General features: G+C 51.2%; 1 long non-coding RNA gene and 2 pseudogenes across 3 annotated transcripts; 2 read left to right on the top strand and 1 right to left on the bottom strand.

Annotated features, from left to right (window-relative positions):
- Nucleotides 1-20,216: 20,216 nt before the first annotated feature.
- Nucleotides 20,217-38,394, top strand: LOC307095164. The gene is made up of 3 exons (XR_013813182.1): nt 20,217-20,338; nt 33,197-33,318; nt 38,276-38,394. It is a non-coding gene; the product is annotated as an uncharacterized lncRNA (long non-coding RNA).
- Nucleotides 22,125-22,781, bottom strand: LOC307096026 (elongation factor 1-beta-like; annotated as a pseudogene). Its single transcript has one exon. The product of its transcript is annotated as an elongation factor 1-beta-like (transcript).
- Nucleotides 23,709-24,926, top strand: LOC307096200 (heterogeneous nuclear ribonucleoprotein A3-like; annotated as a pseudogene). Its single transcript has 2 exons — nt 23,709-24,165; nt 24,384-24,926. The product of its transcript is annotated as a heterogeneous nuclear ribonucleoprotein A3-like (transcript).
- Nucleotides 38,395-59,712: the final 21,318 nt, after the last annotated feature.

Raw genomic sequence — 59,712 nt, forward strand, 5'->3', positions numbered from 1 at the left:
AGGGCCTCCGAGGGCAGCTGATCGTGCAGGCCATGTGCAGGCGCCTCCCAGACCCACGTCCGGGATTGGGGTGGGCAGCTGATCGTGCCGGCCGTGCACACGTCTCCCAGACCCATGGCCCGGGTTGTGGGCGGGCAGCTGATCTCGCCGGCCATGCGCGGGTGCCTCCCAGACCCATGGCCCGGGTCACGGAGGGCAGCTGATCGCGGCGGCCCAGTACTGGCGCCTCCCAGACCCACGGCCAGGGTCGCGGCAGGCAGCTGATCGTGCCAGCCCAGTACTGACGCCTCCCAGACCCACAGCCCTGGCCTCCGCGGGCAGCTGATCACGCCAGCCCAGTACTGGCGCCTCCCAGACCCATGGCCCGGGCCTCCGTGGGCAGCTGATCACGCCAGCCCAGTGCGGGCGCCTCCCAGGCCCACGGCCAGGTTCAGGGCTAGGTGAGGATCTGGCCAGGGGGAAAAGCCGCCTCCCAGGCCAACAGGCTGGGCTGCTCGCTGCCTGCTCTCAGCTGCAGCCTTCCCTGGGACTGGGGGACTCCCGCAGGCCTGAGAGGACTGGGTGCCGCCATCTTGTGTCTATGGGTGCTGCCATTTTGTCGCGGAGTGATGGTTAATTTGCATATTACTCTTTTATTATTGCTCTTTTATTTGATAGGATGAGAGCTTTTGTCAAAGGTACATATATAAAGTTTATAGGTTATTACATGAAAGTAGTTGAGATTCACAGAGGTCTACAGAGGACTTTGGGGAACCATTAAAATGAGGATTTTCTTTTTTGAAAGGAAATAATGTAAATTCAATGATTCACATCATAAAGATTTCCTCTCAAAAATGGTTTTGCAGGTGTAATATATTCTGTCACAAAACTTTCAAGAAAGTTTAAGAAACTAATGCCTGAGTCTTTTCCAGACATGAAAATTGTTTATTGTCTTGGAAAATCAAATCTGCAGAGCCATTTAAATGAAAATGACAATTTGCCAGGAAGTCTGCTTCTGTTCACATTTTCCTTCCATCTAACAAAATAATTTTCTATCATAGAACTGGCTGTGATAAGACAATATATACCTACTTTATTACCTGAATTCAACATTGCTGGAATTCTGTTCCAAGCTCTTTGATCTTTTCTCCTTTTTATGCACTTTGGCTTGAGCTTAATATCAAGTTCTGAATTTTTCCTTTTCCTGCAATGATCACCACCATTAATGTACACCTAAAAATATAGTTTTACAAAAGTTTCAAACAGTATTATATATATAAATCTCAGCCCCTCAGTCATGATTATTTTCATGACAATTAAGTATCCATGTGGGAATGAAGCTAGTGGTGGTGGTGATAATGGTTGTAATGAAGAACTATGTCCCCAACCAAAGGCAAACAAACCCATTTTTCACTCCGAAAAAGAAAAAAAAAATGGGTGAACCAAGCAGTTTTTCTTGGTTTATCATAGAAATCTTTACTGTTTTTCTGTTGAAATATAGATCTTAAAAATTTGTATAAGTTTTAATGTTTCATGCTATATATTTAAGTTTAATGAATTAGAAAATTAGACCTAAAATAAGATGTCCTCCAATAAGTGCATGGATAAATAAACTGGTACTAGTATATCCACACAATGGATTAAAAGAAATCAGTATTAAAATAAATGAGCTAGCATGTCAAGACATGGGGAAACCTTAAATGCATATTGCCAAGTATAAGAAACTATACAATATTCTGAAAAGGCAAACCTGTGTAGATAGTTTAAAAGTCAGTGGTTCTGGGGTAGCAATACTTATATCTGACAAATTAGATCTCAAAGTGAAGGACATAACAAGAGATAATGAAGGCCACTTCATAATACTAAAAGGAGAAATCCAACAAGAAGAAATAACTCTGGTAAACATATATGCACCCAACACAGGAGCACCAAGATACATTAAAAAACTCCTGGAAGATATCAAAGGAGAGATTGACAGCAATACAATTATAGTAGGAGACTTCAATACCCCACTATCACCATTGGACAAATCCTCTAAACAAAAAATCAGCAAAGAAACATCAATCCTAAATGACTCACTAGACCAGATGGAATTAATCGACATCTTCAGAACATTTCACCCCAAAGCCACAGAATATACATTCTTCTCAAGTGCACATGGGACATTTTCAAAGATAGACCATATGTTAGGACATAGGCAAAGTCTCTCCAAATTCAAGAAGATAGAAATCATATCAAGCTTCTTCTCAGATCACAGTGGCATAAAACTGGAAATCAACTACAATAAAAACAACCCAAAGAAATCAAACACATGGAGACTAAACAGCATGCTATTAAACCATGACTGGGTTACCAAAGACATCAAGGAAGAAATAAAAAACATCATGGCAACAAATGACAATGAAAACACAACAATCCAAAATCTATGGGACACAGCGAAAGCAGTCCTGAGAGGGAAGTTCATAGCTCTACAAGCCTACTGCAAAAAACAAGAAACAATGGTAATAAATTACCTAACCAAACAACTCAAAGAGTTAGAGAGAGAGCAACAAGAAAAGCCCAGTGTAAGCAGAAGGAAAGAAATAATAAAGATCAGAGCGGAGATAAACGACATAGAGACCAAAGAAACAATACAAAAGATCAACAAAACCAAGAGCTGGTTCTTTGAAAAGATAAACAAGATTGATGGACCTCTAGCCAGGCTTACCAAGAAGCAAAGAGAGAGGACCCAAATAAACAAAATCAGAAATGAAAGAGGTGAAATAACAACAGACCCTGACGAAATACAAAGGATTGTTACAAAATACTACGAACAACTCTATTCCAACAAACTGGACAACCTGGAGGAAATGGACTTATTCCTAGACAAATACAACCTTCCAAAACTCAATCAGGAAGAATCTAAACAGCTCAACAGGCCAATAACTATGGAAGAAATTGAAGCAGTCATCAAAAAGCTTCCGGCAAACAAAAGCCCGGGGCCAGACGGCTTCACAGGAGAGTTTTACCAAACTTTCAAGGAAGAACTAAAACCTATCCTCCTCAGACTATTCCAAAAAATTCAAGAGGAAGGAACACTTCCAGCCTCCTTCTATGAAGCTAGCATCACCCTAATACCAAAACCAGATAAAGACAACACAATGAAAGAGAATTACAGACCAATATCCCTCATGAACATAGATGCCAAAATTCTCAACAAAATCCTAGCAAATCGGCTCCAGCAATACATCAGAAAGATCATACATCATGACCAAGTAGGATTTATCCCAGGAATGCAAGGATGGTACAATATCCGCAAATCAATAAATGTGATACATCACATAAACAAATTGAGAGATAAAAACCACATAGTCATATCAATAGATGCAGAAAAAGCATTTGACAAAATCCAACACCCTTTCTTGATAAAAACTCTCAACAAGGTGGGAATAGAAGGATCATACCTCAACATAATAAAAGCTATATATGATAAACCCACAGCAAACATCATACTCAATGGGCAAAAACTAAAACCATTTCCCCTAAGAACAGGAACAAGACAGGGATGCCCACTCTCACCACTCCTGTTTGACATAGTACTGGAAGTATTAGCTACCACAATTAGGCAAGAAGAAGAAATAAGAGGCATCCAAATTGGAAAAGAAGAAGTGAAGCTGTCCTTATTTGCAGATGACATGATATTGTACGTAAAAAACCCAAAAGATTCCATCAAAAAACTAATAGACTTAATAAATGAATTCGGCAATGTAGCGGGATACAAAATTAACGCCAAGAAATCTATGGCATTTCTATACACCAATAGTGAACTTAAAGAAAGAGAGACTAAAAAAGAAATCCCATTTACCATCGCACCAAAAAAATTAAGATACCTAGGAATAAACTTAACTAAGGAGGTAAAAGACCTATACACGGAAAATTACAGGACACTGAAAAAAGAGATAGAGGAAGACGTAAACAGATGGAAGAACATACCATGTTCATGGATTGGTAGAATCAACATCATTAAAATGTCCATACTACCCAAAGCAATCTACAGATTCAATGCACTCCCCATCAAAATACCAACAGCATATTTCACAGACCTAGAAAGAACTCTCCAAAGATTCATCTGGAATAAAAAAAGACCCCGAATAGCCGCAGCAATCCTTAGAAAGAAGAATAAAGTAGGAGGGATCTCCATACCAGATTTCAAGCTGTATTACAAAGCCACTGTTCTCAAAACTGCCTGGTATTGGCACAAGAACAGACATATAGATCAATGGAACAGAATAGAGAATCCAGATATCGACCCAAACCACTATGCTCAATTAATATTTGACAAAGGAGGCATGAACATACAATGGAATCAAGACAGTCTCTTCAATAAATGGTGTTGGGAAAATTGGACACACACATGCAAAAAAATGAAACTAGATCACCAACTTACACCATACACAAAAATAAACTCAAAATGGATACAGGACTTAAACATAAGACGGGAAACCATAAAAATACTAGAGGAATCCACAGGCAACAAAATCTCAGACATATGCCAAAAGAACTTTTTCACTGACACTGCCCCTAGGGCAATGGAAGCTAAAGAGAAAATTAACAAATGGGACTACATCAAAATAAAAAGCTTTTTTACAGCAAAAGAAACCATCAACAAAACAACAAGAAAGCCCACTGCATGGGAGAACATATTTGCAAATGCTAGCACTGATAAAGGTTTAATCTCCAACATCTACAGGCAGCTTATGCAACTTAATAAAAGGAAGATAAATGATCCAATAAAAAAATGGGCAACGGACCTAAACAGAATATTTTCAAAAGAAGACAGAAGGAAGGCCAAGAGACACATGAAAACATGCTCAAAGTCACTTATTATCCGAGAGATGCAAATCAAAACAACAATGAGGTACTATCTCACACCTGTCAGAATGGCTATCATCAACAAATCAACAAACGACAAGTGTTGGCGAGGATGCGGAGAAAAAGGAACCCTCGTGCACTGCTGGTGGGAATGCAGACTGGTGCAGCCACTGTGGAGAACAGTATGGACTTTCCTCAAAAAACTGAAAATGGAACTCCCATTTGACCCAGTAATCCCACTCCTGGGAATATATCCAAAGAAACTAGAAACACCAATCAGAAAGGATATATGCACCCCCATGTTCATAGCAGCACAATTTACAATAGCTAAGATTTGGAAACAGCCTAGGTGCCCGTCAGCAGATGACTGGATCAGAAAACTGTGGTACATCTACACAATGGAATACTATGCTGCCATAAAAAAGAAGGAATTCTCATCATTTGCAGCAACCTGGATGGAATTGGAGAATATTATACTAAGTGAAATAAGCCAGTCAATGAAAGAAAAATACCACATGATCTCACTCATTTATGGAAAATAAAGAACATTATAAACAGATGAACAAAAAGATAGATACAGAGACAGTAAAGCAACAAACAGACTTTCAAATTACAGGGGGAAAGTTAGGGAGAGGGGGGGTAGATAAGAAATCAAACGAAGGACTTGTAAGCATGCATATAAGCATAAACAATGGACGCAAAACTCTGGGGGGTGAGGGCATGTGTGGGTGTGGGGTGGGGGGGTAATGGTAAGATATGTATACATATAATACCTCAATAAAAAAAATAATAAAAATAAATAAATAAAATAAATAAAAAATAAATAAAAGTCAGTGGTTGTGAGGGGTTCAAGGTAAGGGAGAGACATGAATAAGTCAGTAGAGCACAGAAGATTTTTAGGAAAGTGAAACTACTGTATATGATACTATAATGGTAGGCACATGTCATCATATATTTGTTAAACACAGAATTTACAACACAAAGAATGCTAATGTGAACTAGGACTTCAGTTCATTATAATATATTAAATGAGCTCATTAATTGTAAAAAATATATCATACTAATTCAATATGTTAATAATAAGAGAAACGAAGTGGGGTGAGGAGTATATCAGAAATTTCTGTACTTATTTCTAAAAAGTCTACTAATTTTTTAAAAAGCTGTCAAGCAGTTCAACTTCACTATATTTAACCTTGATAAAAGATGGCACTTCTAAACTACTCAAAGTGATGCACATTAACACAAATGAGAGTCTTTCTACTGCACCATGAATTGTCTGCCATGCAAAAAGAGGTGTTCTACAAAATCAGACATCAAAATGACATATTTGTCATAAATGCATTGTCCTTGAGATGGCTAACCAAAACACTCAAATAAAATGTTAAAAGTGGGACTGTGAGCAGTTAAGATGCAGTGTTAAGGGAACATCTGGATGGTAGACATTCTTCTGTTATGACCTGTTTAACCTCAACTTCAGTCAAGCAGGCAGGACTCTAAACAAGTCCAAAAGGCATCTTGGAATGAACACTATCCAGTCCAGCCACAAAAGATGACATTTATATATTGTTTGACCTTTGTTATCAGTATTTTCAAGTCATTTTAGAATGTTATACACCCATCTGGATGATGCTAATTCTGTTCCTATCTAGAATTGTATTTATTTATTTTATTTTAATTTAATTTAATTTAATTTTATTTTTATAGAAGAAAGGGAGAGAGAGATAGAAACATCAATGAAATAGAATCATTGCTTGGCTGCCTCCTGCATGCCCCACACTAGGGATCAAGCACGCAACCCGGGCATGTGCCCTGCCTGGTTCATAGGTGACACTCAACCCCTGAGCCAGCTGGACTAGAATTGTCTTTAGAGTTTTCAGAACAACCAAATCTACTTTCACTGTCAATATACACTGAGTGGCCAGATTATTATGATCTCTGAAAGCATAATAATCTGGTCACTCAGTATATATATATATATATATATATATATATATATATATATATATATATATTAGATATATATTAGAGGAGGCCTGGTGCATGAATTCGTGCATGGGTGGAGTTTGGCCAGCCTGGCCAGGGGGAGGGGACATGGGCGGTTGGCCGGCCTGCCTGCTGGTCAAACTCCTGGTCGAGGGGACAATTTGCATATTAGCCTTTTATTATATAGGATATACACTGAGTGGCCAGATTATTATGCATTCAGAGATCATGATAATCTGGCCACTCAGTGTATATTAATCCACAGAGTAGATTTGACCTTTAGAATTTTTAAATGTCATTCATATCCAAGTTTGAGGAAAAGACATGTGAGCGATCTGGATAATGATAGTTTTTGGGGTCAAACCTGAAATACTACTTTCTTATTCGTTTATTCATCCCTACTTGAGTCCTGGAAAATATCCCACAGCGGCTGATCCAAAACTTTTCTAGTCTATTTAAGTGTCCAACACACCCAAGAGCCTTCAGTTGCTAGCTCACTGAAAAGATGGAGATCCTCCAATGTGAGATTGTTCTGATTGACTTATCTACACAAAGATTTCTCTACTCCATACTCTTACCTCACTTCCTAAAGTGATCTCCGTGTGTTTTGTTTTTGTTTTTTTTAATTTTTTAACTTAGTGCCCATTCAAGCACACTCCCCACAGTTTCCCTCTGAAAATGGTTTATTGGTACATTTGCAGAGAGGCACTTAAAACTTTCTACCTCTAATTTAAATTAGCTAAATAATCTATAACCACATATAGAATCAGAATGACCCAAATCTGAAATGTGTGAACTAGAAGAGGCCATCTCAGAAGACCACATCTTATCCTATTAATGATGAAGAGACTGAGATCCAAGAAGTGTAAGTAACTTCCTTAAAGCCACAGAAAATTACTGACAATGCTGAGACTTCTTTTTATGACTTATTTTAACTACTTTATATTGGCAGGGAGCCACTGGAAAAACATATATCCTTTTGTTTTCATTTTAATTTGTGATGAGAAAAAAAATCATCACACACGGAAATTTCTTTGTTATTATTTTTCAGTGTTCCTATTCACAAAAGATATGTTTACAGAAAGCTGTGAAGGATAGTCATCATTTGCTCCATTCTTGTATCTGGTGACAGGGACAGCCCCAGATTAAGTGAATTCGAAGGTTCTCAAAGGGAAATTTGAATGTGCTCCTTAGAAAAAGAATATTAAATGCATAAAAGTCTATTAATGAAAAAAGAATGTAATTTATTTCACCAACAAAACTGACAACTTCATGCAAACATTTTATACTCAAAATATTAGAATTTATTCTAGCAATGGAAAAAGTAAGGAAATCCTGAAGCATCTTCAATGGTACTCTATAATTTCTGGAATGATAGAAACCTTGATTACCTCCAAGATAAGTCATACTCTAAAGAGACAAAGTATGCAAGCACTTTATCTTGGTATCAGAGGCTGAAAACAAGAGCTTTCAGACTTGTGCTTCCCTCTTCCACCACCAGAAGAGAATTATTGTACTAAAGTTTCATAGGAACAAAACAGTTGGTAGAACCTAATGTAATTGCAGTTATGCTTTCATGAAAGAAAATCTAGATATAGTAAAATTCCATGTTTATTTAATATCCATTACATACAGTTTATTGAAACCAGATTTTGTAAAGACAAATAGCATCTTTTTTTCCGTTTTTTTTTATTTCAAGAAAAATGATCTTACCTTATAATAGACAAATATGCAAATTGACCGCACCTTCACTATGCCCAAGCCACGCCCACCAACCACGCCACGCCCACCAACCACGCCCACCAGGAAACCGTTGCAGGGACATTGGGGTGTGGCGGAGCCCAAGGCCGGGAAAGCCTGGGGCGGAGGCTTTCCCGGCCTTGGGCACCAGCGGGCAGCCTGCACGGATCGCAAGAAACCACTGGGGGTCGGCTCCTGCGATCCTTAGCAGGGATGTTGGGTGCCACCGAGCCCAAGGCCACCACCCGGGGCCAAGCCCCCACCCTGAAAAAGGCAGAAGGTGGTGGCCACAGCCAAGGCCTGGGTCCCTGGTGCCGGCAGAAAACTGGTGCAGGCAGCCAGGTGAATGAAGGTCTATTGCACGAATCTTCGTGCAAACGGGCTACTAGTTTTAAATATAATAGTGTTACATGCAATAAAGCTTAATATTTCAAGAAAAATGATCTTAAATATAATAATGTTACATGAATAAACATTACTATCTCAAGAAAAATGATTTTAAATATGATATGTTACATGCAATAAACACCAAATATTCAAGAAAAATGATCTTACATATAATATTACATGCAATAAACATTAATATTTCAAGAATAAAAGGATTTTAAGTATAATAATATTACCAAAACTGTACTAACATAGTATGATATCACAAAAGTTGTAAGAAATATTAAAAATCTGCAAGTAACAGGATTACTTCTATTATATTCTAGTATATTTTTTTCCACTCTGGCTCTGTTTTTGTTCATCAGTTTATGTTGTTCATTATATTCCACAAATGAGTGAGATCATATGATATTTATCTTTCTCTGACTGGGTTATTTCACTTAGTTGATGCTTTTAAAGTATATTTTGTCGGATATGAGTATTGCTACTCCAGCTTTTTTTTTTTTTCTTTTCCATTTGCTTGGAAAATTTTTTTCCATCCCTTCACTTTCATCCTGTGTGTGTCTTTTGTTTTGAGATAGGTCTCTTGTAGACAGCATATAGTTGGGTCATGTTTTTGTATCCATTCAGCTACCCTACACCTTTTGATTGGAGCACTTAATCCATTTACATTTAGGGTTATTATTGAGAGGTACTTATTTATACCCATTTTAATTCTGTATGGCTAGGTTTCTCTCTCTGTTTCTTCTCAGCAATCCCTTTAGCATTTCTTGTAATGCTTGGTGGTGATGAACTCCTTTAGCTTTTTTTTTTTTTTGGTCTGAGAAGCTCTTTATTTGACTGTCTATTTTGAATGATAGCCTTGCTGTATATAGTAATCTTGGTCTCAGATCCTTGCTTTCCATTACCTTGAGTACTTCATGCCACTCCCTTCTGGCCTATAGAGTTTCTGATGAGAAATCAGGTGTCAGCCTTATGGGAACTCTTTTGTAGGTAACAGTTTTCTTTTCTCTTGCTGCCTTTAAGATTCTCTCTTTGTCTTTAATTTTTGGCATTTTAATTATGATGTGTCTGGGCGTGGGTCTGTTTGGGTTCTTCTTGTTTGGGGTTCTCTGTGCCTCCTGAATTTGTGTGACTTTTTCCTTTACCAGGTTAGGGAAGTTTTCTACCATTATTTCTTCAAACACCTTCTCTATTCCTTTCTCCCTTTCTGCCTCTTCTGGCACACCTGCTATTCTAATATTTTTATGTTTCACACTGTCCCACAGCTCCCTTAAGCTGTCCTCCTGCTTTTTAATTATTTTTTCTTTTTGGTTTTCTGATGGAGTGATATTTTCAACTCTGTATTCTAATTCACTGATTCGATCCTCAGCTTCTCCTCATCTGCTGTGTATTCCTTCCAATGTGTTATTTGTGTTATGTCATTCTTTATCTCAGACTGTTCTTTTTTCATAGTTACTATATCTTTTTTTATACTGTTGAGCAACAAATAGCATTTCTGATTAACATAAACAATACCATATAGTTGACATTTATTTTGTATTTTCACATGAATAAAGATGTCATTATGCAAAAAAAGAAAGAAAATCTAGATATAAATAACATTAAGATATTAATAAAGCCATCATGTGTACAGAGGCATTTATGTAAGTCATTCACATGGAAAGAAAAGCCAAACTCAAATTTCAGCCACTGTACATGAAGTAGCACTATCATTTGGATTTTTAATTAGAAAGTTCAAGGAAGCCAAGTGGGTTCACTCTAAGCAGAAAAAGGAGGAGAGACTGCACCATTTTGTTGTTATCAAGAAAAATTACTTTACAATAATATTGCAGTAACTATGTATGGTGCCAGGGGGAACACTTTGTAAAGTATATGATTGCCTGACCACTATGCTGTACACCTGAAACTAACAGAAAATAATATTGAATGTAAAATAATAGTGACTTTAGAGACCATAGCAGATAGAACTAGGTAACTATATCAATTCTATCAGAAACTACCTATAGTAATCATAAGGAGCTGACATACAGCATACCAAGTTAATGTCTTCTAAATGCTGACCTGCTTACCATGTCAACAGGAGAGAGTGTGACAACAATATGGTTCATAGGCCAGTACAACTATTGGAGAAGAGTACCTTTGACACTCTCATCAAACTTGTATAACTTTCTAAATCACCTACATGTGTATTACTATTAAAATCACAACAGAATAATGCATCATAAACGGTATACACTATTGATCTTTGAATATTATTCTGAGCTTCCATTTGATCTAGACCAAAAGAATAATATAAAATTGGCATTTGATAGCTGTGCTTTTCTTCCTGTAAAGAAATGACAAATGAGGTCATGCTGTCTCCTTCCCAGTGGAGGTTTCAATGAGGAATAAATAAAACCACTTAACTAGAAGGCCCTATAGCAAAGTACCTTTGACAAGGGAAGTTTCACATGATCCTGTAAAGATTCCAATGTGGGATGATAGAAGGTCCTCTCCTCAGTCATCAGGGGGACAAACCAGACCTCCTTGAATGCTTTCCTAGCTCTAGGGTTTGTGAAAAGATCAGGCTAGTCTGATAGCTTCAAAAGGCCTCAGGCTACTGAAATAACCCTGTCTGTCTTCCTTTGCTCAATCTTGGGCACTAAGAACATAGCAATGTAATATTTGTTGGAGCCTAACGTACACATGATTTCTACCAAGCCTCCCTGGCACCAGTATAAAGTGGATGCAAACATTGCAGAAAGTCATGCTTGTAAAACTAAAGGGGTACAACACAGAGTACAACTGAGAGATGGAATCCATACCTCTTAGATGTGTGAAGTCAGTTCTAGCAAAACAATGGCCTCTCTGGGCTTTGAGTTTCTGGGACCTGTAAAGGAAATAAAGTATTGTGAATACCTTTGCCACAAATACAAATCAACATCTCTAAGTAAAGATGGTCATTTAAAAAATAAAACAAGTCCCGGTTCCGGGTGAGGCCACGCGCCCCCAGGTCCAGGCGAGGCCGTGCGCCCCTGGGTCCAGGTGAAGCTGGATCCCGGGTCCGGGTGAGGCCGTGTGCCCCTGGATCCGGGTGAGGCTGGGTCCCAAGTCCGGGTGAGTCCGCGCCCCTGGGTCCGGGAGAGGCCACGCGCACCTGGGTCCGGGTGAGGCCATGCGCACCTGGGTCTGGGTGTAGCTGAATCCCTGGTCCGGGTGAGGCCGTGTGCCCCTGGATCCGGGTGAGGCTGGGTCCCGGGTCCGGGTGAGGCCATGCGCCCCTGGGTCTGGGTGAGGCTGGATCCTGGGACCGGGTGAGGCCGCGCACACCTGGGTCCGGGTGAAGCCGCGCCCCTGCGTCCAGGCGAGACCAAACCAGAGGGAGTCGGACCTGCATTACCACCATTTATCCACCATCCAAAGCTGAAAAGTCAGTGCCGACATGTACACATAAGGAACTGGTGGACATTGAAATTGGGTCTCAAAAGAACTGTTGGTCCAGAAAGAAACTTACTACAGACTGATTCATTTGCCTGTCAGCATAACTATTATTGCTCATCTCACATTCGGTTCTTATAAGTATATTTCTAGTAACATATAATCTCACTCATCTAGGGGAAATGATGAACAACATAGACTGATGAACAAGAACAGACCCAGAAACAAGGAGGCATCGATCGGACTGTCGGGCCTCAGAGGGAGGGTAGGGGAGGGTGGGGATAGGGGGGAGAGATCAACCAAAGGACTTGTGTGCATGCATATAAGCCTAACCAATGGTTAAGGACAACAGGGGGGTGGGGGCATCCTTGGGGAGGGGTGGGGGTGGGAATGGGGGTATGAGGACAAATATGTGACACCTTAATCAATAAAGAAATTAAAAGATAAATAAATAAATAAATAAATAAATAAATAAATAAATAAATAAATAAAAAATAAAAAATAAAACAAGCCTGGCTGGTGATGCTCAGTGGCTGAGCATCGACCAATGAACCAAGAGGTCACTGGTTTGATTTCTGGTCAGGGCACATGCCCCGGTTGTGGGCTTGATCCCCAGTAGGAGGCGTGCAGGAGGCAGCTGATTCAATGTTTCTCTATCATTGATGTTACTTTCTATCCCTCTCCCTTCCGCTCTCCCTAAAATCAATAAAAACATATTTTAAAAAGAAAACAAGCACCAGTCTTTTCCTAGGTCTGTAAAATAAACCTTTCCAGCCACTGCACATGCTTAGGAGAAATAAGCCTAGGTCTAAAGATGGTCTGGACTTGATCCTGCAGACCCATTGTGATGTAATCAACTGTGACCATGTAGTAACATCACACAGTACATTGCTGGGGTTCTGGCTTGTGGCCAATATACTACTCAGCCTTTCTACTTACTTTAGCTACTGTCCATGAGGTTAATGAAATAAGGAACCTGTTAGCCCTACATCCAGGGATACAAAAATGTTCTTGGAACGCATTGATTCCAGGGAGAGATGAGTGTGCTGGCACTAGGTGTCAAGTGGCTGTTGGGTTTTGTACACCACTGGTGCTCAAGTAGCTATGAACAGCTTACCAAACTAGACATGCCAGGCAAAGACCAATTTCTACACTTAACATGCCAGGCAAGGACCAATTTCTACACATATTCCAAAAAGATCCATTTTACAGAGGCACACAGTATGTGTGGCTAGAGCCTCAATTTATTCAAAGTGGCAAAGGTCTATCCTAAGTATGTAAACTATCAAAGTAATTGTAGCCTTAAACCTGACTGATTCCATACCACCAAAATACAACAACGGCACAGAACCTCTTGCATCAAACAAACCTGGCAGGGAAATGACTATTTCTCAGTGGCTCAAAAATGTAACAGAGCAACAATGTCAGTAAAAAGCACAGGATATTCCCTTTCATTACAACTTTCATCCCCAGATCTCCACAGGGCTCTCCCATCCCCTCCCTTCTTTTTGGATTTTATTTCACCTTCTCAGTAAGACCTTTGCTGCACAACACACCTGAAGGTGCAAATCCCCACACCTTCTCTGTGCCCTGTTCCGCCCCCCTTTTGATTTGCTGCATAGCATGTGTCATTACCTATCATGATGTTTGTGTCTTTTTTTAAAAGATGTTTTAATTTTATTTTTAGGGAGACAGGAAGGGAGAGGGATGGAAACATCGGTGAGAGAGAAACATCAACTGGCTGCCTTCTGCACGCCCCCACCGGGGATCGAGGCCACAACCTGGGCATGTGCCCTGGAATCAAACTAGTAACCTCTTGGTCCATGGGTTGACGCTCAACCGCTGAAGCACACCAGCAGGGCAATGTTTGTGTCATATTGGTCTTATTTTTTAGCCTCCCCCACTGGAATGTGAGCCCATGTGAGCAGGTACTTTTTTTGTCTCTTTCATGGTTGTATTTCCAGCATTAAGAACAGTGTCTGACACATATTCGGTAATCAGCAAATTAATGGAATCACCTTTTCCACCAGCCATCATGTTCATGCCATTTCCAGAGGTCACCATATTAAGTGTACAGTGTACATCTTCCAGAGTTTTATACCACATATTAACATTTTTGTAAAAGAGATCACTAAAAATAGATACGCTACACTTTAATTAAGCAGTTAAATATTGTTACAATACTTCAAACAAATATCACCTGACTCCAGCCCTAAATGGAGACACAACCAAATACAGCTCTGTAAATGTAATTGTAATCACCTCTCTTAGGTGGTATTTTCACCCACAATCTCAGTAACATACTCAAAATAGATTTACTTTATCAGTTTTGGTTGGCATAGTTGTTTTTGTTCATCTTTTTAGCTCTTTAAAATAGATAATTTTAAACAAAGCAGATAAAACAATATATAAATCTAAGTAAGTATCAATTGTCTTCTTCAATAATAGTCAACATTTTCCCAATGATTTATCTTTGTATTTTTTGCTGGCATATTTCATAGCATATGCCAGATATCATATAACTTCATGCATAAATAAATCCACAGAAGTTATTTCCTCTGCATACTCTACTGTACCAGAAACGCTAACAAATAGGGCTTTGAAAAAACATCACCAAAGTACCATCATTACATCTAACAGAAATTACAATTATTCCCTAGTGCCCCATGAAAACATCAATGTCCAATGAATGTGCTTCATCTATAGATGTCTCTTAAATTTGATTTGTTCTTATTAGGATCCAAACACATACCATCCACAGAATTGGCTGAAATATTACTTCATCCTTGATAGATCACCCCTTCCCTGAAGTGGCAGGTGGAGTAACGGTAATCATGACATGGCCTGCAGTCCAGAAATACCAGAAGTGGTGGTGATCATGATGTGGCCGGCAGCCTGCAGCCCAGAAATACCAGGAGGTCCAATTCTGTACCTTATATGGACTATACATTGAATCACCTATCAGCGCCAGCCGAGTACCCTAAGCCCCCATTCTTTCCTCATTCCTCCCCTCTACCGGGGCCACTGCTCTCCCCTTGCGAGACAGCCCGGCAGGTCTTTCTCCTAATAAAGCTTGTAATACCTGGTTTTCGGTTCCTGACTGATCTTTCATTCTGGTGCCGAAACCCGGGAGGGGCACACGGTAATGCGGACAATCCCGGGACCTTATCCCGAGCATTTCAAGGAAGCAGTGGGCTGTGGAAGCTCGACCTGGGCTTACTCCCTGACTTTGCTTGGTGGTGCGGTTCTGAGTAGATTGATTGGCCCATCCCGGTCCCCTCTCGAACCCTGACGGACCTGGACACATGGGGATCTTGTCACTTCCTGCCCGCCAGTAGGCTTCAGGGACTTCCCTCCCCACCCCCACCTGCTGTTCCCTTGACCTGGAGGGGCATTAGGGCCTCAGAGTTTCCCGTCTACTCGGCTTCTCACACTCAAAAGCCCAGGCGCCTGGCCGGGAATACTCTTTTCTACTCCACGGGAAAAGTGTCTCTGAGGTGACGATCTCAGAACCTTTTCTCAGCTCTCTCTCTCAGGTTGGGTGGGGAAACAAGAGGACACTCTTTGCTCTCTCCTCCAACCTCTGATAGCCCTTCCCTCCAATCATGGGGACCTCTCAATCCAACCCCCCTCGAAACACACCCTTAGGGTGTCTCCTCGCCAATCTCTCACCCTTGGTCTTTCTGGCTATATCAAACCAAAGAAGCTCATTTTTTCTACTCGAATCCTCTCTTGGTCTTCTCAGGCCTCACCACAAAAGGGCGGCCCTTGTTCCCCTCTTAGTGGGTACGGGAGTCCTCACGGCAGTAGGGACAGGAGCAGGAGGAATTTCCTCCTCTGTTCATTTTTACCACAAATTGTCTGCTGAATTTTCAGAAGATATCTCCATCATTAGCAATTCCCTTGAATCCCTTCAAAGGCAGGTAGACTCCTTAACAGCGGTAGCCCTACAGAACCGGCGTGCTTTAGATCTCTTGACAGCAGAAAAAGGGGGTACCTATGTCTTTCTTGGGGAAGAATGCTGCTATTTTGCTAATGAATCAGGACTTGTCAAAGATCACATTAAATCCCTCCGAGACAGGATTGACCAAAGATGACATAACCAGCAAGAAGGGGGGTATGCCATTTTTGGCTCACTTGCCTCATGGCTCCTCCCATTATTAGGCCCACTGGTATCTATTCTTTTAATTTTGCTCTTTGGCCCCTGTCTCATGCGCTGTTTCACTAGCTTCTTACAGAACAGAATGCAGGCGTTTGCCAACCAGAAGGTGAGAGAGATCTATCTGGCCTTGAACTCTGAACAGGGACATCTATATCGCCAGAATCTTTGAGACCCCAGGTAAATGCCTCTGACGACACCCCCTATCAGCAGGAAGCAGCTACGGAAGATGGACCTTTGCCCCCTGACCCTGCCCAGACTCTCAATTTTTTTACTATTACCAAAAGCCTGGAATGATAGATCACCCCTTCACCGAAGTGGCGGGCGGAGTAACAGTAATCATGACACGGCCTGCAGCCCGGAAATACCAGGAGGCCCAATTCTGTACCTTATATGGACTATACATTGAATCACCTATCAGCGCCAGCCAAGTACCCTAAGCCCCCATTCTTTCCTCATTCCTCCCTTCAAAAGGAGCACTCATCTCTGCTGGGGCCACTGCTCTCCCCTTGCAAGACAGCCCAGCAGGTCTTTCTCCTAATAAAGCCTATAATACCTGGTTTTCGGCTCCCGACTGATCTTTCAATCCTCTTTTAATCTATAACTGTTCCTCCCCTATTTTTCTTAGCCATTCCTTTGACAAAAAGACTGGATTTTATTTGCCCCATAGAATCATTCACATACTGGATGGCCCCATAGGCATCCTTGTGCTGACCATGTGCCATTAGAAACAGAATGTCCAATAGTGAGATATATGGACTTGGGTAGATACAGGCTCAATTGCTTTAGTGAGAATATGTCATAGTTGATGCTTTGTACTTTTATTGTGTCATATCAAAAGCACATGATAGCTGTTGCTCACATTTTTCATGATGTAAAGATTGAACAAATGGTTACAGAATTCTTACCTCGATTCACCCACCCTATAAAATTTCCCACTTGTCTTTTACCTGAATTGTATTGAAGTCATGTGCTGGTTTGCATTTTTATTATTGATATGCTACCCACTTATCCTATAAGCCACCATATTAAAGTATACAAGTCACAGTGCAAAATAATATGGAATGTAAACTGTAATAGAAAAAAATAAAATTTTTAAATGAAATGTACAAGTTACTATACTTGTAAATCCATAAAAGTGTGGGCCCATTACCACAGGAAATTGTAGGACATTTTCACCCCCAAAAGAAAGTCCATACTTACTATCAGTCATTCCCCATTCTCCTAATGGGACTGCTCACACACCTGAAGAGTATAAAGACACTTCAAAGTGAACACCTCTGAGCTACAGCAGAGGCAATAATAAGCCTTTACTGAGCTCCCCTTATCTGACTAAAGCAGAGCTTTATAAGAGACAGCTGCCAACCCACCTCCCAAATTTGGGAGGCATGATTAGGAGGGCTTGAGCTCGGATATTACAACATTCCAAAAGAATGTATAAACAGGCTCATTGGATCCTTCCATCCTTTGAAGTCCTAATCCACCAACCCCCTTGTGAAGCTGGGATATGAACCACTATATCTAGCTGTTTAGGGAGCCTCTCTATCTGAAAACTCCCATATAATAAATAAACTTTTCTCCTCCTAATTCACTTTAATTAATTTGCAGGACCCTAGCCCCTTGAACCTGAGAAAGAGGTAACATTTTCCTCCCAGCATTCCCCTCTCACTAGCCCCTGGCAAACACTAATTGACTTTCTCTCTCTGTAGATTTCACTGCTCCAGACATTTCATATCAATGAAATCTCATGGTGTTCTTTGGTGTCTAGCTTATTGCATGTATCATCATGTTTTCAAGGTTCATCCATGTTTTAGTATATGTCAGTACTTTATTCCATATTGTACCTAAATAAAAGTCCATGGTATGGATATAGCACATTTTGCTTACACATTCATCAGTTGATGGGCATTTGGGTTGTTTTCCCCTTTTGGCTTTTGAATAATGTTGCCATAAACATTCATGTACAAGTTTTTGTTTGAATATTTTCAGTTCTCTGTGCTACATGCCTAGGAGTGGAATTGCTGATCATGTGGTCACATTATGTTTAACTTTTTGTGAAAATGCCAAACTGCTTTTCACATTGTCCAGGCACCATAAAATATCCTTGCCAGCAGTGTAGGAGGGTTCCAATTTCTCCACATTCTTATCACAGTTGTTATTTTGCATTTTTTAATGTTAGCAGTCCCGTGATTTTGATTTCCCAATGACTATGGATTTGAGCATCTTTTTGACGTGCTTATTGGCTAGTTGCAAGGAGAGAGCAATGGATTTGTAGCACAAGCACCCCTGTGTGTGCCACCCTGCTTCACAATGCCTACGCCATTTAGACCTCGGTGTCCTGGCACAATGAGTAGTTATTACATCTGTGTCAGTCCAGGGAATGGGGACAGAAAAAGGGCTTTGACTTGGATCTCTGCATGGGGAAGTGGCCACTACTCCCTAAAGTGAAGGATAAGAAACACTGGGAGGAATCCAGCAGGGCAGCTGAGATCCAGGGCCAGGGATTGGTCAGGTAATTCCACCTGGAAGGAGGTGGAGGCTCTTTCAGGCTCCACTTTAAAGGTAGGGAAGTTGTGGCAGAGCATTAAGCCTTCACTTCACCCCCTGGGAGTTGAAGGCAATTGGGTTTTGTGAGATTTCCTGTGTTGACCTGAAATGCAAAAAGGCAGCCGTCTGTCCAGGAGCCTGGCCAGGACAAAGCACCTCAGGATCCTCACTGTCCTCCTCCCTCCTGCCATGAATAGTCCCACCCACCGCTGCCCAAACTGCAAGGGAATGAGTGGCAAAAGAGCCCGAGCCCAAGGCTGGGAGCAGCCCACAGCAGTGGTCTGGGGAAGCCTGGGCTCGTGCAGGTCCTTTGTGGCCAGTAGAGGAGCAGCAGGAAATTCCAAAGTCCGGGGTCAGCAGGCCCGTGGTGCTGCTGTCTGCCTCTCCCCCTCTGCACCACACGCGGCTCCCTCACCTGAACATGATTTTGCAAGAGGAGCGTGTTCTTTATTCAATAGGAAGGAAGAAGTAAATCAAGGCACCAGTCAGGCGGGAGAAACCTGCCAGTGGCTCTGACTTCGGGCCCAGCACCTCCCCGCCCCCCACCAGGGCTGCAGGCCCGGGAAAACCGAGGACGGGGCGGGGGCTCCCCAGCAGGTCCTTGGGAAAGAGCAGGAGGTGGCGGAGCGCAGGGAGTGCGGCTCTTGGGAACCTGCCTCTCACCTGAGGAGGGAACAGTGAAAGTCTGTTGACCTCGGACAAATGAAAGGTGTAAATTTGCAACATCAACATCGTCTCAAGGCGTTCTTCTCTTAGCCTCTGCTTTCCTCCTCAGGTGTAAATTTGCAACATCAACAAGTTTCAATTATATAAGATAAATAAATTACGTGTTTAAACAATTTTCCCTCCAGCTTTGCGACTGTCGAATGATAAACTTTCCGTTTCATTGTTCCTTCTATCACTTTCACTGTTTGCCTTCTTGCCCGCAGGGAACCTGCAAGGGGGACAAATAGGTTCTCCTGAGGAAATGGCAGAGGACTAGAAGTTTCCCCTCCGACTTTCCCAAGCCCACCTCTCCCCGCCCCTTCTCGCACTGCGGACGGTCTGAGGACCTCCCACCCCTCCCGGGGGCGGGGCCAACGCCAAGGGAACCGACCCCCCCCCCCGTATCTGTAGTCCCTCCCCCCCCACCCCAGGAACTGGAGGCCTTGGGGGGAGGGGTGACGGCATCCGCTTTAGGGCGGTGCTGGGTGGGGGTCGCAGTGGAGTCTCGCCGGCCCGCGCGAGGAGCAGAGCTGGCCAGGTCTTTCCATGCAGCGTGGCCTCAGCCAGGTGGGTCCGCTCCGCCCTCTTCCCTTTTGCCTTTCCGCGATGCGGCGTACACGCGGGGTGGACGCAGGGTGGCCGCGGGGGCTGGGCATGGACGAGACCTTGCCGGTCCTGCAGCGAGTGGGCAACCCATTAATCTGGGCCTGTGGTGGTTCGGGGGCCCGGTGGGGGTCCGGAGGTTCAGTGAGGCTGGCTGAGTTCTGGGGCTGTTGCGGAGCCTCCAAGTAGATCCCCTCGGACGTCCCGTCCCGCGCCCTGGGCCTGGAAGCAGCTCCCTGTGGCTCCAGCTCTCGGCGCAGCGGGCAGGAGGATCCAGTTGGCCCGCGGATCCCATCCCCGCCCCCGCCGCCCCATTTAAGGGGCTGCCCGAGGGTCTCCCTGGTATGTTCGATGGAAAGCGTTGCCCACTGGGACTGGGCTCCCCGGAATATATCCCTAGAGAAGGAACCTTTCCTTGAATAAATTTTTGAACTGAAACATAGCTCCATTTCCTTGCATGCATTTAACCACGTGGAAGAACTAGCCCCAAATCTTCAGGGGCTTCCCCACGTGATGGGAGTACTGGTGGATTAACCTTTCATCTATTTACAGTTCGGTGCAATAGGAGGGATCTGAAAGAAGGTTGATTATTAATGAAAGAAATTATGAAGCTTTTTAGAGAAATAATTTCTAGTTATTGAAGATAATAAAAGGTGGTGGTAATAATACAAAAAATATGTATAAGGAAAACCCCAAAAGTTCAGAAGAAAACAATTGTGGTAATTATCAAAGGCGTTAAAGGCGTGGGGGGAGGGGGAGCACACACGTGCCCTCAGGTTTCCAGTTACTAATAGTGAGACAGAAGTTTGGTCTTATTTCCAAAATTTAGAAACTCAACTTCTGCAGAGAAGATTTGATGGCGTGAAAGAGCAATCGAGATCTAAGGGTCGGGGATTTTCATATAAAGGGCCGCACTTGGTTTACAGTGGGATTATAATCATTTCATGGGTAAAGCAATCTGGGACCACTTGACACAAGCCAGATCCAAGAGAGGTCAGGAAATGACAGGTAGGTAATTCAGGCCCCTAAGATGAGCAGGTTTTGGTTGGGAACTCATAATAATGTAAGAAATTATACAAGAGTGTGATTTTTTTATTTTTTTTTTGCATTTCCCTTATATGAGTGGCTGGGGAATCTTTTCCTATATTTAAGAGCTGTGTGTGTGTGTGTGTGTGTGTGTGTGTGTTTTCTGTGAATTGTTAATGTCTTTTTGGTCGCTGCTCTTTCCCTTAAATGATATCAAGAACCTTGCTATATATGAGGAAGACTGTTGATGTGAATTGAAAATATTTTTTTCCATTTATCGTTGTTTTTCTAAGTCTGATTGTTTTTCTAACATGGTGAATTTTATGTTCATACTAGTAGGGTCCCTAGGCCTGGCCGGCCATCAGGGCTGATCAGGTTCCCCGCCTCCCACCTCCTTGCCTCCTCCTTCCCTGGCTCCCTCAGGCCCTTCCTCCATTGCTGGTCGCCCGCCATGTTCCGCGCTGCCCCCTGGTGGTCAGTGCACATCATAGCAAGCGATCAAACTCCTGGTCTCCCTGTGGAACTTCTGAGGGGACAATTTGCATATTAGTCTTTTATTACATAGGATTTATCCATTTTTAATGGCTTTTTGAGTCACATATACAAAAGACTTTATAACCATGGATCTGCCTAGTATTTCTTCTAGTAGTTAAATGGTTCTCATCACTGTACATTTTTTTACTCTTTCAAGCTTTTATTTAATGACAATAATCTGTGATGGATTTTAAACCTTGTTGAAAGCAGCCACATGCATGGACTGCACGAAATCCTCCAAAGCAGTGATTTGCGCCTCTAGCATATCTGTTCCAATTTTATTGTCTTCTATTACACACTGTATCTGAATTTGATTCCATATCACACCTGATCCTGTTTAGAAGAGCCCCATACCAAGCCGTGTGCTTAAATGGTCCCGTGGAGCTCCCCTAATTTTGCCATATCTGTGTCTCATCCCAAGGTTACACATCTAATAAGATGGAAGACTTGGCAACAAGTGCAGGGTTTTTTTTGGATTTCTTTGACTCATGCTGTGCAAGGCGTTCTTCTCTTAGCCTCTGCTTTCCTCCTCCTCATCTCCAAAGAGATCAATGTCATCTACGTCTTGACTATCTGTAGCTGCACTTCATGTGGCGCCTTCCACATGAGCAAGGGCCACACTTGCCCAAAGCTTTCCTCACTCCTGGCAGGCTGACCTTCCCTTTTCATAAGACTTGATGTGATGGTTATACCAACGTGGGGGATGGTACGATTCGGCAAGTGGTGGGTCGAGGACTGCTTCAAATACTGCCACATCTGCTGGTGATGCACATACCCCTCCATGAAGCACCTGGTAGTCGCCGGGCATCTGGAGGCCGATGGGTCTTTTCAGGTGTCCAAAACCCATGGTGGCCATTGATGTGGGAGCTGGGCGGCAGCAAAGAGAAGTGCAGGCAGTTGGTGCCTAGTGCTGATGGGATGTTCATTGTACATTTACTTCTATCTATATAGAGTTTCTCCTGGTTTATTGTGAGAGGTGTAGAACTAAGAACATAATGTTGATGGCTACCCCTTTGTCACAAGGGCATGTTTACTTTCACTGATATGGGAGTGTGCCACATTGTATAGGAAATTTTTGTAGATATTCAGATCTATTCTTGGACTTTGTGTTCTGCTATATAGTGGGGTGAGCAAAAGTAGGTTTACAGTTTTGAGTTTAGTCTTCTATTATTATTAATTAGTAATAATCATAACCTGCATGTAAACCTACTTTTTCCCCCACACACCGTATTTTCATGTAGTAAGACTGGTTCTCTCACAACATGGCTATTTATTCATTGTGATAATTCTGTATATTCCTGCCTGTTTGTTTTTCCCTATGAACAATGGAAAATAGGGTCCCATATTGAACTCGGGTTGGAAGAGGCAAGTCCAGTCTCAAAATGGAGGTAAAACCACTTCCCGGTTGCCCCCAGCCTGACTCCAACCGCTGGGGTACTGGGGAGGGGGGCAGGGAAGTAGGGCCATGATCGATCCTAAGGAACCAGAGCCGTTGAGAAAACTTTATTGGTGGTCTGAGCTTTTTTTTTTTAATTTCTTTATTGATTAAGGTATCACATAATTGTCCTCATCCCCCCATCCCCATCCAAAATCCCTCCCCACATATGTCCCCACCCCCCTGTTGTCCGTGACCACTGGTTAGGCTTATATGCACGCATACAAGTCCTTTGGTTGATCTCTCCCCCTTTCCCCCACCCTCCCCAACCTTCCCTCTGAGGTTTGACAGTCTGATCGATGCTTCCCTGTCTCTGGGTCTGTTTGGTGGTCTAAGCTTTGAAACTACATACGACAGTTTAAGAGAACAATTTGAGAAATGGTGCACACCCACTAATTACGTGGTGATGAGAGACCCCCAAACAAAATGTTCCCGGGGCTTTGGTTTTGTGGCTTACTCTTGTGTTGAAGAGGTGGATGCAACATTGTGTGCCTGACCACACAAGGTTGATGGGCTTGTAGTGGAATCAGAGAGAGCTGTTTTTAGAGAGGATTCTGTAAAGCCTGGTGCCCATCTAACAGTTAAGAAAATTGGTGGTGGTATTAAAGAAGATACAAAAGAATATAATTTGAGAGACTACCTTGAAAAGTATGGCAAGATTGAAACCATCGAAGTTATGGAAGACAGGCAGAGTGGGGGGAAAAGAGGATTTGCTTTTGTAATTTTTGATGATCATGATATAGTTAATAAAATTGTTGTTCAGAAATACTCCAGTATTAATGGGCATAATTGTGAAGTGAAAAGGGCCCTTTAAAATTTTTTTTATTGATTTCAGAGAGGAAGGGAGAGGGAGAGAGAGAGAGAAACATGAATGATGAGAGAGAATCATGGATTGGCTGCCTCCTGCACACCCCACAGGGGATCAAGCCCGCAACCGGGAAACGTGCCCTGACCAGGAATCGAACCATGACTGCCTGGTTCACAGGTCGACGCTCCACCACTGAGCCACACCAGCCAGGCAAAAAGGCCCTTTCTAAACAAGAAATGCAGTCTGCTTGATCGCAGAGGCAGTGGAGGTGGATCTAGCAACTTCATGGGTGGTGGAGGAAACTTTGGAGATGGTGGAGATAACTTTGGCCATGGTGGAAACTTTGGTGGAAGAGGAGGCTATGGTGGTGGAGGTGGCAGCAGAGGTAGTTATGGAGGAGATGATTGTGGATATAATGGATTTGGAGGTGATGGTGGCGACTATGGCAGTGGTGCTGATTATAGTAGAGAAAGCTATGGAAGTGCTGGTGAACCAGGATATGGAAACCAAGGTGCTGGATATGGTGGCAGTGGTGGAGGATATGATGGTTACAATGAAGGGGGAAATTTTGGTGGTAACTATGGTGGTGTTGGGAGCTATAATGATTTTGGAAATTACAGTGGACAACAGCAATCAAATTATGGACCCATGAAGGGGGCAGTTTTGGTGGAAGAAACTCTGGCAGCCCCTGTGGTGGTAGTTATGGATCTGGTGGGGGAAGTGGTAGATATGGTAGCAGAAGGTTCTAAAAACTCAGCAGAAAAGAGCTACAGTTCTTAGTAGGAGAGCTGCAGGTTACTTTGAGACAGTCATCCCAAATGCATTGGAGGAACTATAAAAATCTGCCACAGAAGGAACAATTATCCGTAGTTGGAAAAGTTACTGTAGCTTAAACAGGAAACTAGCCACAGTTTGCAAATAGTGCACATCTTTACTCTTGTTTAAATCTACTTTTCTGTCCTTCGGGAATTTAAAAGTTTTCCTCATGACGGTTTTCATGTGTTTTTCACATTACTCCTGAGCATATAATCTGTGATTAGTGATGAAAAAAAACCCTGTGCATTTTATTTTTAACAGGATATTTATTTGTGGAATTGGCTTGTAAAAATGTTGTTAAAGCCCTTGATTGTCAAGAATTTCTCAGTATCAGTCAATGTTATATTTTCCATATTATAATCAACCCTGGGAAAGGTTAAAGCATTTTGAAGCATACCACTCTGAGTGTTGGATATTTGAGAACTGGGTGGATAAAAAGAAGTTATATATCTCAGAAATGTTTCCCCTCTTAAGTGCACTGTTGCAAGCATAGTTCAAATGTCACTAATTATTTTAATGCTTTGTTGGAATGATGGTGAAACCCTTGAGTTGCCCTTTTTAAAAAAACTTTTTTTTTTCGTTATTGATTTCAGAGAGGAAGGGAGAGGGAGAGCGAGATGGAAACATCAATGATGAGAGAGAATCATTGATTGTCTGCCTCCTCCACATTCCCTACTGGGGATTGAGCCCGGAACCCAGGCATGTGCCCTTGACCAGAATCGAACCTGGGACCCTTCAGTCCGCAGGCCGACACTCTATCCACTGAGCCAAACCAGCCAGGGCTAAAAAAACAAACTTCTAAGATTGTAAACTTTTAAAAGTTAATATTAAAGGGGAAAGAGTCTGTCTGTGACTTTATTTATTAAGCCAGCAAGTAGGTCCTGATCCACACAAACACGTGGTCCCTACCCATGGCTGTGAGCCAGGTGGTCTCAATGTGTTCTTTTGCCTGAAGCTAACTCTGGTCCATAATTAAGATAGAAAATACAAACCACTTGCTTAAGTTCCCAGGTGTCTTTCCAAACAGGAAAAACTTGATGTCAACTGGAAGCCAGGGAAGTAGGGGATCAATTGAGCATTATGGACAAGAAGTTTGGACAGTACACTTTGATGCAGTGGACTCCAAAAGATAATGGATATCTCGATGAATTCATAATGAAAGGGTATAGACACACTTATTAATATGTAAGTAGAATTAGGCCCAGCTGGCGTGGCTCAGTGGTTGAGCTTCAACCTATGTACCAGGAGGTCACAGTTCGATTCCAGGTCAGGGCATATGTCCGGGTTGTGGGCTCAATCCCCAGGGTGAGGTGTGCAGGAGGCGGCCGATCAATAATTCTCTCATCATTGATGTTTCTATCTCTCTCTCCCTCTCCCTTCTTCTCTGAAATTAATTTTAAAAAACAGCTGTGGAGCTTATAACCCAGACATTAAAGAGGATTAAAAGAGAAGAAACTATAATACACTTGCATTATCCTTCCTTTTCATAGGCTGCTAAAATGGATAAACATCTCTGCTGAAACAAAAGGTTGCCAAATGCTGATCATTTTCTTCTTGAAAGCCTTCCATTGATATTATTGGTGCTCTTATGATACACTGACTAACCTTTCACTGGCAATTAAAAATAAAAAATGATACAAACGTAAAATGTTTTTAAAAGGGAAAAGCTTGTTCTAACATTGCATAAAGGGTAGGGCTTTTTATACTTATTTGGAGCTATTTATACTTAATAGTCTTGTGTTAAAAGTGAAAGAAATCGTGAACCTTCCCCAATGCTAGTTCCTTTCTGTGTCTCCTGTAGGGAACCCAAACCCCTCCACCTAAGCCAGTGGTCGGCAAACCGTGGCTCGCGAGCCACATGCGGCTCTTTGGCCCCTTGAGTGTGGCTCTTCCACAAAATACCACGGGCTGGGTGAGTCTATTTTGAAGAAGTGGCGTTAGAAGAAGTTTAAGTTTAAAAAATTTGGCTCTCAAAAGAAATTTCAATCGTTGTACTGTTGATATTTGGCTCTGTTGACTAATGAGTTTGCCGACCACTGACCTAAGCCATCTGTAAAACCTTCATTCTGGCCTCTCAGTGACTTTTGAGCATGCCTCCTTGAGAATGTGGCCCCCAAGCACTGGCTGGGAGTAGCTTGGACTCTGCCCAAGTCAGTGTGTTTCCTGAAGTCTCATACAAACCTCTTCTTTTAAAGATATAGCCACCCTTGGCTGAGGAGCCAATGGGGCAAAGCTACCATCTGTGGGATTATGACTGAATGCCTCTAAGTCAGAATCCACCCGCCCTCGCCTCCCCGGCAGAACAATAGAGCAGCGCCACGGAGCCTAGCTTGACCCTGTTGACCTCGATTGGCCTCCGTTGACCTGGGATAGTTGGTCCCCCACCGTTCTGATTCCGGGTATGGGGAGCAGAGAGCCCTTCGTCCTGGGAAACTAGTGCGTTGAGGCTGGAAAGGGGCCGCCCCCTCGCCCTTAAGGCAACCTGTGTTCCTGGGGAACCTGGTACTAAGCCATTCAGTAGATGACCTGCTTCTGGGTCAGGGTTTCTACATAGCAGAGCAGCTCCCTTGCTGCGATCTATTGAAAGTCAGCCCTCCACACAAGGGTTTGTTAAAAAAAGAAAAAGAAAAAATCTAGCCACCCATAAGATCAGGTTCACTTCTAGGTGCCTCCATGAAGAGCTATTGGTTTTTGGTCATCAAGGCAGGCTAAACGGACCCACCAGGAATGAGTTTCTGCTCCATGGAGCCCCTCAAACTGGCCAACAAGTTGAGCTGCCACATTGGAGAGAGGTTGGTCAAGGGTTGGCGTTTTTTCTTCAGTGAAGGGTGGAGGGAAAGGACTTGAGGCGGGCAGGTTAGTGTTTCTGGTGCAATACTGTCATCAAGCGGAACTTGTTTCTGATCCCATGAGTTTTGCACCCTTATTTTGGTTCAGAGCCACAAGGCTGTGAACTCGGAGAAGCAGATAAGACTTTTGACCCTCCTTCACTCCACATCTCCTCCCCCAAGCTCCAAAGCTCTGCGAGCCTTGGGCTATGTGTGGCTAAGTTGCAAGGGCCTGGTAACTGGCAGGTCCAGCACAGGAAGCTGAGCCTTGGGAACCTGGTGGCCACCATGTCTGGGCTGCACTGGCAGAGACAGCCCTGTCAGAAGGAGCCCAGGAGCTACACCCAGGGGCTGTGGGCATTTGGTCCCTTGCACTCAGAGCAAGAGGACACTCGGCACCAGGCAGGCTTTGGGCCCTGGAAGCCTCTTTTGCATTCCATGCTGCCCAGGCACAGGCCATTGGCAGCTTGGGTGGAGGCGGGACCCATGATGTCCTGTCTGGCTCTGGGGATCCAGTATAGAGCCCGACTCCCCGGTGTCAGGGGGCGCTTGAAGAGGTTGCTGGAGGTGTGGGTTTTTTGTTTTGTTTTGGTGCAGGGTGGGAGGCGCTTCAGGGCAATGTATCCTTGAGTGGGGGGAGGGGGTGTGTGAGGGGTGTTTTCCCTAGCAGAGTCCAGAAGGCACAGGCCCTAAATGGAAAGAGTCAATGTGGCCGAAACCGGTTTGGCTCAGTGGATAGAGCATCGGCCTGTGGACTGAAAGGTCCCAGGTTTGATTCCGGTCAAGGGCATGTACCTTGGTTGCGGGCACATCCCCAGTAGGGGGTGTGCAAGAGGCAGCTGGTGGATGTTTCTCTCTCATCGATGTTTCTAACTCTCTATCCCTCTCTCTTCCTCACTGTAATAAATCAATAAAATAAAAAAAAGAGTCAATGTGGAAGAAGCAGCAGCCCCTTCCTTCCAGGCCTGAGTTGACAAAGCAGTGCCATCTCAAGGAGTTTCACTCCTCTATTCAGACTCAACTCCAGGCGGACCAGTCCCCCAGGTCAATGCCATGGAAGACTTCAACTTTCTGGACCACCTTCTCCAAGATCCAGTGAGTCTTCAGAGCATGGAGAAAGAATGACCCTTGCTTTACGTCTCAATCCCATGCTTGCTTCAGAGCTGGTGGTCATTGGACCAGGGTTGAGAGCCCATCAAAAGGGCTCAGTGCTGTTGGATGTGGCCCTGGGCAGCAGGCCCACCCTCTTTTCCCCAGATCTACTAATGATCAGGCATGCCTGGCAGCTCCATGAAGGAGGCTCACACTCCTGGGCACACAGACCTTACTTGGATCACTGGCCATCCTAATTGTCCACTTATGAAGCTCTGGGGCCAGTACTGCCTTTCCTGTATATAAACACACACACACACACACACACACACACACACACACACACACTCTGTCAGAGGTACGTAGGCACGAGTGGGCACATACAAACAGGCAGGCACTCCTACCCCCATCTCTATTTTAGTCTAGGCCAGGCGTCCTCAAACTACGGCCCGCGGGCCACATGCGGGTGTTTTTGCCGTTTTGTTTTTTTACTTCAAAATAAGATATGTGCAGTGTGCATAGGACATAGTTTTTTTTAAACTATAGTCTGGCCCTCCAATGGTCTGAGGGACAGTGAACTGGCCCCCTGTTTTAAAAGTTTGAGGACCCCTGGTCTAGGCAGTGCTTCCCACTAGGCTGCTCTCCTCCATTTTGCCCTGTGCCCTTTAGGCCTGAGTAAGTGAGAGGGTCTCAGGGATCAGCATTGCATTTCTTTGGGCAGGTGTCCACTGGTTGTTTCCAAAGTGAGCATTTGTGAGGTGTCATTAGGTGAACAAGGAGGCTGGGAGGGGAGGGTCTATTCTCCTTTCTTAACTTCTTATCAGATACTTTACCTGGTTGGTCAGAGAGTTCCCGCAATGCACATGTGTGTGAGAGAGTGTATGGTTTTTCTCTTTATAATCCACCCCGGGCTTAACAGGAAGGTTTTCCAAGGGCACCTGATATGATGGTGAGGAGTTGGTCTTAGAATGTGGACGGATTTATGGGAAAGAGCATATAAATCTTATGCAATCGACCTCCCTGCCGCTCCACCATTAAGCACGGGAGTCCTCACAAGCATACACACACCTGGGTGTTTCCCACTTCTAGCCTTCCCATGGGAGCTGTCAAGAGATTGACCCAGGGCAGGCACCAGGACACGTGTCCTTGGCTGAATCGGGGAGAAGGGGGACGCCTAGGGAAGAAGAGCCAAGTCTTCAGGACCTTCCCTCATTCTGCCATGGGAGTTGAACCTCAGTCTTCAACCTTCTCCTGTGCCTGTGTGCCCTTGCCTTTTGTGTCAGGCTGCTTGAAGCCTCTCTTGCTGCCTTGTGAACAGGCTCTGGTGAGAATGTGCCCTGCCTGGGGTTCCAGCTAGCAGTGGCTCAGATTCTGTGCCCAAGCTCAGAATGTTTCCTCAGGTTTCATGCAAACCTCCAGTGCTGAATGTGCCATGCCAGCACAGCCAGGTTCTGTGAGCCTGAGAGGAGGCTGTGAAAGATTAAGACAGACAAGAGAATAAAGCTGGGTCTGGGTGGGACGTTGACTCTCTGATGGAAAGACAGCGCCACAGCCTGCAAGTCATCTCTTTATAGCCAGATTCCACGCGGCAAAGTAAGGGCGTGGTTACAATGTTCTCGTGGGTTTCGAATCTATTCAATCACAAGCACCTGATCAAGCTTTGTTTACTTGCTGCACCTCACGCAGCCCATATCACTCAGCCACGTGGGACCACAGGTTCAGACCATAAGGTCAAGCTTACAACTGTAGCCTTTAGCTATAATTGTGCTGGGACTTGCACGTGGCTTTGCCACGAGAGGATCGTGCCCTCATTAGTCCCAGGCTTGAACCTGTCCCAACACTGTAGCCGCTCTCCACAGCTAAAGATATACCCACACATAGGTTCAGGCCCAGTACTGTGTGCCTCAATGAGGATCTGTCACTTTTTGGTCATAAAGGCAGCATAAGAGGACCTACCAGGGAGGAGCTATGCTCCATGGAGTCCTAGAAGTATGTGTTGTCCCTCCCCCAAACCTGGCCAACAAGGTGAGCCTACACATTGGAGCCAGGTTGGTGAAGGGTTGGTGTTTTTTCTTCAACAAAGGTGGAGGGAGAGGACTTGGAGAGGGCAGGTTGGCATTTCTGGTACAATACTGCCGTCAAGCAGAACCCATTTGCCAATCTCATGAGCCCTGCAATTGGCTTCCAAGGAAGAAGACACCAAACCAGGCAGTGAAGTCAGAGAAGCTGGGAAGAAAAGGGAGGATGCACCCTCCACCACTGTTCCTCAGAGGTCCAGAGATCTGCGGCCACTATGGATGTGTGTATCATGGCCAGGTTGGCTAAAGGGGATGTTCATTGAGACAAGGCCCTAGGGTTTGCCTGGTGGGTGGGGCACTGGAGGCAAGGCTGGGGACCCTTGTGGCTGCATTCTGGAATTCACTGACTGAAGCTGCACTTCACGAGGAAATCAGGCAAGTGGCGGAAGTCATTTGGCTGGTACCCCTTCCCCTCGGAGCAAGAGCAGGTTTAGCCCAGGCTGACCCAAGTCTCTAAAAGCCTCTTTGGCCACTGTACAGCGCAGCCAAAGAAAATGAGGGAGTTCACATACAGGACGCTGACCTGTTTACTTTGGGATTATACCCATTCTAAGTGTAGAGAGCACAAAGTGATTGGCCCCACAGTTGTATGAAACATCTACTTATGAGATAGCATTTGGATCTCTGCATGTGTACGCGAAATCCGTGCAATAAACTAGCAAGTGATGACTAGGAGCCACTTGAAACAGACCCAAGACAGGACAAGAAACAATAGGTAATTCAGAACCCTCACAGAGAAAGGACATGATATGTATAACCTTGTTAGACAGCGCAAGCTTGATGTAGATGTACCTTATTACTAAGTGGGGAATCATTTTCTGTGTTTAGGCTTTATTTGAGTTTCACTATCTATGGACTGTTGATATTTGTTCATGTCTTCTTTGATAGGTTTTCATAGAAAAGATTTGCGTATTCCAGGATTATAAAGGATTCAGTCAATCACTTTTTCTAGTTATATGTTACTCTTTATTGCACATTTAATTTTTAAAATTTATTGGGACTAAGAATTTATTATAGGTGGTACATATTCTCCAGTATGTCTTAGCCCACAATGCTTTGGGAGGAACCCAAATGGTATATTAACTCTAAATTTTGAGTTTGTTTTTCCCTTTGAATTCTAACACATACAAAGCATACAGATAGTCATCCCAACAAAAGGCTATTAATTGTTAATACACAACAGGGGACTCGTGTCTGTTATCTCCTCGCTAAACTGAGGCTTCTATAGGAGAAGTGAGGGAAACAGACCTCGATCATCTCAACTCTAAGAACGCAGTCCCTCTCCAAATACGGATGCTAGCTCAATGTGGCCTGTTCCTAGAGTAAGCATGCAGTGCCCAGACACGTGGAACATGGGTTCCCAGCTGGCCCTGGACACCGAGATCTGGACTTGCCCTCTTCTCCTGGCGCCCTGACCTCTCTTCTGCTCTCCTCGGGCCCCCTGGGGCAGGTTCCAGGGCTCAGGCGCCCGGGCCCCTGCCCGCCTCCGGGGATTTCAGGCGCTCACTCCGAGCTTGGGCGCCCCAGTTGCATGGTGGCGGGTGGCGGTGCGGTCCACGGACCCGGCCGAGCGAGACACCAGCGGTTCCATCCATGGATGGAATGACCTAGGCGAGGGCCATCTTTTCAGCAGCCACTTCTTGCAAGGTCACTTTGGCAGTGTGTGTTGTGCACCCTACCTGGATCACACACACACCCGCCTGCCCCCCCATTCATTCTTGCGGTCGGTCAGTCATTCATCCCGCGCGTCCCTTGGTGCAAGTGTTCATTCATGAACACAAACGTAGCAGTCACTACACACGTGTGCGTTGCGAGTGTGCAGTCCGTTTCCTGTCTCCGGTCCCGTTCCTGGTGACCCCGGCCATGCCCCTGTACATAAGAGTTCCTCCCCGGGAACACAAATGCCCCTCGCCGCGAGGGCACCCTGCGGCAGCGCGATCCGCAGTTCCGTGTTGCTTCCTTGGGGTGCTTCTGGGGCCGCGTGCAACGGTCAGGCTCCGAGGGCCCACGGCACTGGGCCTGTGTCACAGCGTACGGTTCCGCTGGCCGGGACACATGCGAGCAGAGTGGGCCTCCGGTCCCAGCGCCCGATGCTCTCCAGCGGTTTGGTGACGGCTAGCCGGGCTGGGGTGGCCTTGTCCCCGCCTCGGTGTAGGAGCCAAGGGCATTTCATCGTTTCACGGGTCCCTTCTCCTCGGACACCAGGTTCCCCCGGCTCTCCTGCTCTCCTGTCTTCTGTCTTCGGCCCAACTGGCGAGGAGGCGGCCTCCAGACCGGGAGGGACCACAGTGAGAGTGTGCGTGTCCAGCGTCCGCCCAGGGAAAGAGGTTGGTACCGCGTAACGTGGGCCCATCCCGGGACACATGCCCTCCTCCCCGGACGGCCGGTCAGTCCCGTGGAACCGTGTGGGGCCAGAGAGGAGGTGGCTGGTGCCTGTTTACCCGCCGATCGGACCAGCGGCGGGTGGGTTGAGGGTCTGGGCCCGGGCCTGTTTCAGGCCTCAGCTCCATCAAGCCAGCCTTCGCTGACCTGACCTTTCGAGTGTCCCCACCCTGGTCCAGTTGCAGCAGCAGTCCCGGCCCCACGCGGGAACCTTCCCGGTCAGGGCGGCCGCTCTGTCGAGGAGGGCCAGGCCCTGGAGGCCTTTCGCCTCTTGTTGCGTGAGTGCTGCCCTCCGTACACATGGGCCTCGTCCTGTGGTCTCCCGTTCGCTCCTGGGCCCAGCTCACCGAACCTTGAGCCTCCCCCAGGCCGGGGAGTACTCGGGCACTGCTGATGCAGGAATATGGGGAGGGTGTGCTGCCTGTGGGGGTCAGGTGGGCATGGAGGTGGTGTGGGTGGAGGGTGTGGGAGATGAAGCGGGCGTGTGGCGACCCTTGGCATCCCACCGCTGGAGACCAAGCAGAGGGGCCGGCCCTGCGGTGACTGGCGAGTATGCCCCATTGAGAAGGTGCCCCTTTCCTCCCTCTCCCCCCCACACCAACTATACACACACACTAGCTGTGGGTGGCCTGGCGGACTGTGTCTGCGACTTCCCCGGAGTCTCGGGGCGGGGTGGTGGTGGTGTGTGTGTGTGGGGGGGGGGGGTACCCGGACTGCTAAGGTTAGAGCTGTGTATACCCTCAGGTCCGCCCAAGGGCGCCTGGATGGGGAGTTGCTGCTTTGGGGTCAGGAAAAGGCCTCAGAGGAACCCTACCCAGAGGAGAGAGGCCCTGCAGGCTGGAGCCCCAGACCTGGAGGCACACCCCCACCCTCACAGTGGGGTTCCTTTTATTTGAGTGGTGCCCTGGTGCCAAGCCATTCATTGGCTGGGGACTCTGAGGTCTTTTGCTTTTACTGAGGCCCTCCCTCTGGGTCAGCCTGTGGAGAGACTCAGCTTGGGTGACACGGGTCGTGTGGAGAAATACAGCCCTTCCTTGGGTCGTGTTTCTTTTTAAGGCCTACCCTTTCCCGTGGCGTGCCATGAATCAGATGGTGGGCCCATTTCTTCCCGAATGTGTGGATTGGAAAGGGCGCTCAGGACAGGCCACTCTCCCTGGTTGGGCCCGAGAAGCCTGCGCCAGCCTGGCCTGCTGTGCGGTTGGGACACGGGTTGACAGTTTTTTCCTTCGCGAAGGGCGGAGGGAAGAGCACAGGTTGGCATTTGTGGTGCAACACTGCCATCAAGCGGAATGGCTTTGCGCTCCCGCGAGCCCCGCGCGGTCCCTTCCGGCGGCGGAGAGTGACCAGAGAGTGAGGCCTGGCACAGGGGGACAGGGGTGGGGATCCCGGGAGGTCGAGAGCTTGGCGAGGCACTGGGGGTTCCCAAGGAAGCTGTCGAGGTGGGCTTCGTGAGGACAAGGCGCCCGGCCCCGGCGCCCGGCCCCTGGCTCACAGGAAGCCAAGGCGCTCTGGGAACCAAGGCGGCCGCCATGACTGGGCGGGACAAAGGAAGCTGCTGCTGCTGCTGCTGCTGCTGCTGCTGCTGCTGCTGCAGCTGGGACAGAGCCCAGGCCGGGGCCTGTGGGCATTTGGCCCGGTGCCTCTTCTCCTTGGGAGGGAGAGAGTGAGGGAGCGCAGGTGCGGCCAGGGCCAGGGCCACTTCCCCACCCTCCAGACCCCTCCAGAGCGGGCACGGGAGTTCCTTGGAAGTTGGCCGCCTTAGAGGCAGGACACTGACATACTCAGGGAGCACACGTGGAAGCCCGCCTTCCCGGAGCCACGGGACCCAGCAGCCCAGCGAGCGGGCGCGAGCAGAGCCCAGAAGGCAGCGCCCCTCACCGAGGAGGCCCTCACCCAGACGAAGGAGGCAGGGCAGAGGGAGTCCTTCACCCGCGAATCCAAGTGTGGCAGGCATGGCGCCATCCCTAGGGGTCTTCAGGATTCCGACCCAGGCCTGCCCCCAAGCATCCCCGACACACCTCCCCGAAGGGAGAGGACCTTCTGGTAAACCTGGGAGCGGAACCCAGCTGAGCGGACAGACGACCGGCCATACATTGGCCGACTTGGGCGTTCTTGGCCACCTTCCATCAAGAGCCCCTGAGCAGCTCTTGGGCGAGGACAAGGAACGGCCCTGGCTTGCACTCACCCCTGAGTCTCCAGGTCTGCACTGAAGCAAGACCAAGTGTGAAGATGCTGCCTCCAGCTCAAAGCAGTTGGGTTGGCAGAAAGGAACTCGCCCGCCCCTCCTCCCCCGCGCCCCCCCCCCCCACCCACCCATTGTGCACCTGCCCACCACAGAGGCAGCCCGTCTGCCAAAGCCAGGAATGAGGAGCGTTTCCATCTAGACCCCGAGGGTCCGGAGAGCCCGCTCTGGGGAAGAACTCCTGGGGTGGCTCTTCTGTGGCCCCTGGCCAGCTCTTCCCTGCTGGGGGTCAGCTGGTATCTGGGAGCTGGACTCCAGGCTCAGCTCCTGGCTGAGCTCACACCCTTTGCTTTCCCGTCTCCAGGAAGGGTGCCGAAACGTGCTCCCTTGCGCCCTGTCCCTTCTTTTCTTAGTTGTGAGTCCCCCGACCTTTCGCCGAGCGGACTTAGGCCTGGTGCTGGCGGAGCCCTGGAGGCCAGTGTCCTGAGCCGAGCCTTGGCAGGTCCTGACCTACGTGTTCGAATTGGCCTTCAGCCCCAGGGGTTCTCAGTGTACCCTTCTGGCCAGGGCCAATGGCTGCTTCCCCACATCAAGGACCCGCCGGGCGGAACATGGACCCGCTGCCCGGATCTGTGTGTGTGGTTCTCCGGGCGGGGCTGGGGGGGGGCGGGGAGCTGGGGGTGCGGGTTGCACGGCCATATATGTGTGTGTTGGCGCGCCCCTGAGGGGCACGGAGCGCCTAGGCACTGGGCCTTCTGGAGGAGAAGTGAATCGATCACCTGAATCCGGAGAATGCGGTCCCTCTCCACATAGGGATCCTAGCCCACTGTGACCTCATCCTAGGGTACGCGCCCAGTGCCCAGTGGGCGTGGGCACTCTGTCCCAGGGCACAGGAAGGGCCCGTGTGGGACGCTGCTTTGCCTGAGACGCAGGCTCTCTTTTCGGCGCGAGCCCAAGAATGCCACACACACCTCTTCACTCTAAGCTGCCCTGCACCTGCTGGACTGGGCCTGGTCTGGGACCAGCACCCCCGCGCGCGCGCTCCCGCGCGAGTGCGCGCTCAACCCCAGGGGGAAAGGCTCCAAGGGGGCCAGCAAGAGGCTGTCCCTCACGCAATTGCCGCCTCCTGCCCTTTCCCCGTCTCTCTGGTGTTCGGGTCCCAGGCCTCCCGAGGGCGCTCCCCGCAGGGAGCGCACGGGTGGACCCGGCTCCCGCAGCCAGCGCCAGCCTCCAGGGCCACAGGCCCCGGTAGGAGCTGGAGCTGCCGAGCTGAGAACATGGCTGCCGCCGAGGCCACGCCCCTCAGCCCAGGGGAGCCGGGGCGCCCCGCTGGCCGAGCGCTGCTGCTTCCAGGGCCCCCGTGTCCCTTCCTCGGCCACTGTGCGGGTGTGCGGGCCGCCCAGACCCGCCCCACAACGCTCTGTGGTCCCCAGCCCCAGCCCGCCCGCCCTCCCCAGCAGAGCCCCAGGCGCCGGGGCCCTAGGCTGCCTGCCCTGCTCGAAAAGGATCCCGCTGGATGGCACTGTGGCTCCACAGATCCCTCGGTCTGCGGGAGCCTGGCCTCTCCCTCCGCCCTTTGTGGATCAAAAAAGGCCCAGGGAGGCACCAGAAGCCTTCCAAGCCTACCCAACCCCATTGCCTGTCCTGGGGTGTTGGGGAGCCCGCGTCTCTACCTTCGGGGTTCTTGTTGCCCGGAGGAAGGGGCCTGGAAAGGCCACCAAAGCAATTCTCGCATCTGGGATCCCTCTCCACGTCCCTCTGGGCGGCCGTGTCCCTCCCCGCACTGGCCCACGGCTATCCTCAGGGGTCTTCTTGTCCGTCCGACCCACAGGCCGGACCTGGTCCGAGCACTCCGGACACGTGGGACATGGGTTCCCAGCTGGCCCTGGACACCGAGATCTGGACTTGCCCTCTTCTCCTGGCACCCTGACCTCTCTTCTGCTCTCCTCGGGCCCCCTGGGGCAGGTTCCAGGGCTCAGGCGCCCGGGCCCCTGCCCGCCTCCGGGGATTTCAGGCGCTCACTCCGAGCTTGGGCGCCCCAGTTGCATGGTGGCGGGTGGCGGTGCGGTCCACGGACCCGGCCGAGCGAGACACCAGCGGTTCCATCCATGGATGGAATGACCTAGGCGAGGGCCATCTTTTCAGCAGCCACTTCTTGCAAGGTCACTTTGGCAGTGTGTGTTGTGCACCCTACCTGGATCACACACACACCCGCCTGCCCCCCCATTCATTCTTGCGGTCGGTCAGTCATTCATCCCGCGCGTCCCTTGGTGCAAGTGTTCATTCATGAACACAAACGTAGCAGTCACTACACACGTGTGCGTTGCGAGTGTGCAGTCCGTTTCCTGTCTCCGGTCCCGTTCCTGGTGACCCCGGCCATGCCCCTGTACATAAGAGTTCCTCCCCGGGAACACAAATGCCCCTCGCCGCGAGGGCACCCTGCGGCAGCGCGATCCGCAGTTCCGTGTTGCTTCCTTGGGGTGCTTCTGGGGCCGCGTGCAACGGTCAGGCTCCGAGGGCCCACGGCACTGGGCCTGTGTCACAGCGTACGGTTCCGCTGGCCGGGACACATGCGAGCAGAGTGGGCCTCCGGTCCCAGCGCCCGATGCTCTCCAGCGGTTTGGTGACGGCTAGCCGGGCTGGGGTGGCCTTGTCCCCGCCTCGGTGTAGGAGCCAAGGGCATTTCATCGTTTCACGGGTCCCTTCTCCTCGGACACCAGGTTCCCCCGGCTCTCCTGCTCTCCTGTCTTCTGTCTTCGGCCCAACTGGCGAGGAGGCGGCCTCCAGACCGGGAGGGACCACAGTGAGAGTGTGCGTGTCCAGCGTCCGCCCAGGGAAAGAGGTTGGTACCGCGTAACGTGGGCCCATCCCGGGACACATGCCCTCCTCCCCGGACGGCCGGTCAGTCCCGTGGAACCGTGTGGGGCCAGAGAGGAGGTGGCTGGTGCCTGTTTACCCGCCGATCGGACCAGCGGCGGGTGGGTTGAGGGTCTGGGCCCGGGCCTGTTTCAGGCCTCAGCTCCATCAAGCCAGCCTTCGCTGACCTGACCTTTCGAGTGTCCCCACCCTGGTCCAGTTGCAGCAGCAGTCCCGGCCCCACGCGGGAACCTTCCCGGTCAGGGCGGCCGCTCTGTCGAGGAGGGCCAGGCCCTGGAGGCCTTTCGCCTCTTGTTGCGTGAGTGCTGCCCTCCGTACACATGGGCCTCGTCCTGTCCTCCGTACACATGGGCCTCGTCCTGTGGTCTCCCGTTCGCTCCTGGGCCCAGCTCACTGAACCTTGAGCCTCCCCCAGGCCGGGGAGTACTCGGGCACTGCTGATGCAGGAATATGGGGAGGGTGTGCTGCCTGTGGGGGTCAGGTGGGCATGGAGGTGGTGTGGGTGGAGGGTGTGGGAGATGAAGCGGGCGTGTGGCGACCCTTGGCATCCCACCGCTGGAGACCAAGCAGAGGGGCCGGCCCTGCGGTGACTGGCGAGTATGCCCCATTGAGAAGGTGCCCCTTTCCTCCCTCTCCCCCCCACACCAACTATACACACACACTAGCTGTGGGTGGCCTGGCGGACTGTGTCTGCGACTTCCCCGGAGTCTCGGGGCGGGGTGGTGGTGTGTGTGTGTGTGTGTGGGGGGGAACCCGGACTGCTAAGGTTAGAGCTGTGTATACCCTCAGGTCCGCCCAAGGGCGCCTGGATGGGGAGTCGCTGCTTTGGGGTCAGGAAAAGGCCTCAGAGGAACCCTACCCAGAGGAGAGAGGCCCTGCAGGCTGGAGCCCCAGACCTGGAGGCACACCCCCACCCTCACAGTGGGGTTCCTTTTATTTGAGTGGTGCCCTGGTGCCAAGCCATTCATTGGCTGGGGACTCTGAGGTCTTTTGCTTTTACTGAGGCCCTCCCTCTGGGTCAGCCTGTGGAGAGACTCAGCTTGGGTGACACGGGTCGTGTGGAGAAATACAGCCCTTCCTTGGGTCGTGTTTCTTTTTAAGGCCTACCCTTTCCCGTGGCGTGCCATGAATCAGATGGTGGGCCCATTTCTTCCCGAATGTGTGGATTGGAAAGGGCGCTCAGGACAGGCCACTCTCCCTGGTTGGGCCCGAGAAGCCTGCGCCAGCCTGGCCTGCTGTGCGGTTGGGACACGGGTTGACAGTTTTTTCCTTCGCGAAGGGCGGAGGGAAGAGCACAGGTTGGCATTTGTGGTGCAACACTGCCATCAAGCGGAATGGCTTTGCGCTCCCGCGAGCCCCGCGCGGTCCCTTCCGGCGGCGGAGAGTGACCAGAGAGTGAGGCCTGGCACAGGGGGACAGGGGTGGGGATCCCGGGAGGTCGAGAGCTTGGCGAGGCACTGGGGGTTCCCAAGGAAGCTGTCGAGGTGGGCTTCGTGAGGACAAGGCGCCCGGCCCCGGCGCCCGGCCCCTGGCTCACAGGAAGCCAAGGCGCTCTGGGAACCAAGGCGGCCGCCATGACTGGGCGGGACAAAGGAAGCTGCTGCTGCTGCTGCTGCAGCTGGGACAGAGCCCAGGCCGGGGCCTGTGGGCATTTGGCCCGGTGCCTCTTCTCCTTGGGAGGGAGAGAGTGAGGGAGCGCAGGTGCGGCCAGGGCCAGGGCCACTTCCCCACCCTCCAGACCCCTCCAGAGCGGGCACGGGAGTTCCTTGGAAGTTGGCCGCCTTAGAGGCGGGACACTGACATACTCAGGGAGCACACGTGGAAGCCCGCCTTCCCGGAGCCACGGGACCCAGCAGCCCAGCGAGCGGGCGCGAGCAGAGCCCAGAAGGCAGCGCCCCTCACCGAGGAGGCCCTCACCCAGACGAAGGAGGCAGGGCAGAGGGAGTCCTTCACCCGCGAATCCAAGTGTGGCAGGCATGGCGCCATCCCTAGGGGTCTTCAGGATTCCGACCCAGGCCTGCCCCCAAGCATCCCCGACACACCTCCCCGAAGGGAGAGGACCTTCTGGTAAACCTGGGAGCGGAACCGAGCTGAGCGGACAGACGACCGGCCATACATTGGCCGACTTGGGCGTTCTTGGCCACCTTCCATCAAGAGCCCCTGAGCAGCTCTTGGGCGAGGACAAGGAACGGCCCTGGCTTGCACTCACCCCTGAGTCTCCAGGTCTGCACTGAAGCAAGACCAAGTGTGAAGATGCTGCCTCCAGCTCAAAGCAGTTGGGTTGGCAGAAAGGAACTCGCCCGCCCCTCCTCCCCCGCGCCCCCCCCCCCCACCCACCCATTGTGCACCTGCCCACCACAGAGGCAGCCCGTCTGCCAAAGCCAGGAATGAGGAGCGTTTCCATCTAGACCCCGAGGGTCCGGAGAGCCCGCTCTGGGGAAGAACTCCTGGGGTGGCTCTTCTGTGGCCCCTGGCCAGCTCTTCCCTGCTGGGGGTCAGCTGGTATCTGGGAGCTGGACTCCAGGCTCAGCTCCTGGCTGAGCTCACACCCTTTGCTTTCCCGTCTCCAGGAAGGGTGCCGAAACGTGCTCCCTTGCGCCCTGTCCCTTCTTTTCTTAGTTGTGAGTCCCCCGACCTTTCGCCGAGCGGACTTAGGCCTGGTGCTGGCGGAGCCCTGGAGGCCAGTGTCCTGAGCCGAGCCTTGGCAGGTCCTGACCTACGTGTTCGAATTGGCCTTCAGCCCCAGGGGTTCTCAGTGTACCCTTCTGGCCAGGGCCAATGGCTGCTTCCCCACATCAAGGACCCGCCGGGCGGAACATGGACCCGCTGCCCGGATCTGTGTGTGTGGTTCTCCGGGCGGGGCTGCGGGGGGGGGGGGGGAGCTGGGGGTGCGGGTTGCACGGCCATATATGTGTGTGTTGGCGCGCCCCTGAGGGGCACGGAGCGCCTAGGCACTGGGCCTTCTGGAGGAGAAGTGAATGGATCACCTGAATCCGGAGAATGCGGTCCCTCTCCACATAGGGATCCTAGCCCACTGTGACCTCATCCTAGGGTACGCGCCCAGTGCCCAGTGGGCGTGGGCACTCTGTCCCAGGGCACAGGAAGGGCCCGTGTGGGACGCTGCTTTGCCTGAGACGCAGGCTCTCTTTTCGGCGCGAGCCCAAGAATGCCACACACACCTCTTCACTCTAAGCTGCCCTGCACCTGCTGGACTGGGCCTGGTCTGGGACCAGCACCCCCGCGCGCGCGCTCCGCTCAAGCGCCAGGGGGAAAGGCTCCAAGGGGGCCAGCAAGAGGCTGTCCCTCACGCAATTGCCGCCTCCTGCCCTTTCCCCGTCTCTCTGGTGTTCGGGTCCCAGGCCTCCCGAGGGCGCTCCCCGCAGGGAGCTCACGGGTGGACCCGGCTCCCGCAGCCAGCGCCAGCCTCCAGGGCCACAGGCCCCGGTAGGAGCTGGAGCTGCCGAGCTGAGAACATGGCTGCCGCCGAGGCCACGCCCCTCAGCCCAGGGGAGCCGGGGCGCCCCGCTGGCCGAGCGCTGCTGCTTCCAGGGCCCCCGTGTCCCTTCCTCGGCCACTGTGCGGGTGTGCGGGCCGCCCAGACCCGCCCCACAACGCTCTGTGGTCCCCAGCCCCAGCCCGCCCGCCCTCCCCAGCAGAGCCCCAGGCGCCGGGGCCCTAGGCTGCCTGCCCTGCTCGAAAAGGATCCCGCTGGATGGCACTGTGGCTCCACAGATCCCTCGGTCTGCGGGAGCCTGGCCTCTCCCTCCGCCCTTTGTGGATCAAAAAAGGCCCAGGGAGGCACCAGAAGCCTTGCAAGCCTACCCAACCCCATTGCCTGTCCTGGGGTGTTGGGGAGCCCGCGTCTCTACCTTCGGGGTTCTTGTTGCCCGGAGGAAGGGGCCTGGAAAGGCCACCAAAGCAATTCTCGCATCTGGGATCCCTCTCCACCTCCCTCTGGGCGGCCGTGTCCCACCCCGCACTGGCCCACGGCTATCCTCAGGGGTCTTCTTGTCCGACCCACAGGCCGGACCTGGTCCGAGCACTCCGGACACGTGGGACATGGGTTCCCAGCTGGCCCTGGACACCGAGATCTGGACTTGCCCTCTTCTCCTGGCACCCTGACCTCTCTTCTGCTCTCCTCGGGCCCCCTGGGGCAGGTTCCAGGGCTCAGGCGCCCGGGCCCCTGCCCGCCTCCGGGGATTTCAGGCGCTCACTCCCAGCTTGGGCGCCCCAGTTGCATGGTGGCGGGTGGCGGTGCGGTCCACGGACCCGGCCGAGCGAGACACCAGCGGTTCCATCCATGGATGGAATGACCTAGGCGAGGGCCATCTTTTCAGCAGCCACTTCTTGCAAGGTCACTTTGGCAGTGTGTGTTGTGCACCCTACCTGGATCACACACACACCCGCCTGCCCCCCCATTCATTCTTGCGGTCGGTCAGTCATTCATCCCGCGCGTCCCTTGGTGCAAGTGTTCATTCATGAACACAAACGTAGCAGTCACTACACACGTGTGCGTTGCGAGTGTGCAGTCCGTTTCCTGTCTCCGGTCCCGTTCTTGCTGACCCCGGCCATGCCCCTGTACATAAGAGTTCCTCCCCGGGAACACAAATGCCCCTCGCCGCGAGGGCACCCTGCGGCAGCGCGATCCGCAGTTCCGTGTTGCTTCCTTGGGGTGCTTCTGGGGCCGCGTGCAACGGTCAGGCTCCGAGGGCCCACGGCTCTGGGCCTGTGTCACAGCGTACGGTTCCGCTGGCCGTGACACATGCGAGCAGAGTGGGCCTCCGGTCCCAGCGCCCGATGCTCTCCAACGGTTTGGTGACGGCTAGCCGGGCTGGGGTGGCCTTGTCCCCGCCTCGGTGTAGGAGCCAAGGGCATTTCATGGTTTCACGGGTCCCTTCTCCTCGGACACCAGGTTCCCCCGGCTCTCCTGCTCTCCTGTCTTCTGTCTTCGGCCCAACTGGCGAGGAGGCGGCCTCCAGACCGGGAGGGACCACAGTGAGAGTGTGCGTGTCCAGCGTCCGCCCAGGGAAAGAGGTTGGTACCGCGTCACGTGGGCCCATCCCGGGACACATGCCCTCCTCCCCGGACGGCCGGTCAGTCCCGTGGAACCGTGTGGGGCCAGAGAGGAGGTGGCCGGTGCCTGTTTACCCGCCGATCGGACCAGCGGCGGGTGGGTTGAGGGTCTGGGCCCGGGCCTGTTTCAGGCCTCAGCTCCATCAAGCCAGCCTTCGCGGACCTGACCTTTCGAGTGTCCCCACCCTGGTCCAGTTGCAGCAGCAGTCCCGGCCCCACGCGGGAACCTTCCCGGTCAGGGCGGCCGCTCTGTCGAGGAGGGCCAGGCCCTGGAGGCCTTTCGCCTCTTGTTGCGTGAGTGCTGCCCTCCGTACACATGGGCCTCGTCCTGTGGTCTCCCGTTCGCTCCTGGGCCCAGCTCACTGAACCTTGAGCCTCCCCCAGGCCGGGGAGTACTCGGGCACTGCTGATGCAGGAATATGGGGAGGGTGTGCTGCCTGTGGGGGTCAGGTGGGCATGGAGGTGGTGTGGGTGGAGGGTGTGGGAGATGAAGCGGGCGTGTGGCGACCCTTGGCATCCCACCGCTGGAGACCAAGCAGAGGGGCCGGCCCTGCGGTGACTGGCGAGTATGCCCCATTGAGAAGGTGCCCCTTTCCTCCCTCTCCCCCCCACACCAACTATACACACACACTAGCTGTGGGTGGCCTGGCGGACTGTGTCTGCGACTTCCCCGGAGTCTCGGGGCGGGGTGGTGGTGTGTGTGTGTGTGTGGGGGGGGGAACCCGGACTGCTAAGGTTAGAGCTGTGTATACCCTCAGGTCCGCCCAAGGGCGCCTGGATGGGGAGTCGCTGCTTTGGGGTCAGGAAAAGGCCTCAGAGGAACCCTACCCAGAGGAGAGAGGCCCTGCAGGCTGGAGCCCCAGACCTGGAGGCACACCCCCACCCTCACAGTGGGGTTCCTTTTATTTGAGTGGTGCCCTGGTGCCAAGCCATTCATTGGCTGGGGACTCTGAGGTCTTTTGCTTTTACTGAGGCCCTCCCTCTGGGTCAGCCTGTGGAGAGACTCAGCTTGGGTGACACGGGTCGTGTGGAGAAATACAGCCCTTCCTTGGGTCGTGTTTCTTTTTAAGGCCTACCCTTTCCCGTGGCGTGCCATGAATCAGATGGTGGGCCCATTTCTTCCCGAATGTGTGGATTGGAAAGGGCGCTCAGGACAGGCCACTCTCCCTGGTTGGGCCCGAGAAGCCTGCGCCAGCCTGGCCTGCTGTGCGGTTGGGACACGGGTTGACAGTTTTTTCCTTCGCGAAGGGCGGAGGGAAGAGCACAGGTTGGCATTTGTGGTGCAACACTGCCATCAAGCGGAATGGCTTTGCGCTCCCGCGAGCCCCGCGCGGTCCCTTCCGGCGGCGGAGAGTGACCAGAGAGTGAGGCCTGGCACAGGGGGACAGGGGTGGGGATCCCGGGAGGTCGAGAGCTTGGCGAGGCACTGGGGGTTCCCAAGGAAGCTGTCGAGGTGGGCTTCGTGAGGACAAGGCGCCCGGCCCCGGCGCCCGGCCCCTGGCTCACAGGAAGCCAAGGCGCTCTGGGAACCAAGGCGGCCGCCATGACTGGGCGGGACAAAGGAAGCTGCTGCTGCTGCTGCTGCAGCTGGGACAGAGCCCAGGCCGGGGCCTGTGGGCATTTGGCCCGGTGCCTCTTCTCCTTGGGAGGGAGAGAGTGAGGGAGCGCAGGTGCGGCCAGGGCCAGGGCCACTTCCCCACCCTCCAGACCCCTCCAGAGCGGGCACGGGAGTTCCTTGGAAGTTGGCCGCCTTAGAGGCGGGACACTGACATACTCAGGGAGCACACGTGGAAGCCCGCCTTCCCGGAGCCACGGGACCCAGCAGCCCAGCGAGCGGGGCGCGAGCAGAGCCCAGAAGGCAGCGCCCCTCACCGAGGAGGCCCTCACCCAGACGAAGGAGGCAGGGCAGAGGGAGTCCTTCACCCGCGAATCCAAGTGTGGCAGGCATGGCGCCATCCCTAGGGGTCTTCAGGATTCCGACCCAGGCCTGCCCCCAAGCATCCCCGACACACCTCCCCGAAGGGAGAGGACCTTCTGGTAAACCTGGGAGCGGAACCGAGCTGAGCGGACAGACGACCGGCCATACATTGGCCGACTTGGGCGTTCTTGGCCACCTTCCATCAAGAGCCCCTGAGCAGCTCTTGGGCGAGGACAAGGAACGGCCCTGGCTTGCACTCACCCCTGAGTCTCCAGGTCTGCACTGAAGCAAGACCAAGTGTGAAGATGCTGCCTCCAGCTCAAAGCAGTTGGGTTGGCAGAAAGGAACTCGCCCGCCCCTCCTCCCCCGCGCCCCCCCCCCCCCACCCACCCATTGTGCACCTGCCCACCACAGAGGCAGCCCGTCTGCCAAAGCCAGGAATGAGGAGCGTTTCCATCTAGACCCCGAGGGTCCGGAGAGCCCGCTCTGGGGAAGAACTCCTGGGGTGGCTCTTCTGTGGCCCCTGGCCAGCTCTTCCCTGCTGGGGGTCAGCTGGTATCTGGGAGCTGGACTCCAGGCTCAGCTCCTGGCTGAGCTCACACCCTTTGCTTTCCCGTCTCCAGGAAGGGTGCCGAAACGTGCTCCCTTGCGCCCTGTCCCTTCTTTTCTTAGTTGTGAGTCCCCCGACCTTTCGCCGAGCGGACTTAGGCCTGGTGCTGGCGGAGCCCTGGAGGCCAGTGTCCTGAGCCGAGCCTTGGCAGGTCCTGACCTACGTGTTCGAATTGGCCTTCAGCCCCAGGGGTTCTCAGTGTACCCTTCTGGCCAGGGCCAATGGCTGCTTCCCCACATCAAGGACCCGCCGGGCGGAACATGGACCCGCTGCCCGGATCTGTGTGTGTGGTTCTCCGGGCGGGGCTGCGGGGGGGGGGGGGGAGCTGGGGGTGCGGGTTGCACGGCCATATATGTGTGTGTTGGCGCGCCCCTGAGGGGCACGGAGCGCCTAGGCACTGGGCCTTCTGGAGGAGAAGTGAATGGATCACCTGAATCCGGAGAATGCGGTCCCTCTCCACATAGGGATCCTAGCCCACTGTGACCTCATCCTAGGGTACGCGCCCAGTGCCCAGTGGGCGTGGGCACTCTGTCCCAGGGCACAGGAAGGGCCCGTGTGGGACGCTGCTTTGCCTGAGACGCAGGCTCTCTTTTCGGCGCGAGCCCAAGAATGCCACACACACCTCTTCACTCTAAGCTGCCCTGCACCTGCTGGACTGGGCCTGGTCTGGGACCAGCACCCCCGCGCGCGCGCTCCGCTCAAGCGCCAGGGGGAAAGGCTCCAAGGGGGCCAGCAAGAGGCTGTCCCTCACGCAATTGCCGCCTCCTGCCCTTTCCCCGTCTCTCTGGTGTTCGGGTCCCAGGCCTCCCGAGGGCGCTCCCCGCAGGGAGCTCACGGGTGGACCCGGCTCCCGCAGCCAGCGCCAGCCTCCAGGGCCACAGGCCCCGGTAGGAGCTGGAGCTGCCGAGCTGAGAACATGGCTGCCGCCGAGGCCACGCCCCTCAGCCCAGGGGAGCCGGGGCGCCCCGCTGGCCGAGCGCTGCTGCTTCCAGGGCCCCCGTGTCCCTTCCTCGGCCACTGTGCGGGTGTGCGGGCCGCCCAGACCCGCCCCACAACGCTCTGTGGTCCCCAGCCCCAGCCCGCCCGCCCTCCCCAGCAGAGCCCCAGGCGCCGGGGCCCTAGGCTGCCTGCCCTGCTCGAAAAGGATCCCGCTGGATGGCACTGTGGCTCCACAGATCCCTCGGTCTGCGGGAGCCTGGCCTCTCCCTCCGCCCTTTGTGGATCAAAAAAGGCCCAGGGAGGCACCAGAAGCCTTGCAAGCCTACCCAACCCCATTGCCTGTCCTGGGGTGTTGGGGAGCCCGCGTCTCTACCTTCGGGGTTCTTGTTGCCCGGAGGAAGGGGCCTGGAAAGGCCACCAAAGCAATTCTCGCATCTGGGATCCCTCTCCACCTCCCTCTGGGCGGCCGTGTCCCACCCCGCACTGGCCCACGGCTATCCTCAGGGGTCTTCTTGTCCGACCCACAGGCCGGACCTGGTCCGAGCACTCCGGACACGTGGGACATGGGTTCCCAGCTGGCCCTGGACACCGAGATCTGGACTTGCCCTCTTCTCCTGGCACCCTGACCTCTCTTCTGCTCTCCTCGGGCCCCCTGGGGCAGGTTCCAGGGCTCAGGCGCCCGGGCCCCTGCCCGCCTCCGGGGATTTCAGGCGCTCACTCCCAGCTTGGGCGCCCCAGTTGCATGGTGGCGGGTGGCGGTGCGGTCCACGGACCCGGCCGAGCGAGACACCAGCGGTTCCATCCATGGATGGAATGACCTAGGCGAGGGCCATCTTTTCAGCAGCCACTTCTTGCAAGGTCACTTTGGCAGTGTGTGTTGTGCACCCTACCTGGATCACACACACACCCGCCTGCCCCCCCATTCATTCTTGCGGTCGGTCAGTCATTCATCCCGCGCGTCCCTTGGTGCAAGTGTTCATTCATGAACACAAACGTAGCAGTCACTACACACGTGTGCGTTGCGAGTGTGCAGTCCGTTTCCTGTCTCCGGTCCCGTTCTTGCTGACCCCGGCCATGCCCCTGTACATAAGAGTTCCTCCCCGGGAACACAAATGCCCCTCGCCGCGAGGGCACCCTGCGGCAGCGCGATCCGCAGTTCCGTGTTGCTTCCTTGGGGTGCTTCTGGGGCCGCGTGCAACGGTCAGGCTCCGAGGGCCCACGGCTCTGGGCCTGTGTCACAGCGTACGGTTCCGCTGGCCGTGACACATGCGAGCAGAGTGGGCCTCCGGTCCCAGCGCCCGATGCTCTCCAACGGTTTGGTGACGGCTAGCCGGGCTGGGGTGGCCTTGTCCCCGCCTCGGTGTAGGAGCCAAGGGCATTTCATGGTTTCACGGGTCCCTTCTCCTCGGACACCAGGTTCCCCCGGCTCTCCTGCTCTCCTGTCTTCTGTCTTCGGCCCAACTGGCGAGGAGGCGGCCTCCAGACCGGGAGGGACCACAGTGAGAGTGTGCGTGTCCAGCGTCCGCCCAGGGAAAGAGGTTGGTACCGCGTCACGTGGGCCCATCCCGGGACACATGCCCTCCTCCCCGGACGGCCGGTCAGTCCCGTGGAACCGTGTGGGGCCAGAGAGGAGGTGGCCGGTGCCTGTTTACCCGCCGATCGGACCAGCGGCGGGTGGGTTGAGGGTCTGGGCCCGGGCCTGTTTCAGGCCTCAGCTCCATCAAGCCAGCCTTCGCGGACCTGACCTTTCGAGTGTCCCCACCCTGGTCCAGTTGCAGCAGCAGTCCCGGCCCCACGCGGGAACCTTCCCGGTCAGGGCGGCCGCTCTGTCGAGGAGGGCCAGGCCCTGGAGGCCTTTCGCCTCTTGTTGCGTGAGTGCTGCCCTCCGTACACATGGGCCTCGTCCTGTGGTCTCCCGTTCGCTCCTGGGCCCAGCTCACTGAACCTTGAGCCTCCCCCAGGCCGGGGAGTACTCGGGCACTGCTGATGCAGGAATATGGGGAGGGTGTGCTGCCTGTGGGGGTCAGGTGGGCATGGAGGTGGTGTGGGTGGAGGGTGTGGGAGATGAAGCGGGCGTGTGGCGACCCTTGGCATCCCACCGCTGGAGACCAAGCAGAGGGGCCGGCCCTGCGGTGACTGGCGAGTATGCCCCATTGAGAAGGTGCCCCTTTCCTCCCTCTCCCCCCCACACCAACTATACACACACACTAGCTGTGGGTGGCCTGGCGGACTGTGTCTGCGACTTCCCCGGAGTCTCGGGGCGGGGTGGTGGTGTGTGTGTGTGTGGGGGGGTACCCGGACTGCTAAGGTTAGAGCTGTGTATACCCTCAGGTCCGCCCAAGGGCGCCTGGATGGGGAGTCGCTGCTTTGGGGTCAGGAAAAGGCCTCAGAGGAACCCTACCCAGAGGAGAGAGGCCCTGCAGGCTGGAGCCCCAGACCTGGAGGCACACCCCCACCCTCACAGTGGGGTTCCTTTTATTTGAGTGGTGCCCTGGTGCCAAGCCATTCATTGGCTGGGGACTCTGAGGTCTTTTGCTTTTACTGAGGCCCTCCCTCTGGGTCAGCCTGTGGAGAGACTCAGCTTGGGTGACACGGGTCGTGTGGAGAAATACAGCCCTTCCTTGGGTCGTGTTTCTTTTTAAGGCCTACCCTTTCCCGTGGCGTGCCATGAATCAGATGGTGGGCCCATTTCTTCCCGAATGTGTGGATTGGAAAGGGCGCTCAGGACAGGCCACTCTCCCTGGTTGGGCCCGAGAAGCCTGCGCCAGCCTGGCCTGCTGTGCGGTTGGGACACGGGTTGACAGTTTTTTCCTTCGCGAAGGGCGGAGGGAAGAGCACAGGTTGGCATTTGTGGTGCAACACTGCCATCAAGCGGAATGGCTTTGCGCTCCCGCGAGCCCCGCGCGGTCCCTTCCGGCGGCGGAGAGTGACCAGAGAGTGAGGCCTGGCACAGGGGGACAGGGGTGGGGATCCCGGGAGGTCGAGAGCTTGGCGAGGCACTGGGGGTTCCCAAGGAAGCTGTCGAGGTGGGCTTCGTGAGGACAAGACGCCCGGCCCCGGCGCCCGGCCCCTGGCTCACAGGAAGCCAAGGCGCTCTGGGAACCAAGGCGGCCGCCATGACTGGGCGGGACAAAGGAAGCTGCTGCTGCTGCTGCTGCTGCTGCTGCTGCAGCTGGGACAGAGCCCAGGCCGGGGCCTGTGGGCATTTGGCCCGGTGCCTCTTCTCCTTGGGAGGGAGAGAGTGAGGGAGCGCAGGTGCGGCCAGGGCCAGGGCCACTTCCCCACCCTCCAGACCCCTCCAGAGTGGGCACGGGAGTTCCTTGCAAGTTGGCCGCCTTAGAGGCGGGACACTGACATACTCAGGGAGCACACGTGGAAGCCCGCCTTCCCGGAGCCAGGGGACCCTGCAGCCCAGGGAGCGGGCGCGAGCAGAGCCCAGAAGGCAGTGCCCCTCACCGAGGAGGCCCTCACCCAGAGGAAGGAGGCAGGGCCCAGGGAGTCCTTCACCCGCGAATCCAAGTGTGGGAAGCTTGGTGCTATCCCTTGGGATTCATTGATTTGAGCGGAATACATATTTGGGGCTAGCAATCTGAATATGTCCCAGTTACCTGCTTTCTATTTACTACTATAGCTTTCTGATCATTAACTCCATTTGTGAAAGAATGGAGGAGAGTAGAAGTCTGATTCTGTACCTAGTTAATCACTGTCCCTAATGCTCATTCTTGAAGTTACTGCCCCTTCCTTAATTATCTGGTCTTGCAAGACCTATTTACCTAAATACTTTCAATTTACAAGGTGCCATAAACCAAGGATATAACAGGTTAACTAGCGCGAAGTCACTGACGCCCTCCAGCATGGACATTAGATATAATCTACGTTAATCATTCCAAAGAGTGTGGGGTCAGGGGAGAGGCTTGTGAGAGTCTTCTATAGAAGCTTCGTAGTTATGAAACAAAGAATCTCAGAAATATATAAAGAGAAAATATCATTGTTTAAGTTGTTCAGGATCTGGATCTTAAGAGTCCCCTGAACTATCGGCGCTGCTTTGCATATAGGCTTTTCCTGAAACCTCAGAGTGTCCAACTGTCTCTTCTGCACCAATTATTTACATTCCATATTCCATAATATTTGGTGCATTGTCTGGGAACGTGTTAGTTGCAACTGGCTCTTGAGGCCAGCGCTGACGAGAGCCGACTCTGGGGCCCTCGGCCCCGGCTCTGTGACCCTGGGAAGGCACCTCCGGCACATTCGCTGGTTCCTGAACTCGTGGGGCCCAGGAACACTGCTGCGCTTCAGCTCAAAGCAGACTCTCCTTAGGCAGGAAACAGCTTTTCTGTACCAGACGTTTGACAGGTGAGTGTCCCCTGGGGATTCAGTCTGAGGTCAGGCCTGCCTTTAGGGGCAGAAGAAGTGGCTGATCACTACTTAGGCAAAATCTTTTCCTCAGTTCAGGGACTTTCTGTGGGTGGAAGTCAAAACTCAGGCTGACTGTTGTGTTAATGAGAGTTTGAAAGCACGTGCTCCACAGCAAAAAGCTACAGGGCCTTTGTGAGCCCTACCCTGCAGTTCTGTGGTAACCTCATATGGCTATGGGAGGCAACTTGGTCCCTCCCTGTGGTGGCGATCCGGGGTTTATATGGATCCTACCTCAAAGCTAAGCGGCACCTAAGTCAGATGAACGGTGTGGCTGGGTGGGCGAATCAAAAGTTACCTCCTGTTTGTCTTGCGTCTCCTTTCATTGGGTGGGGCTACATACTTGCTACATGGGAAATATCTCTTCAACACCCACTGTGTTAGAATGTATGCTAAGGAATTTTAAGAAAGGATTTGCTGGGGACTATGGGGTAAAATTGGTCCCTTGGATGTTAAAAAGAATATATGAAATAGACTGGCTGTATTTTGGAGTAGGATGGCTATCAGAGGGCACATTGGATGTCTCCACAATCAGGAATGTTCACAGAATTGTAACAGGAGACCCTGGTCATCCTGATCAGTTCCCTTATATTGTCTAGTGGCTAGAAATAGCTCAGCACAAGCCTCCTTGGATCAGGCTCTGCATGTGTAAGAAGGGACAGAGTAAGGTTTTAGTGGTAGGAGAACAGAGGCAGGCAGGAGAAAAGAAACAGGTCCCCTAGAAGGAAGCCCAGCCCCTATTCTACAGGAACCCCCCCGAGGAAGCCCCGCCAGTTTTACCACCTCCATACATGCCTCAAGTGGCACTCAGTGCTCCCTTTCCTGGCCAGGGAAGTTTAGATACACCACCTCCTTCCGTCTCTCTCCAACCAGACTCTCCAGAGCCAGTTAGACGGTGCTTGCGCTCAGCTGATCAGGGACCCAGGCCACATCCAGCCTTCCAGATGCCTCTCGAGAGATTCGGGGTCCCCAAGTGCTTGGAGAAGATGGGACCCTACAAGAGGGGGGACCAGTCTTTTACTATCAGCCTTTTACCATGACCAATCTCCTGAATTGGAAGCATCACACTCCTGCTTATTATGAAAATCCTCAGGTCTTGGTAGACCTCCTTGAGTCAATTTTCCAGACTCAGAAGCCCACCTGGGTAGACTGCAAGCAGCTCCTTTTCACGCTCTTTAACACTGAGGAGCACATGACAATATTAACAGAGGCTCAGAAATGGCTCCAGACCCAGGTCCCGGCAGGGATATTAGACACAGACAGGTGGGCCAGGGAGGCCCTCCCAGATGAGGAACCCAATTGGGCCCCGAACTCAGAAGACAGAAGGGCCAGGTTAGAAAGATATCAGCTGGCCTTCCTCCAGGGGCTCAGGGCTGGGGCCAAGAAGCCCACCAATATGGCTAAGACCTCTGAGGTCTTCCAGAAGCCTGATGAAAGTCCAGCGGCTTTCTGTGAGAGACTATGTGAGGCATACTGGGTCTACACTCCTTTTGATCCTGAAGCCCCAGAATATCAAACTATGGTTAACGCAGCTTTTGTAGGCCAAGCCCAGCCTGACATAAGAAGAAAGCTACAGCCAAAACTGGTTTGGCTCAGTGGATAGAGCGTCGGCCTGCGGACTCAAGGGTCCCGGGTTCGATTCCGGTCAAGGGCATGTACCTTGGTTGCGGGTACATCCCCAGTAGGGGGTGTGCAGGAGGCAGCTGATCGATGTTTCTCTCTCATCGATGTTTCTGGCTCTCTATCCCTCTCTCTTCCTCTCTGTAAAAAGTCAATAAAATATATATTTTTTTTTAAAAAAAGAAGAAAGCTACAGAAGCTAGAAGGATTTGTGGGGAAAAACGCCACCGAGCTGCTAGAAATAGCAAACAAGGTTTTCATTAACCAAGACAGGGCGGCTAAGAAAGAAGCCGAGGAGATACTGAAAAAGAAAGCAACCTTGATAGTGGCGGCTATCAAGGAATGAAGCTCCCAGACAGATAAGAAAGGGAAACAAGGACTTAGGCCAGGGGGAAGGAGGACAAACCTGAAGCGAGACCAGTGTGCTTATTGTAAGGAATCTGGACACGGGAAGAAAGAATGTCCAAACCACCAGAAAGGGAAGTCAGGGTCGTCCAACCCACCCAGTCACTACCGGCTGGAACTGCCTGAGGCAGGTCTCATCTAGCTGGCGGCAGCCAACTCTGACTAGGACAGACCAGGCTCTTTCCAACTGGGCCCCCATGAGCCCAAGGTCAGAATGAAAATTGGGGGCCAAACTGTGAAGTTTATGGTCGATACAGGAGCTGAACACTCGGTAGTCAGTCAGAAGGTAGCTCCTCTCTCAGGAAAGGAGGTCACCATTATCAGAGCTACCGGGGACCAGACCTGTAGACTGTTCTGCCACCCTCACTGATGCCAACTTGGCGGCCACCAAGTGATCCATGAATTCCTGTACTTGCCAGACTGTCCGGTGCCTGTAATGGGTAGAGACCTTTTAGCCAAGATGGGGGCAGAGATTACCTTTACCCCAGGTGGCTCCACAGCTGCGCTTAAGTGAGATGATTTCTCCAATTATCCTGTCTTTAGCAGTGCCCAGGGAGGAAGAATGGAGACTTTATACCTCCAAGTCAGAGGCCTCACCGTTAGAGCCTGAATTAGATGAAGAATTCCCGCTGGTCTGGGCAGAAGGAAATCCCCCTGGCCTGGCCAAGGACCACGCCCTGGTACTAATTGACTTAAAGCCTAGAGCACAGCCTGTCAAAGTCTGCCAATATCCGGTTCCAACGGAAGCATGCCTAGGAATCCAGGTCCACTTAGACCGGCTGCTTCAGTGGGGACTTCATAAACGGTGTCAGTCTCCATGTAACACTCCTCTCTTGCCTGTCAAAAAGCCTGGGACTGATGATTACCACCCGGTGCAGGATCTGCAGGCTGTTAATGAGGCTGTTATAACCCTGCACTAGGCGCTGCCAAACCCCTACACTCTTCTGGGACTCATTCCATCAGAGGCGGAATGGTTTACATGCCTAGATCTGAAAGATGCCTTTTTCTGCCTTCAGTTGGCACCCTCCAGTCAGCCCCTGTTCACCTTTGAGTGGGAAAACCCAACCACAGGGGCTAAGGAGCAGTTCACCTGGACCAGATTGCCACAAGGGTTCAAGAACTCCCATACTCTTTTTAGTGGAGCACTAGCATCTGATCTAAGTTCCCAGGACAGGACTTGGGATGTGTTTTACTCCAATAGTAGATTACCTCCTACTGGCTAGCTCCACGCGAGCTCAGTGCTGGGAAGGAATGCGAGCCCTTCTGAGACTCTTAACTGAAACAGGTTACCAGTGTCCAAGAAAAAGGCAAAGATTTGTCAGAAGTCAAGTATCTAGGCTTCCGAATCACCCAAGGGAAACGAAGGCTAGGGACTGAAAGAAAGCAGGCAGTATGGGCTATCCCAGTCCCTAGCATCCAGCGGCAGATTTGGGAATTCTAGGAGCAGCAGGGTTCTGTTGGATTTGGACCCCAGGGTTTTCAGATCTAGCTAAGCCTCTTTATGAAGCTTTAAAAGGGGAAGAGAAGGCACCCATCGACTGGGGTCCCGAACAGGAGAAAGCCTTCATCACCATAAAGGCAAAACTCACTGAGGCCCCGGCACTAGGGCTCCCAGATGTGACACGAGACTTTAATCTTTTTGTTCACGAGAACAGCGCGGTAGCCCTAGGAGTTCTAACCCAGGAGTGTGGACCCTGGCAAAGACCAGTAGCCTATCTCTCCAAGCAGATTAACTCAGTTGCCTCCAGGTGGCCCCCATGTCTCAGGGCCCTTGCAGCCACGGTATTATTAGTCAAAGAAGGGGATAAGCTTGCCCTGGGACAAAACTTAAATGTAAAAGTACCTCATTCTGTTGTTACCCTAATGGAAGCTAGGGGGCAGCACTGGCTGACATGCTTGAATGACTCAGTATCAAGGACTCCTATGTGAAAATCCATGGGTACGACTAGAAGCAGTGAGAACTCTTAATCCTGCCACCTTTCTACCCGTAGCTGAGGGAGCCCCTGAGCATGATTGTCTACAAGTCCTAGAGGAGGTTTACTCCAGCCGGCCAGCTCTAACAGACGAGCCCCTACAGAATCTAGACTTAGTATTGTTCACAGACGGCAGTAGCTTCTTAGATGAAAGAAAAAGACGAGCCAGGGTATGCAGTGGTATCAAACTTTGAGACAATCGAGGCACAGGCCCTGCTTGAAGGATGGTCAGCGCAGAGGGCAGAACTTTGGGCCCCAGTCAGAGCTTTAGAACTCACTAAGAATAAGCGCGCCAACATCCACACCAACTCGCGCTATGCCTTTGCTACCCTGCATATCCATATACAAGGAAAGGGGGCTCCTGATGGCCGGAGGAAAAGGAATAAAAAATCAGAATGAGATCTTGAAGTTACTAGAAACAGTCTGGGAGCCCAAGGAATTAGCAGTCATCCATTGTAGAGGACACCAAAAAGGAAAAGACTCAGTGTCAGAAGGGAACCATTGCGCAGACACAGCGGCAAAGCTGACTGCTAAGGAGCTGGCAGTGCCATTGCGGATCATGCTGGCTCCTGAATTACCTGAACCTCCAAAATATACTCCTCAGGAAGAAGAATGGGCCCAGCAAGAAGGGGGCAAGAGAACAAAGGAAGGCTGGTGGATACTCCCAGATCATAGGGTCTATGTCCCAGAACAGTTAGTCCATAAGGTAGTCCTCCAGCAGCATGAACTTACTCATTTAGGGAAAACTGCCCTAGAAGCTTTGTTAGGCAGATACTACCTAATTGCCTGTCTTCCCTCCTTGTGTGCCTCAGTCTCTCAACGTTGCCTCCTCTGTGCTTAGGACAATGCCAAACTGGGCCCTGTGGGACTAATAGGAGTTCAGCGCTGTGGGAAAGCTCCCTTTGAGGAATTAGAAGTAGATTTTACAGAAATAAGACCTAGCAGAGGGAATAAATATCTACTGGTCTTTGTTTGTACCTTTTCAGGCTGGGTCGAGGCATATCCCACTCACACCGAAAAGGCGAGAGAAGTCACTAAGGCATTGCTGAAAGACATAATTCCGTGGTATGGAATGCCTCTGACCATAGGGTCGGATAATGGCCCAGCCTTTGTAGCAGAAATAGTACAACAGGTAGCTAAGGCTTTAGGAATTAAGTGGACCCTACATACAGCTTACAGGCCAAAGAGCTCAGGGAAAGTAGAGCACATGAACTGGACTCTAAAGCAGACTATGGTCCCGGGTCTGGGTGAGGCCCTGTGCCCCTGGGTCCGGGTGAGGCTGGGTCCCGGGTCCGGGAGAGGCCACACGCCCCTGGGTCCGGGTGAGGCCATGCGCCCCTGGGTCCGGGTGTAGCTGGATCCCGGGTCCAGGTGAGGCCGTGCGCCCCTGGATCCGGGTGAGGCTGGGTCCCGGGTCCGGGTGAGGCAGCGCCCCTGGGTCCAGGAGAGGCCACGTGCCCCTGGGTCCAGGTGAGGCCACGCGCCCCTGGGTCCGGGTGAAGCTGGATCCCGGGTCTGGGTGAGGCCGTGTGCCCCTGGATCTGGGTGAGGCTGGGTCCCGGGTCCGGGTGAAGCTGGATCCCGGGTCCGGGTGAGGCTGCGCCCCTGGGTCCGGGAGAGGCCACGCGCCCCTTGGTCCAGGTGAGGCCACACGCCCCTGGGTCCAGATGAGGCTATATCCTGGGACCAGGTGAGGCCGCGCACACCTGGGTCCAGGTGAGGCCACGCGCCCCGGGGCCTGGGTGATGCTGGGTCCCAGGTCTGGGTGAGGCCACGCGCCCCTGAGTCCGGGTGAAGCCGTGCCCCTGGGTCCGGGCGAGACCAAACCAGAGGGAGTCAGACCTGCATTACCACCATTTGTCCACCATCCAGAGCTGAAAAGTCAGTGCCGACATGTACACATAAGGAACTGGTGGACATTGAAATTGGGTCTCAAAAGAACTGTTGGTCCAGAAAGAAACTTACTACAGACTGATTCATTTGCCTGTCAGCATAACTATTATTGCTCATCTCACATTTGGTTCTTATAAGTATATTTCTAGTAACACATGATCTCACTCATCTAGGGGAAATGATGAACAACATAGACTGATGAACAAGAACAGACCCAGAAACAAGGAGGCATCGATCGGACTGTCGGGCCTCAGAGGGAGGGTAGGGGAGGGTGGGGGTAGGGGGGAGAGATCAACCAAAGGACTTGTGTGCATGCATACAAGCCTAACCAATGGTTAAGGACAACAGGGGGGAGGGGGCATCCGTGGGGAGGGGTGGGGATGGGAATGGGGGGATGAGGACAAATATGTGACACCTTAATCAATAAAGAAATTAAAAAAAAAAGCAAGCTATGGCTAAGCTATGCCAAGAGACAATCTTACCCTGGACAGATATCTTGCTCTTGTACTCCTGCGGGTATGCTGTGCCCCAAGGGCGAGGGTAGGTTTCTCTTCCTTTGAAATTTTATATGGCAGACTCCCTCCCTTAATTCAGCCAAAGGGAGATTTGGGGGAAATAGGGAACTTAGGAATTCAGAAGCAATTACAAGGACTTAATTCTGTCTTTGAGATCTGCAGATGGGTTATTGACCCATCTCTCTAGGAACAGCTGTACACCCTTATAAACCTGGAGACCAGGTTTTGGTAAAGGATTGGAAAAAGGAGCCCCTTAAACCAACTTGGAAGGGACCCTATTCAGTCATACTAACCACCCTCACAGCTCTCAAGGTTGCAGGATTGAACACCTGGATCCACCACTCCCAGATGAAAGCAGCCCACCAGCCGAGTGATGCCCAACCTGAGTGGCAGGTGACCTCTGACCAGAAACACCCCCTGTGATCACCCTCAAAAGACGGCGGACCTGGCTTATCAGCCTGCTCCAAGGAATTCAGATAACACCCTGCTGAATTCTCCCTTACAATAATATTTCTTTCTTATCTCCTCCTAAAGGTAATATGCTCTGGTATTTCTGGATAATCATTGTTTTTATCTTTCTAATAATTCTTATTTTTCTCTTTTTATGAGTGCTGCCAGGACTCTAGGCTAGTACCAGGAGGAGAACTCTTCTGACCTTGCTGGGACACAGAAGCACCATAAAATTACTACCTCCTACACAGCAAAGGAACAAGATGAGGCTGAGGCTGGTTCTTTTACTGTTACTGAACTCTCTTAATCTCGACCACTCCCAGGTCTACACTCTGCCTCTTAAGAATCTACTAAGTCCTCACTATCTCTACCGAACCCTTAACCTCACCCTCTCTCTCTTAAATCAGACCAACCCAGCCTTAGCCAGGGAATGCTGGCTCTGCCTTTCCCTCTCTTCTTCAGCATATGTCGCCGTCCCTACACCCATCGAGGAATGGAACCAGGCAAAAATCACTCTGGCTTATAAAAAAGAAAAGGGGAATATATTTTCTGAAAGAGCTGACACCCTATTAGGTGATTATCCTACTGCCCAGGCAAACCAAGCCTCCCTTCTCTTTCGTACCTATATTCAGTCTCTTGCTAAGGTAGCTTCGTCCTCTCTCCCAGTCACAGGCCCTATTGCTCTGCACACCCCACTACTCGCCCAGGCCCCTTTATGCTTTACAAGATCACAGGGCAATATATCAATGGGTGACCTCCCATCCTCTGCTTGCAACACCACAGTCAAACTGGAACTACCCAATACCTATTGGTCCCAACGGATTGACTACCAGGTCTCCCCGGAAGCCAATGGTCATTTTCTACAACCAGTCCATTTTACTTCTTATCCAACGGTCCAGGCCCGAGGCTTCAATTGTTCTTTTCCTTCCCTTTCACTTTTTCCATGGATAACACCTCATACTAGTATTCCTACCCATTTTCACTGCAAAAGAGTTTCAACCTCTCACCTGTCACCCCTTATCGGAAGCGCCATGGCAGCCACCCTCTCAGTTTGGAGTGCAGAATCAGGACAGAGACACCCATACCCTGCAACTCACCTTTTTTCTCTACACCTTTCAGCTTGTCTCCATAATCGGGAATCTTCTTCCTCTGTGGACAAAACACGTATGTCTGTCTCCCCACAAACTGGACAGGGACTTGCACTCTCATCTATCTCTCACCCAATGTAGATATAGCCCCCCAACAATCAGTCCTTGCCCATCCCTGTAACACACCATATCCGATACAAAAGAGCAGTCCAGCTAATCCCTCTCCTTTTAACGCTCGGCATTTCAACAGGGGTTAGCACTGGAATAGGGGGACTGGCAACTTCCCTCTCCTACTATCAGAGCCTATCCAAAGACCTTGCTGACAGTTTAGAGGAAATAGCCCAAAGTATTGTTGCAGTACAGTATCGGATTGACTCACTGGC

This window comes from Cnephaeus nilssonii (assembly GCF_951640355.1).
Source record: "Cnephaeus nilssonii genome assembly, chromosome: X".
In the NCBI taxonomy this organism is placed as follows: Eukaryota; Metazoa; Chordata; class Mammalia; order Chiroptera; family Vespertilionidae; genus Cnephaeus; species Cnephaeus nilssonii.